We start from the raw sequence: 60050 nt of genomic DNA on the forward strand, positions 1-60050 counted from the left end.
ATGACAAATAATTATCAATTATGATATGTTAACATATCACGTCATTATCAATTAAAACATTTCAACATACCATGTCGCAATACGTGACATAGAATGACACATTGCATTTTTTACTAAGTTAACTATTAATTATAAAGATTAATTTGATCCAAAATAAAAATATAAAAATTTGATTAAATATAATAAAAAAAATTATTTAAATTTTTTAAAATAATTTAATAATTTTTTTTAGGTATTATGCTTTTCATATATAATTCCATCAGATACCCTAGATTTGTCACCTGCGGCAAAATTAAATAAGCATTCTCAGGATTCACTTATATTTATTGATAATAAAAGATAATGATGCACAATCTTTCCAAAATACAGCAGCCATGAATAATGCCATCATGTGTTATGAGTAATTTTAGGCAGGCCAGAGAACTATCCTATAAATAAAAAATAAAAATAAAATCTGTAACAATATATAAAACGATGAGGTGGGATTTGGGAAGCTTCGTGAGAGTGCCGCATCACAACTTCATGGAACTTTCTTTATCAATCGCAATTTTGATTGTTATATTTGTTTTTATTTTTATATTTTTCTTTTTCTTTCAATTTTCAGCAAGATTGTTTTTATTTAATTTTTTTCTTTTTCATTCCAATGACAACAGGCCAAGTGCAAATAAAAAAGGAACATAAAAAATACTGAAAAAAAAAGAAAATAGTATTAAAAAAATTTAGAGAGTTTGATGTTTGAAGTTTTTATTTTCTATTCATTGTAAAAGTTTTTATATTTAGAAAATTTTTAAAAGGCATAATATTTAAAAAGTCTCTAAACTATTCAAATAAATTTTTATTTTTATATTACGTTTAATTAAACCCTTATACTTTTATTTTAAGCCGAATAATTTTTTTTTTTATTTTAAGTCAAATAAATCTTTATAACTAGTGGTTAATTTAATCAGAATATTACTTATCATTCTATGTCACATGATGCTGACATGTAATAATGGATCATGATGTGGCATTTTGACATGGCCATGTGACAATTTTTCACCATCCACAAAATGACAAGTAGTATTTTGACTAATCGCAATTAAACAACCATTAGTTATAGAGGGTTTATTTGACGTAAAATAAAAATACAATGCCTTAATTGAACACAACAGATAAATAAGAGCTTCTTTAAATTTTGTCAAATAGTTCAGTGACTTGTTTTAGTATTATGTCTTTTTCAAATTATATTAATTTTAAATAATTAAATTTTTAAATGTATGAATTATATATAAAATTTTTATATTTCTATTATATCTTTAAATATAAAAAAATTATAACCCAAAACACAACCTTGAGAAAATTTTAATGAGAATATAAAAAGATTAAAAGAAAATACATCACGTCCACACGTACAAAATAACCCAAGAAAATTTTATATTTCTATTATATGTTTATTTCAGTTCATTATAAAGAATTCTTTCATGACATTAAATACACATACATACACAGAATCACGGATTTAGACATTGAGTCTCCGAAAAGCAAAGTAATCTTATATTTGTTAATCCAAAAAAAATAGAATTATAAATGTAAACAAAATACTAAAAATGATTGTCAAACTCACAACATTTTAAGTTTAAAACAACTAAGGAAGATAAATGAAAAATACACATGACATATATTCATATTATGTAACAATAAAACTTATAGATTATAAAATTAAAATATTACTACCATACTATATTCAAAGATTTAAAAGCTATAAAACAAATCAATAAACTTAACAACGTACAAATTAATGGCGCTTTCACAATTTTTCAATGAATTAGGAATTTTTTTTAATTCTTTTTGCACACTATTGTTATCCCATATTCTAAAAAAAAAAAATTGTATAAATGACCCAATAACTAAACAATGTAGTTTCTATTAAAATAGAAAAAATTAAAAGTGAAGACTTTGAGATGATTTCATTCTAAATTAATTATTGAATCCCCCTTTTCTTCTTCCCCTCACTCTATTCTTTTTTTTCATTTCGTTTACATCCTTCATTTCCCATTCCTTTTCTTCCTCTCGTCTTTGTCCTACGCTACTGCCATCACTATTGCCAACAATGGCATCTCCTTTTACCACCTATGTTAAGAAAGAAAACTATTCATTTGGGTTGCATGAGGTCTCACTCCTTAGACACATTATTGATGATGGGAAGATAAGGATGGACCCAAGCAAGGTGAGTGTCATTCTTGAGTGGTAGCGCCCTATTAAGGTTAGGGAGCTGTGGTCTTTCTTGAAGTTAGCCAACTGTTACAAATGGTTCATTTAGGGGTATTTAATCATTACCTCCCTTTTCACGGACATGTTGAAGAAGGGCAAAACATAGGCATAGGACTTAGTGTGCCAACATGCCTCTAATTAGCTAAAGAAGCCAATATGCGAGCAGCCAATGCTAAGGTTGCTTAGCCATACGCAACCATATGAGGTGAACACAGATGCAAGTAACTTTACCATAGACGGATACTGATGTAAAGGAGACACGCCATTACGTATGATAGTAAGAAGCTCAATAATTGAGGGAAAAAACAATGTGTAGGAGAAGAATATGTGGATAATGGTGAACTACTTATGTACATGGAGACATTACTTGCTGGACTCTCTACTTGTGGTCAAGATCGACAATGTGGTCGCTTTTTACTTTTAAAGTGAGAAAAAACTCATTCCCAAACAAACTAGATGGCATGATTTCTTTGCAGAGTTTGATTATAACTAAGAATACAAGTTGGGTAAGGCTAACTTGGTGGTAGATGCGTTAAGCCACAAGGTCACACTAGCGAGGGTTAACGAGCAATGTGGGGAGTTATTGCCACGCATCTGAAAGGGTCTAGCTCATGATCCCACAACTTAATCTATATTGGAGCTTGCTAAACAAGGCAAGACTAAAAGGTTTTAGGAGCATAAAGGTCTATTGTATGCCAAGGGCAAAAGAATACATGTGTCGTAATATGAAAGCTTGCTCGAGCAGATTCTGAAAGAGTGCCATAACAATTATTGGGCAGGGCACTCTAGCTTAAATAAAACTTTGACGTTGATCGACGTAGAATTTTGCTAACCCTACTCTAAGGAAGATATAAAGAGATATGTGAGGATCTGTTTGGTGTCCTAACAAGACAAGGTTGAGTAGAAAAGGCCAAGAGGATTGCTTGACCTGTTACTATTACTCAACAGGCCATGAGACAATGTCAACATGGATATCATCTTGGGATTGCCTCGGGTTGATGGTTTAGGAAGTATTATGGTGGTAGTGGACAAATTCTTTAAGTATGCCATCTTTATAGCTACCACTTGTGGAAGCAATCAAGCTATTCATGAAGTATGTGAAGTACTAGGGGGTCTTGAGGACCATTATCAGTGATAAGACGATTGGTTCATCGATAAATTCTAGATTGAGTTGTTCAAGTTGTTGGGGTATAAGTCGTGTTTTTCCATTAGTTTTCACCCACAAATCGATGGACAGACCAAGAGGCTGAACTTAATGTTTAAGCTTTATTTATGCCACTTTGTGCTTAACACTAAAATAAACCAACTTCGATGGCTCAATGTGGCACAATTTTCTCACAAACCTTTAGCATCGTGAGTTTACAAGACAAAGCCCCTTGTAGATAATGAATGGGAAATAGCCCTTGACACCTAATGTAGTAGTCGCAAGATACACTAAACCAATACATGTTGCGTATAAGTATGCTCTAGCATGGAATGAGTAGTAAGACATAGCTCAAGTTTGCCTCCACTAAGCCATTAAGAAAGCCAAGAAATGGGCTGGCAGATTTTAAAGAGAGAGGCTCATATCGATATAGGGGACATGGTAATGGTAAAACTCCACTTGTGTTAAGGCATAAAAGGCAACATAAGAGCCTAGTTCGAAGGTATGAAGGACCTTACAAGATGGTGAAAAGAATAAAAAAGGTGGCCTACAAGCTTGATATGCTACTTGAACTCAAGGTTCACTTAATCTTTAATGTGAGCATGCTCCTACCACGAGGATGAGGTGGACCTTAACGGAGGAGTGAGCCATAAGGCACCAATGAGGGTCAAGGCTACATACGAGAAGGAGCTAAAGGAAGTGTTAGTCGTCAAGGTGCTCAAATGGAATAATTACATGCCACAACACTAGTATCTTGTGAAGTGGAAAAGATAACCCAAGAATGAAGCTAGTTGGGTGTAACGACCCCTCCTTGGTCGCTACCGGCGTTTGAGACTTCTAAAGAATTTTCGCTAAGTTCCGAACAAGCCTCATTTAAGACTTTCGCTAGATTCATTAAATACATATAATCAAATCACGTGTGTAAGCAAATATTAATAATTAAATTACTATCTACTTCATTCAAAATAATAACAATTCACGTTTATAAGTTAACAACATTTTTCAACATCTCACAAATTTCGTTCTGACACAACCCTAAACAGTGGAGTGACTCGAAACTGGGTTAGGAGATGCCTTTACCTACTCTACGATGGTCCATATGCACTGATGGTTACACGTTAGACTGATCTCTATCTGCAAAAGGGAAAATAAAAGGGGTGTGAGTCTCATAAACTTAGTGATCATCATCGACCTTGTGAGCAGGCGAAGAGGGAAAACAAACATAAAGGTCGAATGTTTATAAACTCAGGAGTAAGCATAGAAAACATATTTCATAAAACTAAGATTTTGTTTTTTATACCTTGCAGTTCTTAAGAATAATAATTCACAAATAAACATATGTGAAAATAGTTGTATTTAGGGTATTAGAAAATCTTTCAACCCCAAGATCCAGTCATCATTAAATTCAATGACAAGTGAAAAATGAAAATTCTCAAATATAAAAAGGCGAATTAATTGATCACCAATAAATAGGTAGATTTCACTTGCCATTAAATAAAAATTTTCAAGTATTAATGCCATGCATAGTGAAGTAAAAATCTACAAGTAAGCATCGTTCTCGGGTAGGTTTAGTATAGCCCTTAGGCTTACTATCTCAGACATCATCACCTACTCGTGGGAACTACCCACGCCATCATATGAATTGGGGCTTCAAGTCCCTCTTTACCTACTCGTGGAAATTACCCACGTCACCAAATATAAATCGGGGCTTCAGATAACCCACGTCACCAAATATAAATCGGGGCTTCAGGTCCCCTTTTTTACAATCAAATATCGATAATCAACAATTCTTCCTTTGTGCACAAAGACCACATTTGACCTGGTGTGGTAACAAGTTCTCCTCAAAGTATCTCAATCACGTTAAAATAAAATCATTGCAATTTAATACATTTGCATAACATGATAGATTAAAAGCTGTATAATCATAAAATGAATGTTGTGCATAATTTATTTCAAAGCATGGCATATTTACCAAATCGGCATGCTAAATGAAATAAATAATTTATCATCAACTTTTTTGAATCAAAACAAAGGCCATTGACCTAAACATCACACAAACTTGCAAGGTATGATTTTGAAGTAAAAGCCAATCAAAGGTTTGTTTTCCCATATTTAAAAACATGTAGATATATATATATAAGAAAAATAGATTTAAAATCCTTGTCACAAACACAAACAACTTAAAGCTTTCTACCAACTCATACTGTCCACAATTTTGTCAACTATCAAATATGACATATATATATATATATATATATATATATATATTATATTATAGGGACATAGTTTTGAAATTTAGCACCCATTCACCTCACAATAGCGGGACGCTACTTCGCTATTGTTTGGTGCGTGTATTTAGCTATTTTCTCTTCCTTCTCGTTTTTTGTGCTCCCCTTGTTACCGATCTTCCTTCCAGCCGGCGCTTCTCTTTCTCTTCTTCCTTCTTCCTTTCTCTTCTTCCTCTTTTTCCTCTAGCATCATCGCTGCTCTTTCTCTCTTTCTTCTTTTCTGTCGCTGCTCCTTCTCTCCTTCTTCTTCTTTATCTTTCTCTTATTTTTTCCCTCTCATTTTTCTTCTCATCACCGTGCTCCTTCTCTCTTTCTTCTTCTATTTCTTTCTCTTCTTTCTTCCCTCTCTTTCTTCTTCTCGTCGCCGTACTCCTTCTCTCTTTCTTCTTCTCTTTCTCTTTCTTTTTTTTTCTTCTCCTCAAGATGTTGTTCCCCCTCTTTTCTTATTTTTCCTCTCTCCTTTCTCTCTCTCGGGCCCCCAACTCTCTTTCTTTTCTTTTTTCTTCTCTTTCTTTCTTGTCTTTTCTCCCTTTTTGGCAGCTTGACTTTTCTTCTTCTCTCTCCTTTCTTCCTTCTCTTTTTGGTCGGCCCCCCTTTTTTTCTTCTTTTCTTTTCTCTTCTCTTGCCGGCCCCCACTTACTTATTCTTCTTCTTCATCTTTTTTTTTTTTTATGAGTAGGGCGTCACATTGGGAGTCAGTGGAGGACTTATGGTAGTCCTAAGATAAGATGGAGGCATTCCATGGGACAGCGAGGATGTTACTAGGTTAAATAAGGGAAGGTGTCATGACTCGTGATTCAAGAAGCCAAAAAGGGATAAACATGGCCATCAAGTTTGCAAGTGAAGTGGCAGGACCTTAGGTAACCCCCTTCCATTGAGCCCATGAGATGGGAGAATAACCTTTTTAGTATAAAAACACATAGATAGATCACCCGGGGTGTACACCAACACATGACTTGCTTACAAGCTAAATCACATGCAGCGAGATAGCTTATGCACACTATCAAGCTTGCTCGTATCTTACACGCAACATCAATAGGTAAATTGGGTAAAATTACAGTGAACAATCCGTTAGAGAGGCAAATTATCAAATTATTGTGCGAGAGCCTCCTACTGCATTTTGAATCATTATAGTTGTTTGACACAACTTCACTTGTTAGAGAGAGTGAGCCTCCCTTAAGCTCCAAAATAGATTGTAAAAGTAAGAGTAGCTATTTGAAGAGGCTTTGTATATAAATACCCCATCTTAATTCATTATACAATTACTCTCAATATCTCTTCTTACACACTTTTACTTTGCATACATTGCTTACATGTATGCTTACATTTCATATTGCACATTGTATTGCTTGTAAAGGTTACCACTTTTATATAGTTTTGATATTTTAGGTTGACTTAAGCTCAAGTTCAGTTTGCAAAAAGGTTTAAAGCCCCAGGTCGACGATTTACGGAACCACCACGTGACATTGTGTGAAGCATTGAGTTAAAAAGAAAAGGCTAAAGTAAACACGGCTAAGGTACATATGCTTCTAAACTTTTAACCAAAAAAAAAAAAAGCAAAAAGCTTTTCAACTCATTTCCTTTTTCTATGAGAAAGCCCCAAATAAAAACATGTAGGAAGGAATCCCATTCACTCAGTTTGGTATTGGAATCACAAACTATTCCCACTTAAAACTTGACAACATCTACTATAAATAATACACTTTGGATTCCTACTTTACTCCATTTCCAACTTTGCGTAAACAAAAACATTTATCAAACTTATCACCATACCATCTTTACATTCTGAGATATTTCTTTTTCTTTCTTTTTTTTTTTTAACAATATCATAAAGAAAGTTTTTGTTGTTTTAGAGAAAAAAAATGCAACTAAGTTAAACTATTTTTACTTGTTAATATCATTAATTAAAATTTCATTTAATTGGTATTTTTACTACCTTTTACCTTTTTTTCAAAAAAAAAAAGTACATTGGACATAAAAGCAAATAAAACTTTAAAGAATTATACACAAAACATCTAATATTAAATTATTTTAGATGGCAAAATGTATGATTCTCTTTCTACATAAATGTATCTTATAATTGATGTTATATTTGTAATAGCTATTATATTTTAAATCAATTATAACTTTATTTTATAGCAATTCTTTAAAAAGTAAATAACAAAAAACAGCTAAAAAAAGCATAAAAAATAAAAAACTAAATTAACTATGAAGTTGATGCCTAAGTTGCTATATCTAAATGTCATGAATGATGCCTCGACTCCCTAAGTTAAAAACCTCCCTCCCTCTCCAATTACGTTAACATCATCAATGGGATTTAGTTTGGTACAATTATTATAAGAATTGAATGCAAACATTGCATAAAAATTAATTAAAATTTTATGCACCTATATATATATTTGCAAGAATATGGAAAATGTTGGAGAGTTGATCTTGAATCTGGTGATTATTAGGAGTCGAGAATCAACAGTTTTTTCAAATAATGAAGATGGTTGGTTGACTAAACGATGGCCATAATGTCGTTTTAGTTTGAGTTTTTATTTGGTTTTTCTAAAACGGTTCTTTTTCATGTCATTCATAGCTTTATGTTTCAGTTAGTTGAAACGGCAACTACCCGTGCCATATGAGTGAGTATTTTGTATTGAATGCATTATTAGTGTGTTATTTTTTATGTTTATAGATGTTGGCTTAACAGCTTGTGTGTCCGACTTTATCGTTGAGTCTGCGCAGAAAACAAACATTGTTTTCTGCGCTTCAACTGAATCATTCTAGTTTAGCCTCCCAAGGTTGGATCTATGGAATCGTTATTCTTGAAATTATATAGTTACAAAAATGAAATAGAAATGAAGTTGAGTGGGTGGCAATTATTCCTCTAAAAAGCTTCCTCCGTTTTTTGTATTTTTGGTTATCTGGTTTTTTGGGGTTTTATACTTAGTGAGCTTGAATTTCTAAAACTTCAACATGGTATTTGAGCCCTCGTCTTAAGGGATCATTTTGCGGCCTTGTTACTGATTGGTGTTTTGAAGAAAGAATCAATGGCTAATCATGATTTTTCTACTTCAGCTCCTCCTACGTTTATAGGCTCAAATTACAGAGTTTGGGCTGTGAAAATGAGATCTTACCTTAAGGCTTTTGACTTTTGGGATATTGTGGAGAATGGAGAGCTGCCTGTGCAGCGACATGCCAATCCAACCATTGCCCAAATAAAGCAACGTAGCAAGGAGCTCACCAAAAGGTACAAAGTTTTGATTTGCCTTCAATCAGTTATTTTTGAAAGTACATTTTCTAGGATTATTAATGTAGCAGATCCTAAGCTTGTTTGGGAAACTCTAAAAGAGGAATTTCAGGGGAATGAAACTACTAAAATGCATCAGATTATGAACTTAACCAGAGAGTTTGAAACACTGAGAATGAGGAATGATAAAAGAATCCAAGCCTACTCTGATAGGGTTTTTAAAGATTGTTAATGAGCTAAAGCTGCTAGGAGAAGTAGTTATAGAAAAGAGAATAGTGGCTAAATTTCTCATTAGCTTACTTGAAAGGTTTAAAGGGAAGATCACTTCCTTAGAAAATTTTAAGAACTTGATAGTGAATGAGCTCATTAATAATCTGTTGACTCTTGAGTAGTGAAGAGCTATGAAGACTGATTATGTAGAGAATACCCTAGTAGCTAAGACTAAGGAACTAAAGCTTAAGGGTAGTGGCTTTAAGAATGGCGAATCAAAAGGGAACAAAAGTGGCAAAAAAAGTGGTGAAGTGAAACAAGGTAGTGCAGTTGATAAATATCCACCTTGCTCTATATGTAAAAAGAAATATGATACTGAGAAGTACTATTGGCATAGGCCTAACGTGAAGTGTAGGGCCTACCAATGAATGGCACATGTAGAGAAGGTGTGCAAAACTAAGAAGATTAAGTTTGCAACTTAGGCTGCTGTAGTAGAACAAGTTGACAATGATGAAAAGGTTCTATTTATGGCTACAATTGGGGAGTCTTAGGTAAAAGAGCATTTGGCTGTTGGATAGTGCTTGTTCACATTATCTCACAAGTAACAAAGATTTATTTTCTACTCTTGGCACAAGTTTCCAATCCAAAGTCAAAATTAGAAATGGAACTTTTATGGAAATCCTTGGTGTAGGCACTGTGAATGTTGAGACTGATTTAGGCATAAAATGTATGAATAGTGTGCATTATGTTCTTGACGCTAATCATAATCTATTAAATGTTGGTCAGTTAGTTGATAAACGTTATGCTTTACTGTTTAAAGATCGAGTACTGTGTTTGATCCTTATGGAGATAAACTGTTCATAGTTGAGATAAAGAACTATCGCTACCCACTGAACTTTGCTGATACAACTCATTTAGCTTTTTGCAGTGAACATGACTTGTTTGAAACTTGGCACAAAAGGCTTGGTCATGTAAACTACACTGCTTTGTCTTTGATGGCATCTTAGAATTTGTTAAAGACCTACCTAGAATCACAAAACCAAATAAGCTTTGCCAAGCTTGTCAATTTGGTAAGCAAACAAAGAACCTTTTTCCCAAAGAGAACAGATGGAAGGTCACCAACACACTTGAGTTGGTTCACACTGTAATAAGTGGACCAATGAAAACTTCTTCACTCAATGGCAGCAAGTATTATATAATCTTCATCAATGACTTCACCAAGTATTGCTGGATCTTCTTTATAAAACACAAGTCAAATGCACTGAACATCTTCAGAAAATTTAAGGCATCGGTTAAAAACTTCTCAGGTATGAGCATCAAAACCTTGAGAAGTGATAATGGGAGAGAATACGTTGTAACTGAGTTTGAAAAATATCTAGAAGTTTTTGGAGTTCATCACCAGCTTACCATCTCATACAACCCCCAACAGAATGGAAAAGCAGAAAGAAAGAATAAAACCTTAGCAGAAATGGGTAGGTGCTTGTTACTTCAAATGAATGTATCGAGGGCATTTTAGGCAAAAGTAGTAAACATTGCTGACTACATACTTAACAGAGTATATATGTGAGCTCTAGATATGAAAACACCTTATGAAATGTGGTTTGGCCATAAACCAACTGTCTCTCATTTGAGAACATTTAAATGTGTTTACTATGCAATGGTCCCAAACAGTAAAAGGACTAAGCTAGATCCTAAATCAGTTGCTATAGTATTGGTGGGGTATAGTAAGGTCTCCAAGGGTTACAAACTGTATGATGTAAAGTTGAAGAAAATATTTGTTAACAGAGATATGATATTTAACAATGGGCAGAGTTGGAATTGGAAAAATCCATGTAGTGGAAAGGCTGAGGTTGTACCTCCTGCTAATGAAAATCTTATCCAAAATGAGGCTGATGATGATGAGTCTGACTTGGAAGATGAAAGCAAAGCAATAAGAGGAACCTGGAGTTTATCATATATTTACAATAGATGCAATGTTGCAATAGCGGAGCCTTCCAATTTTAAAGGTGCATACTTTAAGAAGCATTTGAAATCAGCCATGGATGTTGAAATGCAAATGATCAAAAATGGAACTTGGAAACGGGCTGACAGACCTGTTGACAAGAATGTTATTAAGGTCAAGTGGATTTATAGAACCAAGTTGAATCCTGATGGTTCTATAAACAAGTACAAGGCTCAACTAGTTGTGAAAGGCTATGCTCAAGTTTATGGGGTTGATTACATGGAGACTATTGCTCTAGTAACAAGACATGATACTATATAGCTACTTACTACTTTGGCTACAAGGGAGAAGTGGAAAATATTTTATCTTGATGTTAAATCAGCATTCCTTAATGGTATTCTTTCAGAGGACATATATATTGAACAACTTGAAGGGTACATACAAGCAAGAGATGAAACTAAGGCATGTAAACTAATCAAAGCTTTGTATGGCCTAAAACAGGCTCCTAGGGCTTGGTTCACAAAAATAGATGATTATTTCAAGAGCCAGGGGTTTCAAAGAAGCATTAATGAATCAACCTTGTGTGTGAAAAATTTGAATGGATCCTTGTTGCTGGTAGTTGTCCTATATGTGGATGATCTCTTGATAACTGGATCTGAAGATGAGTAGTTGACTGAGTTTAAGCAACATATGAAAAAAGTCTTTGAGATAACTGATTTGGGAACAATGACTTATTTTTTGGGCATGGAGGTTGAGCAGGCTGAAAACCAAGTAACTTTGCATCAAACAAAATATGCAAAGGATCTAATAAAAAGATTCAATATGAAAACTGTAAGGCTGTCAGTTTCTCACTATGCACTTGTGCTAAATTCAATAAAGAAGATGGTTATGCAAAAGCTGATGGGCAAAGTTATAGAAGTATTATTGGATCCCTATTAACTTGTCTGCTACAAGGCCAGATATAATTTTTGCTACATGTTTACTCTGTGAATTCATGCAAGAGCCTTTTTAAGTTTCACTTTACAACTGCAAAGAGAAATTTGAGGTATGTGAAGGGCACCTTTAATTTTGGATTAATGTATCTGAAGCAAGAAAGTAGTGAACTGATTGGCTAGTTAGATGGTGATTGGGTTGGATCATTGGATGTTTATTGTTTAGCAGTGCTGCATTTGCTTGGAATTCGAAGAAGCAACAAATAGTAGCATAGTCAACAGTTGAAGCAAAGTATATAGCTTGTGCAGCTACTACTAATCATGCCTTATGCTCAAGGAAGATACTAGTTGAATTGGGCTTTAATTTTGACAAGGGAACTCTCATATATGTGGAAAACTCTTCTGCTATAGCCAGAGCTCGAAATCCTATTCAACATGGTCGCACAAAGCACATAAGAGATAAGTACCATGCCTTCAGGGAATTTGTCAAAGATAACCTTATCACTCTGCAGCATTGTCCTACTGAAGATCAGGTTGTTGATATTTTCACCAAAAGCTTGGGGAAATAGAGGTTTGAGTATCTGAGAACATGCTTAGGAGTCCTTCAGATCAAGGATCAAGGGGCTCTTTTAGGGAGTTGATCTTGAATCTAGTGATTATCAAGAGGCAAGAATCAACAGTTTGTTCAAATAATGAATATGGTTGTTGGTTGGCTATTAGTGTTGTTTTAGTTTGAGTTTTTATTTGATTTTTTTCTAAAGCAGTTCTTTTTCATGTCGTTTATAGCTTTATGTTTCAATTAGTTGAAACAGCAACTACCTGTATCGTATGAGTGAATATTTTGTATTAAACGCATTGTTAATGTGCCGTTTTTTATGTTTGTAACTATTGACTTAACAACCTATGTGTCCGACTTTACCGTTGAGTTTGCACAAAAAACAATTCATTGCTTTTTGTGCTTTAGCTGAATCATTCCGATTTAGCCTCCCAAGGCTAGATCTATGGAACCATTATTCTTGAAAATATATAGTTATAGATATGAAATAGAGATGATGTTGAGTGAGTGTCAATTATTCCTCTATAGAGCTTCCTCTGATCTTTGCTGTTTTAGTGATCTGGTTTTCTGGGTTTTAATACTTAGTGAGCTTGAATTTCTAAAACTTCAACAGAAAAAATAAATAAATTTCAAATCCTTACCTAAGCAATTAATATTGCTTGTGAGGTTAGGGTTTACGAAAGTAAGAAGCAAAATGTATTTTGTAATAGCAGCATGGAATTACACGTTAGCCAATATGTATCGTAACATTTATCAATGTTTTTGATGTCGAACAAAGTCAATACAATATATATATATATATATATATATATATATATATATATATATATATATATTTATATATATTTATAAAAGTTTGTTTTTGTTTTTGAAATTTCGATCTTGACTTTGTAATGAACAATGTATTATGTATGTATCTAGTACTGAACAAGAAAAACATTAATCATGCACAGGGCAGTGGTCCTTAAAGCCAGAAATGGAATTACATTAAGCAAGTAAGGTGGACACAGATCTTATATACATAACAATCGAAAACAGGCTTCCACTCAAATATGGCAACAAAACTATCAGAATAGAGAGGGTTATCAAACAAGTTTCATGCTGGCCTTGTATATCTCTAAAACAAGTTCATTTACAGGGATCACATACAGTAGTCATCAGAGGCCAGTGTTGGGATTGTTTCCAGCAAGGATAAGAGAGATTTCCAAGCCTCGGCTGAAAGCTTGGTTGAACATGAGCCGGGTCTGGAATGTTGATACAAATGGGAACCATGAGAAAAATGCAATAGGAACAAAGATAAGCATTCCCATTCCAGCATCATATAAAAGTGCAATTGACCGGATTGACTTCCACAACCCTAGCTTTTTCACCAAAGGCTTCCAAGCTGCAGCAATCTGCATATAATTGATCATATTGGAGTGTTCATGAAAATGGAAACATCTAAAACAAATGGGCACACCTAACTCCTCTTATTGTTGAAGAGAAAAACCAACAATACATATGTTCAAAAGGGGGATTTGTAACCAAAAACTGCAGCCAGCGAATCATTATTAAATGTGAAGATAAACTTACACAAAGGATTCCCCATCCAGTGGGAACAAATGCTAAGATGCTAGCAAATATGTCTGGAATAGTCAAGTCTGTGAACACAACTGCAGCAGCTAAACCAGCTATTGCAACCAAGAAGGAGAGCCCTTGGATGAAGCGCAGCAGAAGCTGGAAATTAACTGATATCTTCTGGCTGAAGGTGAATACCTGTTTACTCACAGAGGTAAAATACATTTACAAACCAAATATCTTAATTAAGCATTCAATATCTATGCTGTAGTAAAATGTGCAAATTGATACCTGAAAGAATAAAAATGTACAATTTGCACCCTGAACTTTCAAATCATTTATCATTTTAACCCAAACTCTAACACCACAAATGTAACCTGCCTATATATATTGCATTTGACCAATATTACCACGCCTACACCAAATGGAACCATTAACATCTTTTTCAATGCTAGTTAAAATATTTTTTTCCACTTATATGGTAAAAATCCCATATATGATTAGTCAATTCTTCAATGAAACATGGCATTCACATGAAATTTTCACAAAATATTTACCATTTCTGTTTAACACGTGATGTACACATGGTGTAATTATACTGCTCAGATGTCATATAGGCAATGTAAGTTAATTGTGTTAAGAGTCTGGGTTAACATGGTACACTAGTTGAAAGGTCAAGATGCAAATTTCACACTTTTTTTTATTTAGGTACCACTTTGTACATTTCACAATAGTTCCGCTACCACGTGTAATTAACTCAGAAAAAACCAACCCTCTATGTTACGAACCTTGAAAAGGAGTATAAGCACGGCAAGCACAATCCAGGACAGGCCATAAACCTACAGAGATACACAGGCAATTCAAGTTACAGAAATTCATCCTCACTATACTCTTTAATGTTCAATTTTATGCACAATCAAACCAATGACAGAGCAAATAAGAACTCCGTAAACAAGGCATTAGACATATTGGCCCCCCCTCTCCTTTTTCTATTAGCTTTATGTTTATGTTTGGGTATTTTCTTGGAACACACAAAAGCAAAGCAATTACAAGTGCCACTTTGTCCAGAAGCTTCCACTGATCAAGAACAAAATAAGAGAAAAAAACTATTCCTTACAGACACTTGGGAATCACTTCAATACTAGACAATTGTTAAAACTTAAAAATGAAATGAGCTTAGTAGAAAATCAAGAAAGAATAAGGCCCCATAAGATCAGAATCATAAAAGTATTATCATATTACCTTCCTTCAGTCACTTATATAATGAATTTATTGATAGCTCAAGAACAAAAACTAAATAGAATGAAGGCATAAAGAATCCAGCTCTCCAAAGAATTCATCATTCAGTTAATTCATATCAGTGAAGAATGGTGAAGGACACTGCTCACTAAGCCTCAATTTATTAAGTAGCCAACAATGTAATTTGCCTTGAATACAACATATAAATACCAGCAAACCTACACATCGATGTCATATTTAACGAGTCATGTATTTGCATACTTTGCATAGAGAAATTTATATTGGAAGTAATACTTGTTTCTTGCATATGTCCGATTCTTGTCTTGCATGTCCGCACATACACTCATAAATGTGGAAACACATTTTTATGATATTATGTTCTTTTTAACAAAAAAAGAAAGAAAAAAAAATGATTGTAAATCTAATTGCAATAGTGATCTGTTGTGTAGAGGGTCTAAAGTACACTTGTGGTCCTAGTACAGAGACGTAGCAGGTACTTATAACATGATAATTAACTTTCACGTTTAACACAAACAATGCAAGGTGACAAATTCATGATATGTCCCTTCCAAATTTGTTACCACTCCAAATAAGTTAACAAATATTCACATGCATAAAATACATCAATCATGTCTTCTGTTGCCAAAAAGGAAAGGTCCTTTTTCCTCCCAACTATTTTAAATTAGAACTTATCAACCCCAACCCCTCAATATACCCATTTTAAGGGCACATCTTGTTCCTTCCAATTTAGAAGATACAAAACGCATATAACTTTTAGAGACAAATTTCTGCGAAAAGGCAATGGAGGGGATGGGTATAAGCACTTTAACAACCAGAACAAATTTTGGCTAAAGATGCAGCAAAGCACAGTATCAACTAATGAGTAAAGCTGTTACCGTCAATGATGTATTTGATTTCTGTAAATGTAGCTTGTAGACAATGCCATACTGGAAGATGAAAAATCTCAGACTTAAAATAGTCTCCAATATTCTTCCTCTCATGGTGCGAATGTGTGCCTGTAAATGCAATATTTAAGGTCACCAGAGTGAAAAACAAGAAATTTACATGAAACATATTAATGGACAATCAATTAAAAGCAGCCGAGTTGAAACAGAAAAATGACCATGAGAAATAAGTGATGATGCTAGAAAATTTTGAATAACTGAAATGCAATGACAGTATAACAAGCTTCAACAAGGAACAAGAAATTCATAACATGTGATAGATTTTCTTGCATAATAAATGTAATTGTGAAACAGATTTTCAGTGAAAAGAACACCTATATGCTTCTATTAAGTGGTGTACATAACAACATACTATCAAACTTATATGAAAGAAAATGAGATTGGACAGAACGGATACTTAAGCTCTTTGTATCTGGTATTGACTTTGAATGAATCGCACAATAGTGAACTACAAATATGAGAACTAGACTATTAGATCAAAATAACAAAGTGAAAATTCGATGCACACATTCTAATGAGTATAATACATTTGTTACAAATCGATTGAATCTTCAATCATTGTTTAGTGAAACTTCTATAGCTTCACTTTTATGAATTACTGATACATAAAGCTATGAGCTATGCAACAGATATAACTCCATTAAATCATTGAACAAAGAAATCAATAAAGAGTTATATTAGCAATAGGTATATTTAAGAACCAAAGGAATACCATTTCTTCATCCCACCAAGCTTCCCAGCTTTCTTCTCCCTTAACTCCAATTCCACCTCTGTAAAGTAGCCAATTCGTCCAATCTCTAAAGTCCTCTACAATCCTGAAAAAATGATAAAAGAGATACTAAGCTAATTACATAAAAACCCACCTCTGAGAACAAAAACAAAAGAAGATTGCTTACTTTTGCCACTCAAATCCAGAAGGGTTGAACAAATAGGGGGCAAAAAGCCAGGAGAGAGCCATATACCAACTGCTAACTGTAAGAAGAATGTACGACAATGCACCACCCTCATTATTCCCATATGCAAGGTACACCACCAACAAAAGCACAACTTCTAGCCTGAATGCAACAGAGGAGGTTAACTTACTATGGTTGGTCCAGTAAATAAACACGCACAGAGAGAGAGAGAGAGAGAGAGAGAGAGAAAGTTACCCTTTAACAAAATGACTGCGAGAATATAGTCTGTAGTTCTCAGAGAATTTAATATGGCGCACCACAAAACCCCTACCCGTAGCTTGATACTGTTAAGAAACAAGGATTAAAATCTGTCTATATCCCACCCCTAGATCCCAAAATTTTTATTAAAAAAAATGCCAGGGAGGGGGTATGGCGGGTATAAGGAGACAACATACCCTTGCACCACCATGCAGGATTGTCCGACCAAAATAATGAGTTCTTGTACCCAGAGAGAATGTGAAGAAAACAGTACAAAGCTGTATCTGCATTGTGACAAAACTGACAACAGCCTGCAGATTCAATCACAAAGTCCAACGAGAGATAAAGCTCAAATTTGCTCCACTTTCACCATAAAACACATATAGAAAATTTCATAAGCATGATATGCAGACAGAAAGTCTAACTGCTTATGAAAACAACCATCTCATCACAAGTACTTCAAAAGATTCAATACAGAGAATTGTAGTACAAACTAACCAGATAATATAAATATTAAACAATAAGGAAGCATCAATAGAGATTGAATCAAATTGCGACTATGATGCTAGAAGATATTTCGCCCTACACACCATTTTTGCCAAGCTTTTAAATACTGACTGATATAAAGCATTTAATCTTCCAATAAATGGCACTCATAATACTAAACTAAAAAGATAATTTTTCTTAAAGGAGTAGCTTAGATGGAAATAACATGAATTCCAAATAATTTCTTGAGGTCTGGTCTTAATTTGTTTAAGAATAAGAAAAGTAAGATAGTTTCTAACCAAAAGGAAAGAAAATAGAATTGCTCACATTAGCCTTTTAGCACAATGTTTAAAACTTTGAAACAAATAACATGGATCACAGCTTTCAATATAATATCTCAGGTCTTAGCCAATACAGATATTTAATATCTCAGGTCTTAGCCAATACAGATATTAAATCCAGCACAGCAATAAACTGTCGCACAATTTTCCCAGATTTATTATTCACCTGAATTAAACACCACAAACTTAAAATTCATAAAAACACCACAAAAGAGCTGATGCAACAACAGAATGACATGCCAGCCCATCACTGTGTTCTTGAGCACGAAATCACATGAAACCAACATACTAAAATGCAACATGATATTACAATCCCAGATCTATCAATAATATGGGAAAACATTAGGGGAAAAATTAACAACTGACAAAAATTAATTCATTATCAGAAATTTAGAATATAACTAACAAATTCAGTTCCCCGTTATCAGATACAGCAGACATCTATGAATATAGGTCAAAACATAAATGGTTCATATAAAGGCAAGATTAAGTGAGAAAAGACTAATCCAACAAATAAAAACAAGAGGAAAACTTTCCAAAACATGCAGCTTAGCCTAGTAATTCATCTCATGGGAATTAATTACTAAGAAGGAAAGAAATTGAGAAGCATGCAGGATAACCAATTACCCGTAGGAAACCTTGCTCCAGGATGAAGCCCAAAATCATTGGTACAGCTGAAAAGATACCAATTTGAAAGAGAAACTGAGTATTTAGAGCAGTTTCAAGAGCAGTGTTATCAGTTATCTGAGCTCTATCTTGCATGGTTTCACCAACTCCAGAAAGTGCCTAAAAAAAAATTTAAAATTAATCTCTGGGAAAGAAATTGATACATTTCCACATGCACATATGCACATACTCATGTACATGCAAAAAAAATTTTGGATCAATCCCTGGGAAAGCAATCATATATGGGCACATGCACATATGCACATACTCATGTGCATGTGAACACCCACACATAATATTCAAGGACAATTTAACCAGAAAACTAAAAACCTGTAAAACATAATGCTACAATGCATTTAAATAAAAAAGAAAAATATTTGAGACTGAAAAACAGAAAAACATAATGTAATATTTCAATATCAAAGAAATTATCTAGTTGTGTAATTGTTGTTAAAATTTGTAGAGATTTAGTTGTATGGCAATGGCCATGCGTCTGGTGATGATTTTGGGTTTTCATGGAAAGTTTGATATCACAAAATTCCTTTTTTACATAGTACTCTGTTTATATATATTCTAATTCAACTAATAGGTTTGGCTACTCACCATAACGCTTTTGTTAAAGACTGATATATATTGGTATGTGCTATGGCTTATGTAGGTTTAGGGCTGTTTTAGTCTTTTTTATATTCTCTATTCTATTATAAATAGAATAGCCACATTATGGAAATAGACTTTTATAAAATATTGAAAGTAGAAGTTTACATGGTATCTACCTACCAAAACCCTAAAAAAAAACAAACCCCCCCCCCCCCCCCCAAAAAAAAAAAAAAAAAGAGAAGGTACTTGTCGAATCGTTGTAACTACGTGCATTGAGTTCCGCTAAGATTGGTAGACCTTGTTAATTGACTATGAGGTTGCTTAGTTTTTGATGTGTTAGCTGATTTTTTTCAATAGTGGTGTTTGAGGGTCAGTGAGTTGGCATCAAAAGGTAGTAATAGCGTGGAGGTTGAGTCCTCACATCACAAAATAGTTGACGTTATGCTAGCTGGAGATGTTTCTAATTTTCTAGAATGGTAGTTTTTAGTTGAGGTCAATGTAATAGGACATGGGAAGGAAGCACATCTTACTGAACCCTTTCTAGATAATGATGCTACAAAGGCATGGATGACAAATGATGGAAGATTGTTTTCTCAGATTGTGAATTGTATTGATAGAAAGATGGTTTTTTCAATGCAACATACGACGACAGTTAAAGAGTTTTGGGATTTTTTTTTTTGAAAATTGAGTAATGGTTGTTATTGCATAGGTGTTGTTCAAGTATAGAGAATGGGAAGAGATTGTACGATTTATCATAGGAGGTTAGTCATCCAAGTCAAAATGGATGGACAATTATGGATTATTACTGTGATTATAAGCGTGCTACTGAAAATTTCTACACTGCCATGCCACTTTCTACTGATGTGGCCAGGATGAAAAAACAACATGAGAGATTGTTTGTCTTCAGTTGGCTATTTGGTTTGGATTCAGAGTATGACGTGATTCGTTGTCAACTCTTGGCTAACAAGGATGTTTCTTCATTGTTTGATGTCGTTACCATTGCACTGAGTGCTACCAAGGAAAGTGTTTTTACTACTAGTAATGTGTCTGATCGATTTGTTTTAGTCTCACAGGCTACTAGTGAGTTTGGCAGTGGATATAGAGGAGGATCAGGTGGGGGAAGACACAAATTTAGAGGAAATTGTGATGGAAAAGGAACTGGTGGTTGTGGAGGTCCAAGAGTGTTATAACTGTGGAGAACAAGGTCACCTGCTCTAAAAACCTACAGGGACAACAAATTATCATTATCAGTTAGTTCATTCTGATGTTTGGGGTCCATGTCTGGTAACTTCAAAAACCGGTTTTAAGTATTTAGTTACATTTGTTGATGATTTTTTCAGAAGTACTTGGTTATATTTAATGATATCTAGATCTGAGTAGTTTTCCATCTTTGTTGCATTTTGTGCAGAAATTCGTACTCAATTTCACTCTAATATTCATATCCTCTATAATGATAAGCTAAAGAGTATTTCTCTCATTGTTTTAGTTCTTACATCATACAAAATGGTATTATTAATCACTCTTCTTCTATTGTTACACCTCAGCAGAATGGAATAGTAGAAAAAAAAAATTGTCATCTTATGGAAGTTGCTAGAGTCTTGATGTTTCAAATGAGGGTTCCTAATGCTTTTGGACTGATGCTGTTCATACAGCTGTTTTTCTTATCAACCACATGCCTTTCTCTATTCTTCAAGGCCAAACACCATATTATATCTTGTCTTCAGACCAGTCCTTATTTCCTATACCTCCCAAGGTATTTGGTTTGTACTTGTTTTGTTCAGGATATGTGACCCCACGTTAGTAAGTTAGATCCTTGTTCACTAAAGTGTATCTTCTTATGTCACACACACAGAAAGGTTATCATTGTTACTCACTAGAGTTGGGCAAGAATCTCGTTTCTCGCGATGTCACATTCTTTGAGCACAGTCCCTTCTTTGCTGGTCCTACTCCCTTTGTTTCTGAGACTAAGTCAGCACATGATTTCTTGATTTATACAGTGAGTACTCCTGGTCTTGATACTCCATCTGTTTCATCAGTCAGATTAACTTCCCATACTGACTTCTACGTCATTAGATTCTGATTTATCTCCCTATTGCTCTTTGAAAGGGTAAATGTCATTGCACCCATTCCATCTCTTCCTTTGTGTCATATGGCCATCTTTCTCATTCTTCTCGTTCCTTTGTTGCTTCTCTTGATTCTGTCTCACTTCCAAAGACTCTTATGGAGGCATTATCTCACAATGGCAGGCGAACTGCTATGGAAGAGGAAATGTTGGCTCTTGCGACTAAAGATGCTTGGGATATAGTTTCTCTTCCATCAGGTAAACAAGCCATTGGGTGCAAGTGGATGTATGCAATAAAGATGAATCTGGATGTTACTATCGCTAGATTGAAAGCTCAATTGGTAGCTAAGGGCTGTGCTCAAACCTATAATGTAGATTATATAGACACATTTCTCCTGTAGCTAAATTAAGCTCTGTTCGCATATTTCTTTCTTTAGCTGCTACTCATTATTGCCCTTCGCACCAATTAGATGTGAAGAACGCATTTCTTCATGGTGACGTACAAGAAAAGGTGTATATGGTGCAACCACCTGTGTTTGTTGCTCAGGGGGAGTTTGGTAAAGTATGCAGGTTGAGAAAATCATTGTATGGGTTGAAACAATCTCCTAGAACTTGGTTTGGGAGGTTTAGTGATGTGGTGTTAGAGTTTGGACTGTTGCAGAGTTCGTGTGATCATATTGTGGTTTTTTGACATATTGACAGTGGTTGTATTTTGTTGGGTGTTTATGTTGATGATAACATAATTACAGGTAGTGATCAACAAGGTATTCATGATCTTGAAGTTTTTCTTCAAGCAAAATTTCATATGAAAGACTTGGGTTCCTTGAAATACTTTCTAAGGATTGAAGTAACTTGCTCCAAAAAGGGTATATCTCTTTCCCAAAGGAAGTATGTCCTAGATTTGCTCAAGAATGTTGGCTTGCTTAAAGCAAAGCCTTGTGAGACTCCTATGGACCCAAGTGTGAAGCTTATAGCAAGAGAAGGGAAGGCATTTGCAGATCTTGAGAAATATAGATGGTTAGTTGGTAAATTGAATTATTTAACAGTGACCCGTCCTGATATTTCTTTTCCAGTGTGTAGTAAGTCAATTCATGCCAGTGCCTACTACCATTCATTGAGATGCTTTGGTCTGTATTCTTGAGTATTTAAAAGGGACACCTGGCAAAGGGATTGTATATTAAGATCATGGACATACTCGAGTTGACAACTTTACTGATGCCGATTGGGTTGGGTTACCAGATAATAGGAAATCTACTACAGGATATTGTGTGTTTGTGGCAGGAAATTTGGTATCATGGAAGAGAAAGCAGTAGAAAGTGGCAGCAAGGTCTAGTGTAGAGTCCAAGAACCACGCTATGGCATAAACTACTTATGAGCTTATGTGAACTCATCATTTATTGGAGGAAATTGCTTTTGCAGATTCATCTCCTATGAGATTGTGGTGTGATAATCAAGTAGCTATGCATATTTCTTCTAATCAATGTTTCATGAAAGTACAAAACATATTGAGGTTGATTGTCATTTTGTACGGGAGAAGATTCAACAAAAACTGATTTCTACTTCCTATGTGAGCACAGGAGAGCAGTTAGCAGATTTGTTTACTAAGAATCTTTCTCAGGTTAGTTGTAACAAGCTGGGCATGATCAATATCTATGCTCCAGCTTGAGGGGGAGTGCTAAAGACATATATATTGTTATGTCTTATGGCTTATGTAGGTTTAGGGCTGTATTAGTCTTTTTCATATTCTCTATTCTATTATAAATAGAATAGCCACATTGTGGAAATAGACTTACAAAAAATGAAAGTAGAAGTTTACAATTTCGATTTATTATCTTCCAATACATCTTTGTTCACGTATACGAGACTCATCAAGTGTTTATTGGTAGAATGGAGTAATAAGCTGGTAATTTTGGACCACCTTACGCAAATTGTCATTTACTTTCAGCCTTCTCCTATTGCCGACATTAAAAACATATTTAAGTTTATCTATCATGGGCAATTTTCATGTTGACTAAACATGTTTGATATCCTTACTAGAAAACAAATAAAGCATATAATATGAGACAGAATCCTTCAACGGTGAGATGCAATATGCACTCAAAAGGTCATACATTCTATAGAGCACAAACATGCTAAAATTACCCAATCATAGAAGCATATGAAATCGAGCAGACAATGTATATACAAATTAACTTACCAGATAAGCCTTCCCATAAAGGAAAAAATATACAGTCAGCACAGTTAACTGCAAAATTAGAAAAATAAATTTGGTCAGCAATGAAAATACAAATTTTTAATGCTATAACTACATCATGCCATCAAAATATTAACTGCATAGGGTTCCCTTGCTTGAAGGATAGCTGACATTTTGAAGAAATTGAAGAATATTTATCAGAACGAGTGGAGCATAAATCCATAGGCACCAAAGCCGCAAAAAACTTCTAGACTATAACACACAGGAATTTCTGATAATTGATAATGTCAAATTTTTTATTATATAACTAATTTGTACACCGCACACATGCATAGGATCCATATATGACGCTAACCAGATGATAAGGGCAAGCATTAAAACTACAATAGAAACATTGAATCAACATATAGATTTACCAAAGTAAACAATCTACATAGCTCAATTCAATTTCATTCTACCTTAGCATCAGCTAACAAGTGAAAGCAGTTATGCAACAGTCACGTACCATGGTACAAAAATAGTATCCCACAGTGGTAAAGTAGAATGACATCATTCTAAAGAAGTCAAAAAGCTGCCCAAGCCTGTATACATCTCGACTAAGAACCTGTTCACCATTACCACCAGCAACCTTCCCTTCAAATAAAGCAATCTGATTGAGCCCAACGTCTCTTCCTTTGCCAACCTATAAATTCAAGTTGAAAACTCAAACCTCAATGGTGTGTAAATTGAAAAGAAGACCAGGGGAAGGGTGAAGGAATCATACTTGAATATACTCATGATGAGTGATATTTCCTTGGCGTAAAGTTGAATTGAACCCTACAAAATAAACACCCAAAGTTTATTGATTAAAAAATGACCAGAAGCAATTCAAACTAACTTCAACGCAAGTGATACATGGTATTACAAGACACTAAAGCAACAACACTCTTCCACTCCATAAGATCATTAACTTGGAAATATAAAAATACTAATAAGGAAACAACCAAGCACATACTCCCTCAGTACTAAAATGACAGTCTTACTTTGACCCTTTTTTTCTGGCTGACCTATCTGACTTCTTGAAGTCAAAACTTTTTCATTTCTGATCCTTTCTATTTTAGATGCTTCATTGACATTTTTAATAAAGTTTTTAATTTTTTTTTTTTATAAAATTGAAGGTAATAACAAATTTGACATAAAACGGTCAAAGATAAAAAGCTAGACCTGAAAAAGTTAAAAATGGACTATTATCTCGGACCTCAATCAAAGACAATAAGTAGAAATGGAGAGAAGAGGGATTGATTAAGATTCAGCCAACACCCGTACCAACCCACTCCTCGCCTTCTCCCCTAGAAAAATGACAAGCAAAGAAAAGAAATACCACACAGCATTTGGCAATTCCCTTCATAATAAGGTGATCTTCAACAATAGGGTCAAATATCTTTCATCAGCACTGACACTTAAAATCGACAGATATATCAAACTAGTCTATTATAATTGTCTCTTATCAGGTAAAACATGAATACCAGCATAAATATCTTCGCTTATGTTTATAATACGTGAGGCCTTGCTGATACCACCCCTTGTTATATGGAAAACCCTATCAAAAACATCTGGATGGCCATAATGCATTCGGACCCTGAATACCAAATTGCATATCAAAATCAATCAGTATGAAATTAGGAGTCTAAAAAGATATGCAACTCGCTTGTATTACCAATATTCACTTACTTCAGAGGATTGGCCAAAACACGCTGACCTAGGGTTACAAAGCTGCTCTCTTGGTTGGACATAAAAGAAGCTAAAGAAGAGACACTGCACATAAATTTTATAACCCATAATGTAAAGATGTCAAGGCAATCAAAATCAGAAATATCAAACAAATAGAAAAGATTTGAACAAGTTTACCTTCCAGTAAATACATGTTCCCTGACACCAAGAATAGTAGGAGGACGTATCCCATGATCACGATGAAATTCTTCCAAAAGGTTTCTCATCTTCAAAGCTTCCTCAAAATAGTTGTCCTGTATCAAAAGAATGAGAAACTTAATCAAAACACATCCAAGAATTGCAAAGATAAAACTAAAGAGAACAAATCATTAGAACTATATGAGGCCACCAAATCACTTAAAATTTATACAAAAATTATAGCAAAAATAACATCTGGAAGAAATGTTTATCATCATCATAAACAATTTTGTTTTCCCATGTCTTTATAGCACAAAAATCACCAAAAGAATTGGAGTCATCAAGGTAAAACAAAGCAAATGTGAATGCTACTGCAAGAAAACACATATGGAAATGTGTTACACTGAGTACCAGCAACACCAATCAGGCTAAGATTGTGAAGTACCAAGCAAGTGACAGAGGACTTATGGCATTAGAAGAGTAAAAAAAAATTCCAAAAAGAATAAAGACAATAAATTTAAAAGGTTGACAGGAACTACACCACGTTGATTAAATGTTATTATAATTTCCTGTTTCGATGGAAGGGTAATTCACTTGTTAAAAGAGAAAAAATGTAATAGTGGGCAGTGTAAATGGGGTGTATTTCAGTGCCAAATGCAGCAAATTGCTTAGGCCAGTTGAAGCTGAAACAAACAAGACTAATATGAACCAAAATAACAGTATGTCACAATATCAACATTAACCTACTTGAATATGATTCACCTATGGAGATAAAAATCATAGTATTTGTTATGGTATTCAACATAAATTCATTAATATAATTGACATCGTGGCTTTAAAAAGCATAAAAAGAATGACAAGTATCACTGAATATGTAAGTGACGCATGACAAATTAAAATGTGTAAACTTGGTTACTACGACACACATCCAGGAGCTTTTGCATTTAGTTATTAGATCCAAGAGAATTAAGTAAATGAATCGACCACAATCTGTCACCTGATTCATGTCAATCGTTTGAATTGCATTTCCCCGAGTAAATACAATTGCATGGTTTTGATTCTCAGGTTTGCCTTCACCGAGTTTTGGATTTCCAGGCAATTTTATGGCATAGATTTCCTGCAAACCAGAAAAGGGCCATTTGCAAAATTATTGATTACAGTCAGTTAATTCATTTAAAGTTCAGAAAAAAATTATTTCAAGTAAAACTTCCATGTTAGCAAAGCATATTGACTGCATTAACCAAGAACAGCACATGTTAGTTGAGCTTAATTATCTTTACCAAAATAAAGCATCATTAAACGGGATAAAAATACATCAGCACTCAAAAGAGTGAGTGAATGAGACAGAAGATTGGAGAAGAATGATTTTAACAGAGAATACATACATCTTTAAGTGGTTGATACATTTTTTTCTGCTCATGGGAAAAAACAAAAAGCTATAACCATACCCTTCCAGGTTTCAAGATAGAGAAGTAGGATTGGAAATGATCAATTAGGAAACTTAACTAGTCATAAAAAGAATAAGAATGAAGAGAAGAAACATAAACTAGAGCAAGATGTGTTAAGCAGATTAATCTCCTTCAACTATTCTGTGACTACAGAATACCTTCAAAAGTATTAAGGAATATATTTTCTAAGGCTTCTTCAAGGCTAGTTCTGGTCTATGGAATTAAGCATTGGGTTGTAAAGAAACAGCAAGCGTAAAAACTAAAAACAATGTGCTGATTGATGTGCTATAAAAGAAGAAAATATGGAAATAGAAAATCAATATACAGGTGAGCATGTTACTTTACGAAGAAAAAGTTGTCTTAGATAACCTGGACACGAGGTGTATTTACTTGCAATGCACTAGAACAAAGAGTCATATATGACATTTAACGTACCAAAAGAACAGAAAAAGCCGAAAAGACAAGGATGGAAAATGTAAAATACAAAAGCATTTAAGACACAATCAAGATATTGCTCCATACAGAGCAGCACTCAAAAAGACTTAATACAGAAACCCTAATCCAGAGGAAGCATGCAAATTTGATATCTCAGATTTGAAAACCTCTTTAATAAATCATTCAACTGTTTCAGTATTAGTATTAAATCTCTCCTACAGAACCTTGTAATCTACCAAAAGACCCAGCTAACTGCAAGTAACAAAACAAAGCACAAAATCACCTGACTTTTAGTCAGTGTAGCACATCAGAATAAAGTGGCAAGAAATAATAAAAAAGCAATGAAGATTATCAAGAAAATTGGAGTTTCAACTCGAATGTGCTTTCAGGTTTAGACCAAGAAAAACAATTTTTGTCAAGAACTAATTAAAATTTCCTATAAGAACTCTTAATACCTACTATCAATTATACTACATCTCCAGAAATGTAGAAATCCTAGCCGTTCATAGTTTGGTTTTCAATCTTAAACTGTCAATCCTGTCATGCATCAGACCACTTTTTTAAAAACACTAGGAACATTACCAAAGCCTAAAATGAATAAAATCAGACGTCCCTAAGAGACCAAAATAACTGGAAAGGGAAAACAGACTCAGATTCCATGCCCCTAAGGCATGGGATACTTTCTATGTTGTCTTTTCAGAAAAGGGTCACAGGGGAATTTCTATAAGGACTATCCAATATTTTACCATCTAAAATTACTTACTTAAACAAAAAAAAAAACATTTTCTAAAAAGTGGAACTTAAATTTTAAACTTCAGAAAAGTGTTCAAACAATGATACGATATGTGTCAGTACCACATAACAGAACAAAATACTGTAGAAAAAGTTTTATGCTTAGAACTTCTATATATAAGTAGTGGACAGCACATAAGAACGTTCCATACATTTAATTCAAAACATTATCCTGAACATCAAAACCTTAGCACCAGCAGACCATTTTTAACCAATGATGCATTGAAGGAATAGAAATATGCTGATAGTTTCATGTCATAGCTTTTTTTCTCATTAACACATGAAAATCAAATAGGAAAGAATGCACAAAGTGCATTCTGTCTTTGCACAGAATTTAGTTGTTCACCATCCATACTCAAGTAACTCAACAACAATAAATAAAACCATCTAGTTCTTTTTCTATTGTAAGAATATCGGAAATAGGTCTCCTTCATTAAACCTTGTAAAGGAGGAAACAAACAAGAAATAGAAGAAGAAAAGCCCAACAAGAGAACAGGTAAACAGATAAACAAATAAAAAATTTTATTTCCAGAAGTCAAATAATTAATTGTTAAACTGAAGTTCTAAACTTGGAGTCAAGTACACAACAAAGAAAAAAGAAACCTAGCTAGCATAACTACTAAAAAAGATAAACAACCAAACCTTATCTTTCCCATTGATATCAGCTTTCACAAGCTTTGAAAAGTACTCAGTGTGTACGTTACCATCCTTTAGTATCTCAACAACATCAATGAAAGCAACACGAAGGGCTTCATTTCTAACATCAAAGTTGAATCGTTAGATACAAGGAGCCAAAATAACTAAACATGAGTAACAGCAGAAGAACAATAAAAACTAAAAAAGCCAGAGTACTAAATGCAACCCAAGCATGCAATGAGAACAAAAGATAAATAAAAAACCCTACAACCCACCTTTGCATTAGCAATGCAATATCAGCAGCTTCAGGCTTCTGCTCCTCCTTTTGTTTTCCATATATTTGGCATGTGACAACATATGTAAACTTAAGATCTGCCCGTGCACGAGCCTCAGGAGATAACTCAAAACCTTGAGTATCAGTTGTGTCCAATCTAGATAGTGCAGCCTCTGTATCTAATATTTCAATGATAATTATATAACTGAAGTACAAGATAAAAAAGCATCATATTATTGTTGAAGGGACCAACCTCCGGAATTATCTCTCTCCAAATAGGTTTGAAGCATAAGAGCTTTCCTATAATACATCATTCCACGGACTGCAGATCCCCAACAAGTATAAAGTCAGTGTAAAAAAAAAATGATTAATAGGAACTTATTTTCAGTCAAAAAGAGAATAAAGGTTATCAAGCTTTTCACGTAAACCATGAACAGATATCACGATACAGAAAAATCCAAAAAGATCTTCCCCAATCACCCATTTGCACTTTAAACCATAATAAAATCAGAATTTTCAACACAAACATGCATTACAGCCCAATGAAGGCCATTTTCACTAAAGCCTATATCACAATATGAGTAAAAGATGTCATGAAAAGCTACTAACAACACTTGATATGCATGCCATCATAAAAGACAGAACTAAAAATGTGGTTCTTACAATATTCAAAGGAATATGTTCACACATGAGTTCATGAACGTAGAAAAATGACCAAGGTAGAACTTTATGGCAAACATGTGTGCGCTATAAAAAAATACAGCATGCTTGCAGACTAAGAACCAAGATAATGATGCCTCAACCAGAGCAGCAGAATGCTGAAAAGAGGATTAAGAAAGCTAGTTATTTGGCACAATCATTAGCGAAAAAAAAAAACTCCTTAGGCAGATTGTTTGCAGATGGTAATAAACATAAACTAATACTTCTAGTGATATAGAAAGAAACTGAAAATCTGAGGCTTAAACTCCATGATATGGTTATGAGATATCAGAAGCCCAAAAAATTTGAACTCCAGGCCCATCAAACTGCACCAGGAAATCTGCTAGAGCAATCCAAAACTTTAAAATTTATAATATCTGATGCTTTAAACTACTATTGTAACAAAAAAGTCCAAAAATTTGACTGTCAGCTACGGTAGGAAACATCAGCTAGAGCAATTCAGAACTTCAAAACTGGTAATAAGGTCAAACATCATCATTCACACTCCACCCTATAAAAGAAGGTTTTCCAAAAAGACCAACAAATTATACATATATACATACATATATACAAATAAATATATATAATTTATATATATGAAAACCCATATTGAGTCACCAGGAAACAGCACCAGACAATAGATTAAACACAAGGGAGAAGAGGAAACTTTTACCAGTTCTTGCCAATGTCTGTCCTCGGTAAGAGGCCCAAAAACGAAGTTCAAGGATATCACTAGGACTATCAAAAAGTTCTGTTTCTGCTGAATTTTCATCACGGCCGATCCTAGCTAGAAAGTTCTTCCACTCATCTGCAGAAAATAAGTGAGAGTTCATAAAACCAGCATAATGATCTAGAATAAATTTCAGTTCCATTAAAAGTCCATCACTTCAAGTTACAGATTGAGACAAATGATTATAAGAATGATCTGATAATCAACACTTTGCATGACCAAGTATGTCAAGAAGGAAGGAAACAAACAAGAACAGAAAAAGCTTCAAAAACAGTCATTTCAACTAGATAGAGCATCAATCAGACAGCACAATCAATTTGCAAAACACCTAACAAATAACAATGAATGAAAAAACTACAGTCCAAGTCCAACTGAATGCAAGCATCAAGCATGAAGCAAAAGAAATGGGTGGGACATATGACAAAAAGCCTTGGAGATCAAATGCATAGCTAAATTCAACAAAGGCTTGGATTAATTGTCATCTTTTGCTTTCAAAAGCAAAAGGGAAAAAATTGTGTTTCGATACGAACACAAATATTACTTTTTAAATCTTAAGAGTTAAACAGTTTTACATGATCTGACAACTATAGTGAACAATTATCTGGCTTAATATCACATTTCAGCCATTTATCCATTTTTAATCAAGCATTATTAATCTTGGCATGATGCTCAAATAAGCTCGTAAACTATTAAAAAATTTCAATGAACACTTATTTTTTTATTGCATTCAATCAAACCCCTATATTTTTATTTTGGATCAAATAAGACCTTATGACTAATGATTAACTAATTGGCATTAATTAAAATGCCACTTGTCATGTTATATACACTTGGCACTAACATGACTTTGATGTGCAAGGTGAAAAATGCCACATGGTTATGTTATCATGCCAAATTAGCATGTCACGTCATCATCAATTATGTGTCAACATGTCATATTATCATCAATTATGATATGTTAGCATGTCACGTCAGTATCACATGGCATAGAATAATAAATGATATTTTGACTAAGTCAATCATTAGTCATAAGAATTTATTTGACCCAAAATAAAAGTATAAAAGCTTATTTGGCTCAAAATAAAACTACAAGCGCTTGGTTGAAAGCAATAAGAGTACAAAGGCTTATTTGAATTTTCTTGAATAGTTTAAGGGCTTTTTTTGGATATTATGTCATTAATCTTTTATTAGGAAGCACGGACATAAACACAAGACACAAGACACAAGTTCATAGACATGACAATACGGCAATTGTCAAAATTAACATATATTGTGAATGAAAATATAACCAACATGCATTGAAATTCTTTCAAAATATATAGAACTTATTTAAAAAAGATTTAGTTATTACAAATTTTTTTTGTAATTTTGTTCAGATGTATAGATTTTATAATTGTGTTGGATTATTGTAAATAAATCTACCCAAATAGATTTATAGGCTCAAAAGTTATAACTGAATAAAGCTATAACCATCCAACCAAAAGCCCATTTGATCTAGCAAAATCTTATACCCAAGTGCCATCCAATTTAATCTCAATTTCTCTTTCTCAAATGGCGCAATAACAGTTCGCCTGGTTGAACAAAACAACACGTCATCTCCTTCATGGATCATCTTCTTTCAAACTTTTCACTGCTAAATGGAGTCTCACGCACATGAATCGACTCCATTTGAGGCTAAAAACAAGGGAACATTGTGTTGTGTTCATTGCTTCTCTCTCTTCTCTTCTATTTCTCAACTCACTAAACAGAGGCAAGAACATTCTGTCCCCTTACCAACGGCAATAACTTTTTGCCGCTTCACTACCATGTCCATACCATATCCTTCGCTTGTTCATGTCGTATCCAAAATAACATCTTTTATAACTTCTGCTATATCCGGGGATAGACACATATCCAGCCATGCCAAACGTGTGTTCATGCCCAATGTGTATTCGACACAAATACATGGGTGTTACAGCCATATCTGCGCTTCATAGGTCTTTTATTATTTGCTTTTACTTTACAGCAACTTTGACAGAAACAAAAAGCAAATAGCAGAGAATAAGTAAAAAAATGCAACAAAATCTTAGTTAAGTTTTAGGATCACGGTAGGAAGGATAATATCCAAGTACAATAGAAGAAAAAAATAATTGAGTAAACTACACATTTTCCCTTGTTTTTCAAGAAAATCATGCTTTCATATTTCTTTTGACACAAAAATACCTTAATATGTTCAATTAGTGTTAGCAAGTATAAAAATTTTAGTAGAAAGTCAAACATACCCAATTATTAAGAGATTTTTTCAATGAAATGATGTAGATATTAAAAGGGTTACTGAGACATTTGGTACCCATACTATATTCAAAGTCTCAATTTGATACCTTAAGTTTAAAATTTTGCAATTAGGTACTCGAACTTTGCTTTTGTCCATTAGTTTGCACACAAGACTAACATTGTTAGTTAAATGAATGATGTGTCCAAGATATCCAATAAAATGGTAACACGTGGCATGTTTTTATTGGTTGCTTTTGAACACGCCATCCATTTGACTAACCATGTTAGTCTCGTGCCAATTGATAGATAGAAGCAAAGTTCGAGTATGCAAATTTTTAAACTATAGGTACCAAATTATAAAATTTCTTTCTAACCAAAAAAGAGAAAAAAATGTTCATGTTCCCGCCAACCTTTTTTTCTCCTACCACTTCTCACCTACCAAGCATATTGCTGCTTGAAAGAAATCATTCTCAAATAACTAAATTTTGTATTCCTTAAGAACATTATTAATAAATTATAAAAGCTTCTCCAATCCACAGAATGAGTACACCTAAGATCAAACACATGATTAGTGAGCTGGTCACACTTGACAGGTCTGTCAGACTCCAAAAATGTAAACATGTGACATTATTCAAAAAAGAAAAAAAAACACTTAATCCATGTATCCACGGATAACATATATAAAAAGAAAAGAATTATCTTCTTTTTCCCTTACCAAAAAAATAGGAGCATTGAAGGAACCCAAGTCAATTAATCCAGCAAATAATATAAGAAAGAAAATAATTATCCATTTTCATTTCTTTTTTTCCGGCCAGGGGGGGGGGGGGGGGGGGGAGACAGAATACAGAGAGAGAAAGCCAGCTAGGAACCTTCAAGTTTAACTCAATTAAACCAATCTAATATTTTCACAATTCAACACCTTCCTATAACAATAAGCAGGTACATTTCTAATTTTGCACTAATCAATCAAGGAAATATCTAGACAACGTGAAACATAAAATACAGTAATCTTCAGCTTGAGACATAGCAAAGTGAGGTGGAAAGTACCTGGATATATCTTCTGGAGGTAAAACAAAATAGATATTCCATCCTCGTTCTTCTTCAACAATTCATTCATACTATAAAGCACAATCTCGGAATAATATGGAGTAAACACACTGCATTAATTTATTTAAAACAAGCATGAGAACATGAAAACTGATCAGGAAGATACACTAATACCTAAAAAGACAAAAGAGATTCACAAGGAAAAAGGTAAAACCTGAAGGACAGCATCTCATGAACAGGTCTCGGTGGGGGCATATCCATGAAAAGTGAATTTGTGAAGAACTCCAGCCTACGTCCTGCCTCAAGATTTTTGGGAACATTTGAGGCTGAATCTTTAATCGTTAATAGAGAATATAATCTTTTGACTTGTGCTTTCTGAATATTAAAAAGTAGCATAATGCCATTAGAAGCAAGGAAAAAAACTAAAGCTAGAAAATACTAGTAGAGTTATATAATCCTTAACATACCAACTCAGGATCTCTTGGCCATTTCAAGTTTGCAAATAGCCGACCTTCAGTCCTAGCTTTTGAAATGTTATTCCATTGTTCATAGTGTTCCCTAGAATACAACAAAAGTTACATATTGATGGAGAGCACATTTCATATGTCCCACATATAAGCAAAGACTAGAATATTTGACAGACCTCATATTGATGGCAAGCACATCATGCCGCACAACATCATATAGATCTTGAACAGCCTTAACAGCACCTTTTTCATGCTCCGGCTTTTCAGCCTGATTCTGTACAAGCCACATTCGAAACAAAGGACATAAATAAGTACTAAAAACTCCAACAACTGTGAAGCAGAAAAAGATACAATATATATATATATATATATATATATATATTTTTAAAGGTAAAAAGCTACAATATATAGATAATTCTTCATTTTTGCATCACTCGTTCCTATTTATGGATTCAGATTTTTATGAGAAAACATGGAAGCTATGACATAAACCTGAAGTCCTAACTATTCAAATTTCAATTATACTCCTTCCCACGGTCACAACATAAACTGTAGCACAACAAATTTAAATTTCTATTTCACTCTTTTCCTTGGAAATTAGTAAATCGAGATTGAATCATAGAAGAGGCTTTTCAAACGTTAGAGATGAATGACTAAATAACACTTTTGCATCCTCGTAGAGGGCAGAAAAGCATGCAGAAATAAGAACTATCCGAAAAAGTACAAAATACAAATAAAAGGAAAAAGAAGACAACAAATATACAGCAGGAATTTTGCTTTTATACCACAAGTGAATCAAGAATAAAAGCAATAAAACCAACCAGAATTCCTAAGAGAGCAGTAACCCGCGAAATAACCAGTTGCAGCTTGTTTAGCTGAAAATCAACATGGATACTCTTCTTCTCTATACTGGCTTCAATGCCCTCATATATCCTCTCAACCCTAAGGAAAATAGATACAACATAAGAATATCATAAGAGCAACATTAATTCTTTACTGAACTCCAACAATTTAATAAGAATTTACCACATCCTTCCTTCAGCTTCCAATATCTCTGTCAGTATAAACCGGAGGGCATGGTAGCATTCCTGAACTGCATACTTCATATGGTCATCCCTTGAAATCCTTTCCCAGAGCTCATCTTGTGAATCTATTATTCTCTCAGCGGCACAATTATTAGCCAAAAATATCTGCAATAGTACATTGAAGATGAAATTAAACACAGGTTTAATCAATAACTGTTGAAAAAAGAAATCGTTTAAACAAAATTAAAGAAGTAAATATATAATATAAAAGAAAAATATAACTATTATTAGAGAAATCAAAGACCTTGCTAGCAAGAAGAAAAAGGGGCCACTGAACCAAGGGGAGACTCCCCGTATTTTTAGGCATTAAAAGTAACTCCATTTCCCTGCAGTAAAGGACAAGAAGTGAATAAGGGGAAATAAATCTCATCAAAGAATAGCACCTACATATCAACATTATGGAACCCACAAATACACAATCCACCCAAGAGCCAATACAAAGGAATCTATTAAATCAACAAGAACAGAATCAAGAACACTCACAAGTTAGTTAAATAATCTTCTTCCCTCAAATTTTTGATAATTTCATTCCAAACGGGAGAGAAACGAGCAGCATCAAACTTGTTCTTCTCCACAACCTTACAAACACAGAGCAGTAAGTTCCCAAAGAATTAGTTGCTGACTTATAATGTAAAGAAACAATAACCAAAGATGAAAGAAGAAACCCTCAGTCCTATAGATTAAACAAGCTGAGTCACACATTACCATGGTAATGCAATGACGAAAATGTTCTTTCTTTTTTTTCCAGATAAAATTTTGAAGCTACTAATACATATAGCAATGACTTTGTCATTAAATGGAGCATACAATAAAAACAAAATGATGGTCACAAATTTTAATTAACAGTTTTGAATTACTCTTTTTTCTTTGTATAAAAAAAATATGAACGGCTCTAAATTAGAACCAATGCCCAAATCGACTCTATCCTTTCCATTTGAGCCATGCCAAATGGAAAACTCCCTATGAATTATCTACTAAGTATTGGATATAGTTGAGTCAAATTCACAAATTAATAAACACTATTTACAATCTACACACTTGATAATAATGAAATTTAAAAGTTAACTACCAAAATACCATTATTTTAATGTCATCTCAAATAAAAAATAAAATATTTTACCTTTTGAATTTAGAGTTTAGACCTGTATATTATCCAGTGACCATTATATTCACAAAGCAACAAGCATAAATAAATTCACAACTTAGTATATTTTTTACTTCTATTCTACATCATGTTATTAGAACTTTATTAAAATCTGTTAATAGTTTATTGATAAACTTAATCAAATAATAACTGAATTCTAATACAAAACTATATCAAGTAATTGAGGACGTTCTACACTTCAACTACCATACTATTTTTGAAAAGTAATGGTTGATAATATTAATAAAATCAGATAACCAAAAATATGAAATAACACCTGAGACATGATATATTACTTATTGATCAATTAAAATTTTGGCATTAGGGGTTACTTCTTAAATGTCATGGGATAACAAAGCAAAAAGCAATCCAGCGAGTTAGAATAACAAAAAGAATAGAAAAACAAAAAGGCAAAAACTACAGAATTTGACAATAGAAAAATGAAAAAAAAATACATATTACAAAAGACACGTGCCAATGATTTGTTGGAGATGGAGGAATAAATACAAAGTAAAGAGTGTTAACAGCAAACGTAATGGCCAAACAAAACCAGTAGATTGAGAAAGAAAAGTAAGGGACTCAGTTTACTGTTCTGGTGAGAGGGTGTACTGTTCTGCTGGCAGTGTCATGTGAGAGGGTGTACTGTTCTGCTGGCAGTGTCATGTGAAAGGGTGACAATTTTACCACAGCAGTGCACCTATGTACCTTACTTTGGCTATATAGTAGTATAATGGAAACCGTAGCATAAAGAAGCAATGTTACTACGGTTAAAGCACAACTTCAAGTCGAACAGTGACTATGTAATACATACCCACCTTCAAAAAGTAGTTATTCTACTGTTTCTCAGTTATAACCAATTATAATATGCATAATCCCTCACCTGGTTAGTGGACGATGTAGAAGTCCTGCAAAACAAAAAGTTTCTCACATAATTAAAAAAAACAAATACCAAGAGAAAAAAGGAGCAAGCATATTAACCATTCAAAATGAACCACAATTGTTGTACTATGTTTAAGTGTCTGACCTAACAGGATGAAGCGTCTTCATAAAAGCTGCTGGAAACTCCTCAAAAAGTTTTTGGACAGCACCCAAAGATCTAATCTGAGATTTCACAAAAAGGTTCAAAGCACAACTCAAGTGGAAAAAGAAAGTATATTGGGGAAAGAAGACTGACAAGCAAGAAAACATAGTAAGTGTGCATAAAATAGACATAGGTCAGACGAAAACTACATACCTCCCCAAGACGATCTCTTGCCCCAAGCAAGAATCCCCACACAGCAGATAAGACGGTGTAAAAAAGGTAGATGTCTAAAAGATACATCTGTGGCAAAAGAAGGGAAACAAAAATACATATATAACTAATATAGAAAAGGGAACTATTCACTGAAAAAAACTGAATCTCTCCACTATATCTTAGCAAGACATCCACCACAAACACAACCAAATATAAAACAGATAATAAAAATTATTTCACTTGCATGTATATCTAATTCCCTGCCATCGAATCACTTTAAATTAAGAGAATCCCTTTAAGGTAAGCTATTGCTCAAAATGACATCATGACCCGTTTATCCACATGTATCAGGAATTCAAAGGACTTGGTATTTCATATCTTTAGAAACATATCAGGGATTCCAACTTACAGCTATCACTGGAGCCCATAAAGTAGCCACTGTCAGAGCATTATGGTTATCTGCATGCAAAGAGATATTCTCAAAGAAAGTCCAAATGTGTATCTAATTATAACAAACATAACAGCGTCAAAACTTCCAACAACAAACATAGAATGGGAGGAAAGTGAGGACATGGAACAAGAGAAAACTCCAGGCAGAAAGTCAACATAATATTTATGCATCAAATATAGTTTTGATTCCTTTATTTATACTCCGGCAGAAAAGCACAGACATGCTAAACAATTAAGCAACTCGTGATAGGTTGGCTTTATATATTTATAGAGAAGCCACTACACTAAACAAACAGAATTTCAAGTTTTAGATTCTACAACTATACCTATTTTCTTCCCAAATAAGAAATCAATTTCAAGTAGCTAAAAGATATCAGTCAGTACATTCAACATACATATTTTACAATTTAAAAAAAAAAAAGGAAGGCAATTCTTTCAGTCGTTTGACTACATAACAAAAAAAGTTAATGCATCATAAAATTTTATGACATGAACATGCAAAAGGCATACTTTTAGATACAAAATCATGCCAAGAATATTGTATAGCATCCATAGTCACTATAGTCCTTGTCGGCTTCACCAAGGGCTTAATCTGCAAAATTCAGATAGAGCATTATAAAGATAACCAAACAAAAGATCAACATCCACACTACATACTGTGTAACAAATGCCTCATACCTGGAAAAAATAGGCAAATGAAAATTTCCCGCTCAAGATGATGAGCCAGAAAACCATATATCTGTATCACAAGTACATAATAAAACATTTAAAAGGTATACATCAAGCATTCAATGAAAAGAAAAATTTCATTCCCAATGTGCCTAGGGTACATAATCAAGGAACCTCAAGGACAGAGATTACAGATTACTTGATAAAGTCAGTAGTCCTCTCATACATGCCAAGTCCAACATAGTACCGTTCCTTTGAGAATGAACACAACAAAGAATATTAATAACAGAGAGAAGAATTAGCAAAGAAATATAAAACAGTAAACAGAACACAAAGTACAAAAATAGAGAATGAAAACCTGGCGCATCCATTTGATAAAGCGAATCAAAGACCAGCGATCACACTGATTGGTCAAACGATGGCATGCTGGTATTCGCATGAGAAAACTTATGAAAAATTGGATACCAGCATAGATGCCTATAACAATCAAATACAATCTGAAAACAACTGAATCCGAATTTGGTTTACTCTCTTCCTGTAAAGCTTTCCTGCATTAGTGATGGTTGAACATTAAAAGAAGTTAAATCTTATATATAAAACATATATATGTGCAAGTTAAACCAATGAAATTAAGTCAAAAAAAATAAAGTTTCAGCAAATTGACTGAGAACATACACATAAAGGAAAGATATAACGACTGATGCAACACTGAACCAAACAAATCGAAGCAAAATTCTGGAAACAGCTAGGCGTCGTGTGGTCGAATATGCGCCATACATCATGAAAACATCCAAAACACCTACATTATGAGGCAAGAACTTCAGCAATTTAAGTGAAACATTTTAGCAGCAAGAAGAAACAAAATTCTCATCAGTCAATTATCACAGTAGTTAATTATCTATTTAGAAAAACCAAGAAACATGAAACATAAGCAGATGCAAAAAGAAACCTACTTTCAATAAACTTCATCACTACAAAAGTTGGACCAAGACTGAGAACTTCCCGTAGAGTCTTCGAGTTCAGATGTCCATCATTGAATGCAATGATCGTGAGTCCCTAATAGAGAGAAATAAGCTAGCAATTCATAAGAATGGTTAAGATATAATAATGATAGTTATGGATAATGAATAGCTTCCATTTAAAAAGAGAAAAGAACTCTATTCTAAGTAAGGTGAAAGAAAAATACAACTCTATTCTAGCACAAAATTGGAGTATCCATAGAAGGCTCAAAGATCAATGCAATCATAATAAAAGAATGCAATTAAGGATCAAGCAGTTTCCATTTTGTATATGCAGATGAAAGGAGTAGTTTAACAGAAACATGGAATTAAATGGAACATGAACTGTTGGACATTGGATAAAGGAAATTGGCTAACAGATGGAACCCACACCAGCACATATTAGAATAAACTAGGTGAGTGGAGAAAATTACACAGAGCAATACAGTTAATATCTCTTTGCTTTCAAAATATATTTAGTACCTAGCCATTTCTCAAATACATTTTTGAGGGATGAAAACTCTGGACTAGATCAATTGGGGAAAAACAAAAACTTTAGTCTTGCACCTATCAGTGATGGCCAATACTTAGGGATCCAAATTTCAGCCTTCAATAAAGGAGACTGCAAAAAGGAGAGGGGGCAGGGAGAGACAGATGGAGAGGGAAAGTGGCAGTTTTCATGTTCTTAAATTTTATAGAAGAAAAGAATTACAATCAGACTAGAGTAGCCATTCCACAAAGAAAAAAATATTAATGATGTGGGACAGGAAATCGAAAAGAGAAGAAGGTGCACGTTATTGGCATGTGCCTTCAGAAGTTTTACACACACCAAACCAGAAAAGAAGAAGAAGAAGAAGAAGAAAGAACTACAAAAGTACATAGAAACAAGCCATCATTTAGAGTTGCAAACCTGAAACATCATAGCAAGAAATATCCACAATCGATGAAAACTATGGTAAAGATGGAAAAATGTCCGGTGCTCAACAAATGAAGTTTTCCCTCGATGTTGACCTCCTCCAGATTTAAGTGGATTCTGCAAAATAAAAAGAATAGAAAGAAACACTAAATTGTAGCAGTTTACAGTGCAAATAAACAGTCAAGACCCACAAAAACCAAAGAAAACAGGGTATTAATTAAAACATAGGCCCGTCAAACAGATTCCCTAGCAATAGAGGGTTGTTGGTGCAAGAGAGCAAATTAAAGAAACATAGCAATAAAGATAACAAACACCAAAATACTTACTGCAATAATCAAGTTTCCATTTAAAGTTCCTTCAATTACCAGATGAACAGTTCAACTTTATCTTGAAAAAATCACAGTGCACTTTGAAGCTCATATCTTCCTTTTGAAACAAAGATTCTTAAGTAAAAGAAGCATAATGGAGATGGAAAACAAGGTGGTCTAGGACAGGGTCCATTGGTTAAATCAATTAAAAAAAAAAATTTAAGGTAACAAGGAAAAAGAATAGAAATGATTTCCAATTTCCAAATATTTGAAAAAATTAAATATTGGGCATACTGATAGAGAGCTCAATCTAACAGGTAATCATTCTAACTATTTCGCAGCAAAAACAATCCCTGCTAAAACAAAATGTAGGCTAAAAAATCAAACTGATTATCCCTTCAACATTCTCACAAACCCATTAGCTTGAAGCCTCTTTGACTTCAAGTACAAATGTAAAGCAGACAATTGTTCAAAGAAACTTGTAAATTTCAATTTTTGAAATTTCTATCATTATTCAAGAACAACAAACAGTCTCTCGAAAAACATGTATTTTAAATATAGGTCATTTAAAGATGGTTCACTTACATTATTTGTTGAACATGTTAGGTTTAGAGAAATTATTCATCAACCTTAATTATGAGCAAAATATTGTAAAAAAAAAAAAAAAAAGAAAACTTGCAACCTGCATTCAAATATCTGAAGGAAGAGAACACATCTAACAGGAAACAAAATCCTTAACCTAATTCCAACCATGATGCAAAGTTGAACAGTGGTTAGATGCAAACCTTTGACCTTGGTTTTGGCTTCTGGAAAAAAGATGAACTTTTGCGCCAAGGCCAGCTAAGCTCAAAACAATGAAGTGACCTGAAAAAGCAACAGATGGTCAGCCATCAAAACATGTAAAAAAACCTTAAAAGAGTATCAATCTTGCCAAAACATTACCAAAAATATTCATTAAAATCATCATAATTTCTCCAAGCGGAATGTGGTGCTCGGCCATTGCCATTGTTTGCAGCCTCCTGTATTCCAAATTTCAATGCATAGTTAGAAACATGAAGACTTTCATGAGGAAACAAGTGTCAGTGTGAGTATCAAGCAGCTGCCACCTATATAGCAAAAAGACCCCAAGATAAGATCTAGCTTTATTAGTAACAGAATATTTGTAATTTCTTGAATCCCTCCCTTGGATTATGCAGCTCTTGTTCTATTTTTAAATGTAAATAGAGCTTTGCAGCTACTTCCACCACTAGTTTCTCTTCATTTCTACAATTATCATACATCAAGAGCCATCCACGACAAGTACTCCAGTTTCACTATATGCTCTAAACTTCTTCTGACCTGAAACAGAGCTGACTAGGCTCCAATATTAAAGTAACACAGGGTCCTTAAGCATGCAGCACTATAAGCAAATGCAAAATTCTGGGATATGGGTTCAAAAAAAGAAGACAAAATTAGTGTTTACATTCCTAATCAGCTTACGGGCAGTTAAATCGCAGTAAAAAGGACCTACAATAACATTTAATGCAACTTTAGCAACCAATCAGACCTATATGAGACTTCAGCAATGACAGAAAGAGTTCATAAGTAGCCACACCACAACCTCCATTATAGCTTAAAACTTCCGTAAAATATCAGAATCAATTTCCCTTCACCCATGGGAAATAATAGAAAAAGCATAAATTAACTTCACCATGAGGGTTTGCTCAAAACACAGTTTGCCCATGACCTGTGTGGTTTTGAAAGACACATAACCCTGTAAATTACTTCATTACTAATAGGAGGTTACACTGACAGTTTTTAATAAAATGAAAACTTTCATAATAACTTATTATTACCCTTATTCTACTAAATTAAGACTTCAAATTACATGTAAATATACAAAAGAATTCCACCGGTTAAATATGTACAAATAAGTCCCTCAAACTAACAGTCCAAACCAGAGGATTGTACATGGGCCTATAGAGATTCACCTAAACCTAATGGAGGTAAAATGCCCTCGAGAAAACACTGCAAATAAGTGTATATGGGCTGCTGGCACCTCTCCTCTCAAATTGTGCAAAAGTTAAAAGGCTTATTCATTTGGGAACAAGGAACTAAAATGAAGAACAGAGTTAATCAGGAAAAAAGTTGACAACAAACATAAAGACCCATTAACTTAACCATAATCAAAGTCAAAATTATTCATGGGTAAAAGCCACTATCCACAATCAGCTCATCTAAAACCACTTAACCACATTTAAAACTAAAAAACTTAGGCAAACCAGTAACTGAAGTGGAAATATAAAAATATTGTTAACAACTTGCTGCTGAGAGATTGAGACATACCGCAGCAACCACCTCAAACAGCGGAGTGATAACTTGATCAAGGAATGATACACCACTTTCAGAACAGCAACTATTGGCTGGTTGTGCCATCTGCTGCCTTAGAATTTCATCCATTTCCCTCACCATCTGCACACCAAAGTTACAGTTCAAATGTGAGTACAAGCTTAAAAACAGCCCTTCACAATAACAAATTGCAAACAAGCATTTTACAATATAGGAATAAGTTTGACATCAACAGAATAACTCTAGGTTCACTTACATGATGAAATATGTAGCACAAGCATTCTGGAAGAAATCTGATGTTGGCAGCTTCACCCCAAATTAAGAAGTACAAAGAAACAAAGAGTAATTTCTTCTCCCTGCTAACAGCATCCAGACTGCACAGGACAATTAGTAGTCCATAACTCTTAATTGTCGCGGGTCATAAACAAAGGGCACTCACAAAATAGTCACAAAGTAAACTACAAGGAGATGGAAATCCTCACTTGCTCCAAACAGGTTGAATACACAAGTAGTTGCACCATTCGATGTAGTTCTTAAGAGACTTAAGAAACACCTTCTGCACTGCAGCCTCATCCAATTTCTGAAGAAAAATCAAGGTAAAAGATCTGGATCAAATGATGAGAATGCTGAATGCAAATTAATTGTACCCAATTGAAAAACAATGTCACATAAACCAGCCCTCAAACAGAATGTTAAATATCAGGAGTTACAGAAGTAATAATTAGAGTGTGAAAAAAAAAATCTAAACTACTAAAATAAGATAAAAGGCCCAATTGAATTAACAGCCAAATACACCAGCCTTAAACAAAATCAAGGTTAGGTATCTAGGCTAATGGGAAAATGTGAAATTCTAAACTCTTCAAATAAGTTCAAAATATTCAACTCAGAAACAAAACGACAATCATTTTACAGCTGCATGCACCATACCTTTAATAGAGATTTCAAATTCTACTAAGGAACCACCAAGATTAAGTAATCAAAACAAGAATTAGCTTTACATTTACCATGAAAACATCTGTTGATGGAAGCGAAACAGAAAAGGATGAAGCACGAAAAATGAAACAGAAAGAGATAGAGAGGGGGAAACTTTAAATAGAAGTTAAATTCAACTGCCATGCGTCAAGTTTGGCTACATGAACAAAGACACATTTCTGGTTTTCAACATGATAGCTATTAGAGAGATCAACAGTGCGAGCATTACATTCTAATTTTCGTTAATGATCAAATTTGACAATCTGAAATCCTCCATTGTTAGTATTATCTTCTTGATTGACAAATTTTGTAATGGTTAGATCCTAATTTGAGCATTTAAGCTGTTTTTTTCCTCTTTTTCCATTTTTTGAGCAGTCATAAAATCAACATTTTGTCTCCACCTTAAGTTCTAACCAAAAGTAACGAGCAAAATCGAAGCTTAGATTACTCTTCCTTCTTCTCTTCTGGTCAAACAATAGCAAAGTTTAATTCAAGTAGTTCAAAGTGCTAGTTAAAGCTATTGTCAGACAGGGTAAGCCAACAAGGAGAAGACATGTAACCACCAAAAACCCACTACTTCTGAACTGTGAACTGTAAAATATTTGCATGAAAGGGAAAAAAGACCAACCCACAGACAAAATTTAGGAGCACAGTCCTCGCTCACTGCATACACGCATCAAGCAAATATAACCAAAAGAATCTTAGTAGAAGATCATTATTGAGAAAAATGGAAAGTGAGTGCTGTCACCTCTCCAAACGTTTCCAAAACCAGGGACCTCTCAAAAGCCAATCATGGGGCATTCAATAAACATTGGAAAGTTCAGCAAAATAGCAAAGAATAACACAACTTACTGGTTCAGTTTCTTCAGGTATACCAAGTCGAGATTGTTCATTGGCAAGCAGGAGAACTATATGTTCACGTTGGTTAGAAACATTGTCTTTCTGAAATCAGAAAAGTATATGAATCAGACCTTAAATAAAAATGTCAAAAGTGACAAAATTGACACTAAAAAGACAGATATTTAATCAATGATAAGTTTAAAGAACAATTACATGAGGATGAGTAAAGAAATTAGAAACACTATCATAAGATAAATAATTGAAACTAATAAGAAAACTATGGACCAAGAAATTATATTTCAGTCAAATGCACTGAAATGTTTTTACTTTTCTCATGTAAATTATTATTTGATACAGCACAACGCAAAATATGCACAATGAAGACATTGCTCAAGTCCAATCTATAAGCTAAGTAGTGAGTGCAACCATCACAAAGGAAAATAAAAGCCAATATATGTTCAATCCAATATCAAACACAATCTACGAAGGTCAACTTATGGTTTCCTGGCTGGTTAAATTGGGACGTATGCAGCAAGGGATAGTTAGAGGTTGATAGTTTCTACAAGACCTAGACCTTCCAGGAGGAAAAAGGGTTGCACATGTGAAACTACAGAATAAATAAGCATGAAAGCAGACCAAGGCAGGCAACATACAAAGGTAAATTAGCAGGCAAGCAGGGGCCAAGAGAAAAAAGCCATTGGAAACTTCAAGAAAACACAGGTACTGCAAGCTGATGCTTACATAGGATAGGAGATCCTATCCAATAATGTTGTTTAAACTTAGAAATACTGAAGTCTACAAATAGTAAATAAAATAGCATAAAGGAAAACACCATATATTCCATGTCATCATAGAAGACAAACCTGAAATCCAAAAACATAATGCAGAAAATCCAAAAGATCAGCACTCCTTGTATCAGGAATAGAAAAATCGGCGGGCAGTCTTGGCAAGCCCCTAAAGTACTTTAACTCCGAAACAGCTGCTCGTACCTGCCCATATATTTTTGTAGTTTAGTAGAATTTAGAAAAAAAAAGCTAAACTACATTTTAATATGAGCTCTAGAAAGAGCAAAAAGATCTAACCTCAGGGAATGACGCAATAGCATCTGTTATGGTAGGAGCATCCAATGGGATAATGTTATAAGCAATGAGGTCCTCAGTCATGGCTGCATCTGAATCAATGACCCGTTTCAGCTGCTCAAAAGAAATTACAATTACACAAACAGGTACTTGAATCATAAGATCATAGTACTATGGAACAGCACACTACAGAATATGATGACACAATTTTTGACAACTAAAAAAGAGTGCATATTGCATATGCCAAATTGCTATAATAGCCCAAATCAATTTTACTGAAAATGATACTAACACAACATCACAGTGTTGAGAGATCCCACGGGTTATGTGTTTGTGGTAATATAGTATTTGCTGACAACAAAATATATCAGATGCTTTGAGGAGACAAAGTGGCTTCACAAAATATGTTTCATAGAAAACATTAAATCAAGGCATACATAGAACTAATAATACCAAGGGTGTACGCTGACCATAGCCACGTGCCTTGAGTAATTATGTTTACTAGGAAAAACATGCAATGTAATAATTAAATAGATTAAAAGAATCCTAACCCAAAAAAGAATCAAAAAGAAAAACCTTTTAATACTCTACCACCATTCACTCTTCTTTCCTACAAAATAGCTCACGACAACTGACAAAAACCAAAGTGAAAATCTATGAACCTCCTCAGAAATAGGAACATCTATGGGAAGTGCTCCCATACTAATTATGAGGATTAGCTTCTTATAAACAAAAACAATTCCCAATATGATAGAGCGGTTTTTCAAATTGAAACAGCTAAAATACCTATTAGGTGACTGGATTTCATTTGAGGCAAAACTTGATTCCATTCAAAGACTACTAGATCAAGAAATAATTCAAATTTTACTATTGCTGCAACTGAAAAAAGGAAAAAAACAACAACAAAGGAAACAGGAGTTGCTCATAGTATATTTGGAAATAAAACTAGCAACAGCACAACCTATCAGTTGCAAAGCATCTTAGATTGAGTGATGCTACAGCTCCAATACCACAACTTACACAGGAAGATTACCACTTTCACCATTCGTGTGTTATAAACTGACATTCAATGAGTTTAAGAAGTAAAAAACCCCATATGCTCAATAATGCATATAAAAAAACAAGACAGACTCCCAACTAAGACACCTAGATGACTCCAATAATCGTTTCTCAATGGCAAGAAAATTTACTAGTTTAAAAAGGAAGGAGAAAAGAAAAAGCACTACAGCAGAAAAAACGAAATTACTTTTAAAAAAAACAGACATGAAAGAAAAGAAAAACAGTATGGTGTGACCTAACATCTAACCATTTTGTACTTTGCCATTTTGACAAAGCTGTAGAAGGTATGCATTCCCCTCAATTATAATCTAGAAGCTACGAATGAGATTACTTTTTGACCTCATAGAAACTTCAGTAAAAGACGAATCAAAGTACAGCTTTTCAGAGAATGTTGTTGGTCAGTCAAGATAAGGATATCTCCATAACATCTATCAGCTTCTCAACAATTCCTAGCTCTATCTGAAGCTGCAAGTCTTGGCCCAAGCAGAAGTTGTTTTTCAAACCCCAATTTGGCCTAACTTCAACTTTCTAAAGCAGAGAAGCTACTCAAAAAGCCAAACCACAGTTTAACATTCTGAATATGGAACGTTATTAGAATACTGCTAGATTATGCATATATTTAAAGAAATTGTTTAACGATGCGAACAAAAGAATTGCTTAAAGACAAAGAAGTTTAGAAGTTAAGTGATATGTGCACCTCACTGAAGCTTAAAATCCACCATTTAAATTTGAAGCACAACAACAAAAAATATCAGTTAAAAATATTTAAATAACAAATAAAGGCTATACCACCAACCTCCTCAGGGATTTCCTCTGTCAACTGCTCCAATACCATCCCCAAAACTCTTAATGTTCCAAAAACCTTTTTCCTCTTCAATGTCTTCTGCTCCAACCTAGAATTAGAAAAACAGGAGTGAATAAAACAATGTAAAACAAAGAATAGGAAAAATGGAGATCAATCAAGCAAAATCACCACCAAAGTTATAAACAGACTAACCCCATCTATTTAAAAATGGTATTCAAAAAAGTCAATTGCATCATGAAGCAACAGATTCATTTTATAAATAAAGAAATTTAAGGTTTAACCAACAACAATGCATAAATGCCAAATAAAATTATAGCACAGCAAGCAACAATTAATTTGTCTCTTTTTTTTAACACTTTTGGGTTTGGTGAGCCTTGAGTAGACTACGATATTTTTGAACCTCAATAACACTCTTGTGTGATTTTTCTTTTCAATTTATCACACATGCCACACAGAAACATTTGCACTAACTAAATGGAAAAATATATTAGTAACTTTGAGGAATCTGATACGATGCACATATACGACCCACAACATCATTTATTGCAACAAGAAAGTCAATTGAAGAGGCATTTATGTAATATCAAAAAAATGACACTTAAAGAGGCATAATGCTAATAGAGTTAAACATGTAACCAACCATAGCATGTATGTATTTCAGGACTCTTAACACATAATCAAAATTGATCAAGGTACCCAAAATACTCAATTGAAGACTCGGACCACACAAGGAATCACATTTACAAGGAAGAGAAATTTTTTGAGAAAGGGGAAGCAGATAAGCAAAGAGTGCAATAATATACAAACATAAAGGAGAGAAGCTATGGTTAAAAAGGCATGATCCCTATTAAGATACTTACTCCCCAAGGTTACTGCTAAAAACACCTGACTCCCTCAACTTCATTTCTTCTTCTCGTAGCTTGTCAACATTGTTCTTCTCTCTATAAAGCTTGTAGAACTCTTGCAAGCGAGCAATATCTTGGCTCCTATCTATGGTTCCCACTTCTCTCTTCGCTAGCTTTTGCTGAAATTAGCAGAATGGGCCAAGAAATACAAATGACAGTAGGTAGAAACATTAAGAGAACCACATTTTCTGCATAACATATCTTTAGAAAAAATGCATCCAATATTCAAATCAATCATGAGACAGCCACATCAGCCAACCTGCTTCTCCAACAGATCCCAACATGCATACCCTCATAAGCACAAACACAAACCAAAATCCATACATGTGCAAGCAGGTATAATATTTCATCATAAAATGTCAATTCAATTACTCAAGGAGCTCTCAAAAGTAAAATAGACAACCATATTTGAAGAATGTGCTATGAGCATCTAACACACAAGGGAACAAGTAACAATCAACAATTCTACTCACAAACAGCAAAAACATGCACACCAAAAAAGTACTCATTGACCTGCTGTAATAAAAGTTCTCGCTTGGTGAACAGTAGGGCAGAGGAAGCTATCAGCATTTTTTGTAGAGTAGAAGTATACCTTGATGACAGACATTAAACCAGTCTTGAATTGTAAAACACCTCTTCCTTCACTATTAGGATCCAGATTTTGAGCAAGTGAATAGGCATGCTCACATACTGCAGGAAAACAATAAAATTAGCAAGTTCAAAAACATTAAACAGCTTTCATTTATTTGACTTTAAATCATTCATTGTCTATTAACTGTAAGAATTATAGCGTTCTGCAAGGGTTTCAGTTATATAAGATATGTTCACAATCAGTAATGTTTCAATAGAACTAGAAACCCTCTAAGGGCCATAATTCAGTCACACAAAAATTAATGAAAATTAAAAAAGGGCTTTTATCCAAAACATCCACTAAAATTGAAGAGCACATCCCCTCATCACACAAGCTCATATTTAAATGCATGACATGTGAATGCATGTGCACAAAGCAAAGCACTTGTTTTAGGAGCAGCATGAGGGTTTTTTCTGATGCATAAATATCCTATTCTAAGTTCATGACCACTCAACGAAATCAAATGTTGAAGGTTTATGAAACGATGGGAGATGAACCAAAAATTTAAAAAAGAAAAACATGATTAATCATGCAGTACAACAAATAAATCACCAAAACTGCTATATAATGAACATTTAAACTGGCCTCATTTCACTGTACCAAACATTACAAGAGTCAAACACATTCAACCAAAAAAATAAAAGGATAGAAAATGAGGGCATTAAACTTATTTATTCAACAAGGATATCGAGAATATAAATCGCCAGCAGCCAATTATAATGAGAAGGGTTTAAAGTTAGTACAGTAAAAGGAAAAACATAATCATAATCAAATACAAGAAAACATGTAAAAATGAACAAAATTTAGTTTCTTTTTTGGTGACTTCATCATTCATGTGACCTGCAAATAATACAATTGATAAAAGTTTCCTCATGATTTAATGGGTTTATGAATATACAGTATTGTATTAAGACATATATTTGAACCATTTCACATATCATCCAAAAATTCAAACAGAAATAAACATGCCAGTTCCAACTCCAATGATTTACAATGTAGAAACATAAATAAATATAAAGAGCTGCACCATTGTTGGATATAGAATAACAAAACATTCATACCTAGGTATCTTAGATACCAAAGGGAGAAGAGATTAACATACAAATTCTAGCTACGTTGGGATCATCATCCTGAATTTCATCTGCAGCTCTCAGAATTGCATCTATATCCCTATTCTTCGCAAGAGAAGAAGGAACATATCCAGCAATTCCACTAGCAATTCCACCAACAGGCTGACCTATTGTTCTCATCCCAAATCTTTCCCTCCGTAATGCTGCCCGTACTAACCGCTCCCATAGCTCCTCCACTCGAGACATCTTTGCTACTATATATAGAAATCCAAACAACAGAATTCAACTCACTAACAGATTCTAAATAAAACAATTTACAAACAGGCAAAGCATGCAAGTAAACTGAAAATCTATTTTAGCAGAGAGATAACATGTGATCATCATACAACATTATCGAAGTAAAGAACATTCGCTGCCTCATTGCTGGGCGTGGATAAACAGAAAATCAACTAATTAGCACATACTGTGAAACTTTGTTCCTCCAGGAACAACCCATTAAAAAGGGAAAACTCAAAAACATAAATTTAAAAAAAATCTAATTAGAGCACCAAAGATTTGATTTTAAGCCCAAAACGTTAAACCCTAACTCACACGCTACCAGAATCAAAGAAAAAACTCACCTGCGCTTAACAAACGAATTCAAAGTTTGTTGAAGAAAAAAAACATTCTTCATTCATTGTTTTAAAAAAGGCCTAAGATCCAAAGATTTTGCTACTTTTTGTTAGTCTCTTTTCCTCAATTTTCTCGGCAAACAAACAGAGCATTGCAAGTTTACATCAGAGGTAATTTGCAGTTAAACACGAAGAAGAATATGGCGCACCTGATTAAGGAAAGAAAAACCCTAAAGACAGAGTTGAATCGGTGAACTCGGGAGGTTTTAAATAAAAGTAGCTTTTCATGTACGAGAGAGATAATGAAATAGATAGGAAGGTGGTTTTCTTTAAACTCGAAAGGGAACACAGCAAGCAATGAAAATATCAAAAAGAATAAACGAAATTGAATCTAAGTTCAGATTTTTTTTATTAAAAAAAAGTGAAACAGGTTTTACTGATAACAGCCGGTCGGACACGGCTTAAATTTCTATGACGCGGTGAAGAAAACTCTGTCACGTGACAGCCGGTGACCACGTGCCCCCCTCGTTGTGTGTAATTTTTCACAAACCTATAAAAGATTACAAAACCGGCAACTTTTTCCAAAAATTATTACAAGGATAAAAGAGAAGAGTATATATATATATATATATATATATATATATATATATATATATATATTTTTTGAGAGTATCTTTTTAGGGTGAATACTACAATAAGTTTAAACTTCCTGTAAAGTTAATTAATAAAAATTTTAAAAAATAATAAAAACCGATATAACAAGTTAATAGATAAAAATATATTTAATTTTTAAACTTATCTATTTTTGGATAATAACGTAGATCTTTTTTAAACTTACTTAGTTTATTTTAAGTTATTAAACTTTTAAATTTATTTTATTTTTTATTATAAATTATAAAAATATTATTATTTTAATATTAAAATTTAATTTAATTAATTTAATACAATAAAATTTATTTACGTTAACTCTTACAAATTTATATTAAGATTTTAAATATGATTATTACACCTTCATAAGATTTTACGTCAATACATACAACTTTATAATAAACCTTTCTAATAGTAACTTTAATTATTTTTATCTTTATTATTTTTTATTTAAAAATTAAAATTTACATATCATTAAACACTTTTAATCTGAGAATATAAATTTAAATATTTAATTTTTATTAAATTTAAATTATTTTTACTTAATTGACTTGTTACATTAACTCATATACACTTACGTTAAGATTTAAAATTTAGTTATTTCACCTTTACAAGTTTATACTTCAATTTTTACTGTTTTACGTTAAGGCTTTCTAATGTCAACTTTGAATTAGAATTATTTTTACCCTTATTATTTTTTATTTAAAAATTAAAATTTACACATCGTTAAACACTTTTAATCTGAAAATATAAATTTAAATATTTATTTTTCATTAAATTGATATTATTTTTACTTAATTGACTTATTACGTTAACTATTACACACTTACGTTAAGATTTAAAATTTAGTTATTCCGCCTTTACAAGTTTTTACGTTAATTCTTACTGTTTTACGGCAAGGCTTTTCCATGTCAAATTTGAATTAGAATTATTTTTATTCTTATTATTCTTTATTTAAAAATTAAAATTTACATATTGTAAAACACTTTTAATCCGAAAATATAAATTTAAATAGTTATTTTTTTCAAATTGAAATTATTTTTACTTAATTGACCTGTTACGTTAACTTTTACACACTTACGTTAAATTTTAAAATTTAGTTATTTCACTTTTACAAGTTTTTACGTCAATTCTTATTGTTTTACGTCAAGACTTTTTCATGTCAAATTTGAATTAAAATTATTTTTATCCTTATTATTCTTTATTTAAAATTAAAATTTACACATCGTTAAACTTTTTTAATCAGAAAATATAAATTTAAATATTTATTTTTCATTAAATTGAGATTGTTTTTACTTAATTGACTTGTTACATTAACTTTTACACATTTACGTTAAAATTTAAAATTTAGTTATTCCACCTTTATAAGTTTTTACATCAATTCTTATTGTTTTACGTCAAGGCTTATCCATGTCAAATTTGAATTAGAATTATTTTTATCCTTATTATTCTTTATTTAAAAATTAAAATTTGTACATCATTAAACACTTTTAATCTGAAAATATAAATTTAAATATTTATTTTTTATTAAATTGAGATTGTTTTTACTTAATTGACTTGTTACGTTAACTATTACATACTTATGTTAAGATTTAAAATTTAATTATTCCACTTTTATAAGTTTTTATGTCAATTCTTATGGTTTTACGTCAAGATTTTCCATGTTAACTCTGAACTATAATTAATTTTATTCTTATTATTAGTTATTTAAAAATTAAAATTTATATATCGTTAAACACTTTTAACTCGAGAATATAAATTTAAATATTTATTTTTCATAAAATTGAAATTGTTTTTACTTAATTGACTTATTACGTTAACTCTCACACATTTACGTTAAGATTTAAAATTTAGTTATTGCACATTTACAAGTTTTTAAGTCAATTCTTACAGTTTTACGTCAAGGCTTTTCTATGCCAACTTTGAATTAGAATTATTTTTCTTTATTTAAAAATTAAAATTTGTACATCGTTAAACACTTTTAATCGAAAAATATAAATTTAAATATTTATTTTTCATCAAATTGAAATTATTTTTACTTAATTGACTTATTACGTTAACTCTCACATATTTACGTTAATATTTAAAATTTAGTTATTGCACTTTTACAAGTTTTTACGTCAATTCTTACAATTTTACGTTAAGACTTTTCCATGTCAACTTTGAACTAGAATTATTTTTATCCTTATTATTTTTTATTTAAAAATTAAAATTTACACATCGTTAAACACTTTTAATCCAAAAATATAAATATAAATATTTATTTTTTATCAAATTGAAATTGTTTTTACTTAATTAACTCGTTATGTTAACTCTTACACACTTACGTTAAGATTTAAAATTTAATTATTCCACCTTTACAAGTTTTTACGTCAATTCTTACTGATTTACGTTAAAGCTTTTCCATGTCAACTTTGAATTATAATTATTTTTATCCTTATTATTCTTTATTTAAAAATTAAAATTTGCACATTGTTAAACATTTTTAATCCGAGAATATAAATTTAAATATTTATTTTTCATTAAATTGAGATTGTTTTTATTTAATTGACTTGTTACGTTAACTCTTACACACTTAAATTAAAATTTAAAATTTAGTTATTCTACTTTTATAAGTTTTTACGTTAATTCTTATTGTTTTACGTTAAGGTTTTTCCATGTCAAATTTGAATTAAAATTATTTTTATCCTTATTATATTTTATTTAAAAATTAAAATTTGTACATCGTTAAACACTTTTAATCCGAAAATATAAATTTAAATATTTATTTTTCATTAAATTGATATTGGTTTTACTTAATTGACTTGTTACGTTAACTATTACATACTTATGTTAAGATTTAAAATTTAGTTATTCCACCTTTACAAGTTTTTATATCAATTCTTATAATTTTATGTCAAGGCTTTTCTATGTTAACTTTGAACTATAATTAATTTTATTCTTATTATTCGTTATTTAAAAATTAAAATTTATATATCGTTAAACACTTTTAACTACAGAATATAAATTTAAATATTTATTTTTCATAAAATTGAAATTATTTTTACTTAATTAACTTGTTACGTTAACTCTCACACATTTAGTTAAAATTTAAAATTTAGTTATTACACTTTTACAAGTTTTTACTTCAATTCTTGCAGTTTTACGTGAAGGCTTTTTCATGCCAACTTTGAATTAGAATTATTTTTATCCTTCTTATTCTTTATTTAAAAATTAAAATTTGTACATCGTTAAACACTTTTAATAGGAAAATATAAATTTAAATATTTATTTTTCATCAAATTGAAATTATTTTTACTTAATTGAGTCGTTACGTTAACTCTTATATACTTACGTTAAGATTTAAAATTTAGTTATTCCACCTTTACAAGTTTTTACGTCAAAGGCTTTTTCATGTCAATTTTGAATTAGAATTATTTTTTTCCTTATTATTCGTTATTTAAAAGTTAAAATTTGTTGTCAAACCCTGCTTTCTAAAATAATTATAATATCATTCACATGCTCGATAGAATGTTTGTATATTTAGGAAGTTCGAGAAATCGTTAAAAGACGATATTGCCCCTAATGGTATCATTAAGTCGATTAAGCCTCGAACTAGTTCAAATAGGAATTTTAAGGTGAAATTAAGAGTTTCACAGTTCAAGGATGACTCAAAATGGTAATTAGGAGTTCAAGGATCAATTCGGAGTCAAATTGAAATTTTCACTATATAGGGGTAAAATTGTAATTTTTCCATCTGCGGACAAAATTTGAGATTTTGAGAGAATTTAGATCACATTTGACAAATTGGGGAATGATATGAGTATAAGGGGTAAAAAATATGTCTATGGGCAATTTTTCAGTTTTTGGGGTAAAAATGTAATTTTTGATTTTTACGGGGGCAAAAGTGTAAATATCAAAAATTACTTCACCAAGACTTTGGATAAGTTTGAGAATTTTATCTAAGTTATGGATATTTTAAGGAATAATGTGTGGTGGAGATTTAAAGCTTGAAAGATAAGAATTTAAAAAAATGGACCAATAATGTAGTGACATGTGGCAAGTTTAGATTATTATATTATTTAACTATAAAAATCAGCCCACACCACCATTTTCTCTTCATTATGGCCGGCCATAGCAAGAAAACAAAGGGGAAAAGAAAAACAAAAACCTAGGGGGAGAAATTCAAGGAAAAATTGGTGGAAATTCAAGGAAACAAGTGACCAAAGGTAAAATTTCTTGATTTTGACTTGTGCTTTACCTTTCCCATGCATTTCCCATCATTTTTCATGATTGAATCATGTGATTTGAGGATGAATTCAATTCTGGAAAAATGGGTTAGGAGAGAGAAACTTGTTAGATTAATTTGATTTTAAGTTATGTTAGTGTTTTAAGTTAGTTTAGCATATTTAGGAACAAAACAACAAGAAAAGAATTTATTTTCCTCCATTACCATTATTGGCTGAATTTTCTAGGGGAATATTGGCTGATGATCTTGATGTTTATTTGAGGAATTATGATGAATAATGATGAATTATGAGTCTAGAAAAATAATGGAAATTTTTGGAGCAAAAATATGAATTTTTACCCATTAGGGGTATTTTCGTAATTTGCTATTAGGACTGATAATTTGCACCACACCGAGGGACATTAAGTCAATTTGGGTGCAATTGAGGTATAGAAACTGAAAAAAATTAATTTGAGATTAAATTGGACGCGTTAGTAATTTAATCGGGTAATAGGCCGAATTAAGTCAGCACCGCATTTAAGCGGTAGTCGGATAAGTTGCATGTCATATCATGCATATATACCGAGCTTGAATTGATTTTATAATGGTCAAGCATTGATGTGGTGAATTATGTATTGTACATTGTGGATAGGTGGTGAGCAAATTACACTGATAAAAGTACTAAAATTGTGCTTGAAGATTGGGATTAGGAGTACATCGACTCCTAGAACTGTGAGTGGACAATTTATCATCTTAAATATCTAGAGTAATTATACTTGTTTGGTGCTTTTATTGAATGGTGAGTTTAAATTATAAAATATTATGTTTTCCAATTAAAATGTTTTTTAATAAAAAATGAGATTTATACTGGTTTTGAAAACTAATATTGTTTTGGGAAAATTGAGTATATGGAGACTGTGTTGAAATTTTTGATTTTATATGTTATTGAAATTGGGGCTTATGACACTATGGTAGCATGATGGCTAAATTTTTGGGGTTGGCATGAAATATATAAATAGTTTTGGATTGGTCTCGATAGACTGGATTACATTTTATTCGCCATATTGTGCTACTGGAATTTTTATGGGTCTGGTGGTATATTAAACGGTCACTACAGTGGTGGGGGTTTCCGTGGACTACCTATGAGAGGGGCACGGTAACTCAATTATATACTTACCTCCGGGGGGAGATGTTGGGTGAAGTATCTCCTGAGGTATGATTTGAGTGCACCTCACGTTCGAGCCACCACGTGAGAGTGAGACTCAGCCAACGCTAAGGAACGGCTGTGTGTTAGATGTGAAAACATGTTTATGGGTATGGGTCATTGAACAGCCTTGGCGGTCTCAGTGGGATACCTTGACGAAGGTACCCGTGAGAATGATTCTGGCAGGGGCCAAGTTTAAGAAATTCATAAGTCGGGGAAATTTTGATGAAAAGAAATTATTTGGTATAGATTGAAACGAATTTTGTGTTATGAACATTATTGAGATATAACGTTTTTATATTATCTCCATCTACTCGGCTTTAGATGCTTTTGATGGTAATTGTTTACTCACTAGGATTATTTAATCTCACCCCTCTTCCTATCCATTTTTCAGGCTCAGGACAGTTTGTTGATAGTTGATTAAGACGAGAATTAATCTCGGAGTTGCATCATAGGAAGTAAGGGTTCGTAGCTCTACACCTTCTTGGTTAGTTGGGAGCCCACGTGTCACTGTAAACGAAATTTCATACTTTAATTATCTTTATTACTATATGAATAAATTTATTTTACTCTTACGCTACAAAAGTTATTTTAGGAAAACTTTGAAAATATTGTGTTCTAAGAAAATAGAATATTTTATTTAATGTTTTTATTATATTCAAATAGCTATAATTTTACTTTAAACGAATGTTTTAGACTTCAAAATTTAATTTAAATTATGAAATATGTGTTTCCACTTATATATTACATTTTTTCGGATTTCGAAATTTCAAAAAAAAAATGACGAAAATGCCCCAGTAAGCTAGAAAATAATATTTTATTGTTTTGAGTTGGAAACAACTTATGATTTCTTGAAATGCGAGATTTAATAACTGTCGCTCACCGGGGAGATGCGGAAGTTGATGCTAAGCCTTGCGGGGTTTCGATCGGCATTCGGGGTAATGAGTGCTTATCGGGACGTCGCGGCAGTTGTCACGGGCCCGATGGGAGTTCCGGGTCGTGACATTTGTACATCGTTAAACATTTTTAATTTGAGAATATAAATTTAAATATTTATTTTTCATCAAATTGAGATTATTTTTTCTTAATTGAATTGTTACATTAATTCTCACACATTTACGTTAAGATTTAAAATTTAATTATTTCTCCTTTATGAGTTTTTACGTCAATTCTTATTACTTTATGTTAATGATTTTTAATCGTACCGTTTAGGCTGTTTAATAACAACTTTAAATTACATGTGTTTTTATTTTTGTTATTATGCATTTTTAATTTTGATTTTCTAATTTGTTATAGTGTCAATCCTATAAATGTGAAATTTCAACCATTGAATACAAGTAAAGCAAATAAAATTTGATATTCTCGATAACAGCATTTCACACACATGCTTCTATAAGTTCATAGTTGTATTACAACCTATATTATGTAAGCAAGATATGTATTTTTTTTCTGTATAGGTAGATGTTGATGGGCAAAGCAAACAACCTATTACATACAAAAAAAATTTACCTTTGAACTCATCCGAATCTTTATGCAACATTGGCAATTCCTTTTCTAAATCACTAATTTTTATGATTCCATTATTAATAATTTTAAATTGATTGCATAAACTGTAATTGTACGATCATCTTCCACAAAAGTAATAGGGGTCCCCTCAGTTGATAAACCAATAATAATTGACACTGTCTCAAATGTCAATGGAATCTCATAATCATAATTTCAAACACCGCTTGTTTAAGTCAACCATTTCCATCAACAACAAACAAAGATCCCTGTTTAGTTTATACTCTTGTAGATGAATCAAGCCTCCAAGTCCAATACCACGAATTGAATCATTATATTCAGAGCTTATCAAACCCTGTTCTATAAAATAATTACGACGTCATTTACATGCTTAATAGAATGTTTGCATATTTAGGAAGTTCAAGAAATCGTTAAAAGACGATATTGCCCCTAATGGTACCATTAAGTCAATTAAGTCTCGAACTAGTTCAAATAGGAATTTTAAGGTGAAAATTAAGAGTTTCACAGTTCAAGGATGACTCAAAATGGTAATTCGGAGTTCGAGGATCAATTTGAAGTCAAATCGAAATTTTTACTATTTAGGGGCAAAATGATCATTTGCCACTTGAGGATAAAATGAGAATTTTAGAAAAGATTTTTTTTGACCCCATTTGACTTATTGGGGAATGATTTGAGTATTGGAGTATGATTTGAGATTTAGAAGTGAAAAATTTTAATTTCGGTATAATTTGGAGTATAGGGGTAAAATGGTAATTTTACCACTTCAGGGGTAAATTTGTAATTTTCCACCACTAGGACATTTGTCCAGCACATGGTCTTCCCTTATCCTCATTTTGACCTTTGACTAATCATGTGGTGGAGATAAAAGGTTTAAAATTTA

At 32.9% G+C, this 60050-nt stretch overlaps 1 protein-coding gene across 1 annotated transcript; it reads right to left on the reverse strand.

Moving 5' to 3' along the window:
• Positions 1-13515: 13515 nt before the first annotated feature.
• Positions 13516-51971, reverse strand: GSL10 (glucan synthase-like 10). Its single transcript, XM_007014743.3, has 52 exons — positions 51797-51971; positions 51009-51230; positions 49868-49965; positions 49231-49394; positions 48362-48458; positions 46510-46620; positions 46291-46416; positions 45440-45529; positions 44098-44195; positions 43872-43989; positions 43613-43738; positions 42230-42306; positions 42073-42151; positions 40974-41096; positions 40019-40121; positions 39741-39864; positions 39424-39613; positions 39265-39317; positions 39075-39135; positions 38907-38988; positions 38356-38405; positions 37947-38033; positions 37737-37813; positions 37593-37617; positions 36052-36146; positions 35813-35894; positions 35510-35673; positions 35305-35425; positions 34660-34757; positions 34484-34574; positions 34231-34391; positions 34017-34126; positions 30660-30794; positions 29541-29609; positions 29289-29466; positions 29020-29134; positions 26700-26819; positions 25703-25818; positions 25526-25609; positions 25321-25433; positions 24579-24631; positions 24321-24497; positions 23819-23866; positions 18924-19082; positions 17667-17780; positions 17467-17555; positions 17215-17373; positions 17031-17133; positions 16250-16369; positions 14903-14953; positions 14130-14312; positions 13516-13951 (listed from the first exon to the last, which is right to left on the reverse strand). Exons 2-52 carry the CDS (start codon positions 51220-51222, stop codon positions 13715-13717), a joined length of 5718 nt encoding a protein of 1905 aa, XP_007014805.3. The 5' UTR covers positions 51223-51230; positions 51797-51971; the 3' UTR covers positions 13516-13714.
• Between the last annotated feature and the right edge of the window lie 8079 nt (positions 51972-60050).

The sequence above is a fragment of the Theobroma cacao genome, chromosome 9 (genome assembly GCF_053813885.1).
Source record: "Theobroma cacao isolate CCN51 chromosome 9, ASM5381388v1, whole genome shotgun sequence".
Classification (NCBI taxonomy): Eukaryota; Viridiplantae; Streptophyta; class Magnoliopsida; order Malvales; family Malvaceae; genus Theobroma; species Theobroma cacao.

Bases quoted from the DNA above. Each gene is read 5' to 3' on its own strand.
- GSL10 (XM_007014743.3), bottom strand. From the start codon at position 51,222: ATGTCTCGAGTGGAGGAGCTATGGGAGCGGTTAGTACGGGCAGCATTA. The intron at 39,614-39,740 runs GTATGTTCTCAG...TCACTAATGCAG, and splicing joins GTTATATCTTTCCTTTATGT to GAAAGCTTTACAGGAAGAGA. The intron at 29,610-30,659 runs GTAAAAGTTTCC...GGGGATCTGCAG, and splicing joins ACAGACATTGGCAAGAACTG to TCCGTGGAATGATGTATTAT.